The sequence below is a fragment of the Salvia miltiorrhiza genome, chromosome 7 (genome assembly GCF_028751815.1).
Source record: "Salvia miltiorrhiza cultivar Shanhuang (shh) chromosome 7, IMPLAD_Smil_shh, whole genome shotgun sequence".
In the NCBI taxonomy this organism is placed as follows: domain Eukaryota; kingdom Viridiplantae; phylum Streptophyta; class Magnoliopsida; order Lamiales; family Lamiaceae; genus Salvia; species Salvia miltiorrhiza.
The window spans coordinates 33,828,978-33,901,066 of NC_080393.1; the positions used below are offsets into that span (position 1 = coordinate 33,828,978).

General features: G+C 37.9%; 4 protein-coding genes and 1 long non-coding RNA gene across 5 annotated transcripts; 3 read left to right on the forward strand and 2 right to left on the reverse strand.

The window, feature by feature from the left end:
- The first annotated feature begins 13,876 nt into the window (after positions 1-13,876).
- On the forward strand, positions 13,877-15,656 carry LOC130996088 (sec14 cytosolic factor-like). Its single transcript, XM_057921615.1, has 6 exons — positions 13,877-14,155; positions 14,224-14,479; positions 14,699-14,735; positions 14,821-14,938; positions 15,100-15,210; positions 15,301-15,656. Exons 1-6 carry the CDS (start codon positions 14,084-14,086, stop codon positions 15,457-15,459), a joined length of 753 nt encoding a protein of 250 aa, XP_057777598.1. The 5' UTR covers positions 13,877-14,083; the 3' UTR covers positions 15,460-15,656.
- A 2,755-nt stretch (positions 15,657-18,411) lies between these two features.
- On the forward strand, positions 18,412-20,630 carry LOC130996079 (uncharacterized). The gene is made up of 2 exons (XM_057921595.1): positions 18,412-19,739; positions 19,812-20,630. Exons 1-2 carry the CDS (start codon positions 18,664-18,666, stop codon positions 20,149-20,151), a joined length of 1,416 nt encoding a protein of 471 aa, XP_057777578.1. The 5' UTR covers positions 18,412-18,663; the 3' UTR covers positions 20,152-20,630.
- Positions 20,631-20,984: 354 nt separating this feature from the next.
- On the reverse strand, positions 20,985-22,643 carry LOC130994126 (uncharacterized). Its single transcript, XM_057919162.1, has 2 exons — positions 22,185-22,643; positions 20,985-22,101 (listed from the first exon to the last, which is right to left on the reverse strand). Exons 1-2 carry the CDS (start codon positions 22,641-22,643, stop codon positions 21,829-21,831), a joined length of 732 nt encoding a protein of 243 aa, XP_057775145.1. The 3' UTR covers positions 20,985-21,828.
- Positions 22,644-43,467: 20,824 nt separating this feature from the next.
- On the forward strand, positions 43,468-47,175 carry LOC130996089 (SEC14 cytosolic factor-like). The gene is made up of 6 exons (XM_057921616.1): positions 43,468-43,778; positions 43,881-44,136; positions 45,346-45,382; positions 46,188-46,305; positions 46,511-46,621; positions 46,751-47,175. The coding sequence occupies exons 1-6, from the start codon at positions 43,707-43,709 to the stop codon at positions 46,883-46,885; spliced, it is 729 nt and encodes a 242-aa protein (XP_057777599.1). The 5' UTR covers positions 43,468-43,706; the 3' UTR covers positions 46,886-47,175.
- An 8,419-nt stretch (positions 47,176-55,594) lies between these two features.
- Positions 55,595-62,914, reverse strand: LOC130996101 (uncharacterized). The gene is made up of 5 exons (XR_009092381.1): positions 62,283-62,914; positions 60,677-60,755; positions 58,062-60,080; positions 56,456-56,534; positions 55,595-55,859 (listed from the first exon to the last, which is right to left on the reverse strand). It is a non-coding gene; the product is annotated as an uncharacterized LOC130996101 (long non-coding RNA).
- Positions 62,915-72,089: the final 9,175 nt, after the last annotated feature.

Consider the following 72,089-nt stretch of genomic DNA (forward strand, 5'->3'; position numbering starts at 1 on the left):
GTGGTGTGGTGTTGCACTGGAATTTTCGAAGAGGTAGTAATTACAGAGAATAATGGAGAAATGGCGGAGTGGTGAACTTCAAATTTGGGGAAAATTTGAGGGTTTCTATTCTTCTATTCAACCCGAAAATGATGTGTAATTTTATTTTTATTTTTTTAAAAATTTCGTGCCATAAAAGTCATATCACTGTTCTATTGACAGAAAATTTTTATGGGACAAAAATGATAAAATTTTCATACGTTGGGTACTTTTTTGCACTTATCCGAACGATGTGACATATTCGTTAAAACGCTAATACATTGGGATATAAAGTGATGTTTACCCTTTAATATTTCACTTAAATGTGAAAATAATGTGTAAATATAATAAATAAGGGTATAAAAAATAAAAATTGATTAATAAAGAAGATTAAATGTATTTTTTAATATGTGTGAAAAGTTAAAGGGGATAAATTGATGGGACGGAGGGAGTAACACGTTTCTACATAATTCTTAGAAAAGAGGGAATCCATCAGCACACATATGATGAAATTGTGCGCTAAATTAGAACAAATAATTAATTAAAAAAAAATCGATCATGTATGTGTGAATTTAAGACATCAACTTAAATTAAAAAAAAAATCAAAATTTTATGATCCATGCTAAAATTTAATTTTACGCCAAAATAAACTAGCCGACATGTAATTAAAGGCTTATTGCAATAAGCCTTTACTTACACTAACCGGCAATCGCTATTAACTAGCACTAGGCCGACTAGTAATGTTTTTTTTTTAGTTAAAGAATTATGGCTATTTTTTTGTAACACCCCGCCTATTTATATTAAGTTTAGAATTTATTTTAAGAGTAGATTAAATGATTTATGCCGGAAGATAAAATGAATTTATTTTAATTCCAACAAATATGATTTACAAAAGCACTTATAAATTTAGTTATTAAATTTATATGTATTGCATATTTATTTAATTTAGCATTCAAGCATTTTTCACGAGCTTTTAATTAGCACACCCTGAGGAATTATTACAGTTCCAATAATTCAGTTATGAGGGATTTTAATTATCAATCCTCATTCAACTCACTTACACTCATACCTTCCATCAGCCGCCCTACACCTATTCAAGCAGCCCAAAATTCAGGCTTTATGCCATGCTTGGCAGAGGCAATTAAATGCCCCATTTTCAGCCTCCAATCTCATCCCCAAGTCAAATATTGCAGGCAAATCTCCATCAAATCTCATCCCGTCAAATATTTCAGCCCAGCTGCCCTATTCACAACCCATGCTTTGCTACTGTATATGTACTTTAACCTATTCAATCTCACCCCTTCAAATACCTTTAACCTCCTCTCAAAATCATTCACCCAACACTACAACAAGCCCTCCTCGGTAATGTTTCCCCTTCAATTCATTCTCTTCTTTCACTTCTTCTCATCAGTAAGATATTTTGAGACTATCTCCTCTGTTTATTAATTCTTTGCAGAACTTGCAGCATCCCAGAAAATACCAAAAAGGTTTTACCTTTGAACTCTTTACTTCCATTTATTTCATTGCCACAACATAATTCACATCCACTCACTGCAAACTAACTAGCAAGTCATTCTTTCATTCAAACCAACACATCAATTTTTACAAAGGCTGTAAACGTATGAACTTTATGAAATGTGTATACAAGTTGGAATACAAGTAGTGGAATAATATTGAACAAGCATGTATAGAACTAGCCTTGTAAACTGTAATTTCAAACTTAAGTCTTGGTCTTGGCTGTTGAATGTTGAGTGAGAGATCTTTTGTTGAACTTGTGGTGTGTCTGTTGCTGGTCATGAGAGTCGAGAGTAGAGGGGAGGGCAGCGACGGCTTCTCGCTGTCGTTCACCGGAAGTCAGGGGAGAGAGGGAAGGCGGCGGTCAGCGGTGGCTCCGAGCTGCTGTCTGGCCGGAGCGCGTAGGGAGAGAGAGAATGAAGCCGAGGGTGCGTGTGTTCTGTTGGCTGGGTCGGAGCTCGGCGGCGGCGGCAGCGGCCTGGCAGCTGCTGTCTGTCGAAGCCAGTGAGGGAGAGGGAGAAGGAAAGAGAGATGGGGCGGAGGCGGCGTCGTGTGTGGCGTCGTCGCTGCCGGAAATTTAAGGTAGGGTCGATCTAGATTTTGGGGATCTAGGGCTCCAGTGGGATTTAGAGAGAGAGGAAGGTTAGGAGGGGAGTGAGGTGATTTAGGGCTTGGGTTTGGGCGAGCGGCGGCGGCGGTGGTTGCAATGCCGCTGCGGCCGCCGGATTTCAGAGGGAGTCGGCGGCCTAAGGTGGTGCGTCGTGTGTGTATTCCGTGGGAGAGAGACGAGAGAGAGAGGTCAGAGGGTGGCGTGGCGTTGACCGGGGTTCCCAGCGGTTGCTGCTACGCCGGAGGAGGGCCGGCGTTGGCCGGAGATGAGGGAGAAGAGAAGGGGAGCCGGTGGGGAGGGGGGGTGTGTCTGCGCTGGTGTGTGTGTGTCTGCGCTGGTGTGTGTGTGTGTGATGTGTGAGTAGTGTGTGATTGTGTGTGTGCGTGTGTTTTAAAGAAGAAGAAGAAAATAATTTGGGCCTATTTTATTTCTTCATGCTGGGCCGCTTTTAATTAAAATCTGGGCCAAAATTTTAGTTTAAATGTGGACTGTTATTTATTTTATTTGAGCTGCGAATTTTTCAAATAAAATATGGGCTTCCATTTAATTGTTGGACTTGTTTAATTGATTTATTAATTTGACTCTTTATTGTGTTTAATTAATTATTTTTGAAAAAAAATTGAATAATAGTTTTTCTTATTATGTGCATATGTTAAATATAATTATTTAATTATGTGAGTTAAAGCATGAATTAATTTTGCATCAAACATTTTACATAGAATCATTTATGATTAAATTAGTTTTATTAATTAAGAAAAATCGAGCAAGGATATTGTTGGTGTCCTTGACTTAAGAATTTAGTTTTCAAATATTTATTAAATTTTGAAAACCCGGCTAAGTGAATCATAGGATGATAAGCACTTCACTATGACTTAATATTAGATTCAGGAGACCTATTAAGATTATAGATTTCTTGTAGGCTTTGTGGATCGTGAGAAGTAGCACTGCTATACCGATTCAGAGTTAAGAATAAACGACAGGCATTGCCTAATCAGGTGGGCTTATTTTCCAAATGTATGGTTTAGCTATTGAGCTTAAATGTTTCAATGAAATGAAAACTGTTTATCCGATAAAATATTTTGTGCACTCTGCTCTGTTTAAGGCTCGCAACAATGAATCGATCGAGGTTCTCTCTTGACCTAACACGTTATTTGAGAATTGTGTACACCTATTAGCTGACCTGGTGGGTTGATCTCCATTCGGGCACTAATCATGTATGAGGCGTTATAAGGGTGCTCGACGGGATGTGTTCCGGAGCATTGGGTCCCAAATGGGAACTTGGCTGGGTTACGCCCTCAGTTCAAGTAAAGCAGGAGTAATGGATCCGTCGGTGGCTAAAAGGTCCGGGATCATAGCGAGTAACGGAAAGGGAGTGTGACAATTGCGCGCAATATAATAAAATGTTTTAACATGCTTAGAAGTTATTTCAATTTAAAACCTTCTAAGTCATGTCAAGTATAATTGGATAAACTGCTCTTATGATTATGAAATGTTTATAAAAATGCTAGCCCACTAAGTACATTAGTACTTAGCCCAAAATTACTTTCAAATGTTTTCAGGTTGATTGGTCGGTGTTGACGGGGCAGAGCTGAGGCTAGGGTTCAACTCCGTATTTCGTCTTCCGCTGTTGCACTAGCTCTCATTTGTCTTATGTTTCTCTAACTTCAGACCTTTATGTTAAATTCTGAATTATGTTTCTTATCGAGTGTAGACTCTCAACTTCTAGCTCTATGATATTTAACGTTGGTTATCAGAAGCATGAAACCAAACTTGTGATCCTGAAGTTTAGAATGTTGTTGATTGATTAGTATCACTTGATTTCTATCTTTCTTCATTCAAAGGGCGTTGCCCGACCTTTTTATTCTATTATCTGAATTTCACAAGGTTCTTCCCTTGTTTATTTCTATGATTTTAGTCGCACCTCGATTATAGTTTATTCCTTCAAGAATTGGGGTGTGACATTTTTTTCCGTTTATTTTTTTCTTTTTATTTTTATGAATACGATTAAAGATTTAATTCCCAATAAAAATATGCCAAAATCTTACTAGCTAGCCGACCTCGGTTGATAATTAAAGGCTAGTTAGTTGCACGACAGAGTTAATATTTTGGGCGATAAAACTAAATTTTAAAGCAGATTATAAAATTTTGATTTTTTTATTTAAATTAATATTTTAATTTCATATATACATGATCGATTTTGTTTTAAATAAATTAATTATGTGTTTCAATTTAACATTCAATTTAATCATATCATATGTGTATTTACGTGATTCCTTCTTATTCAGGAATTGTGTAAGAAATGTGTTATCATTATAATTGTTCTTACATAAGTATTTTTGCTTAAGAAAAGGTATAAGAACTTTCACAAAAATTTATGCAAAATAATAAACATCAAGAGTGTATTTGTCATATTTCCTGAAATATTTTTCATAAAAAGAGTTTATTAGTATATATTTCTAATTAATTGGTATATTTGGAATATGAGATAAAATATTTAGATATATGAAAGAACTTATCATGAGTCGCGTACGTTTCAAGAAAAGAAAACAATTTTTTTCATATGTAATAAAAATAAACTATTAGTCATAGACTAGCAGGCTGTTTGGCGGATAATTTAACGAACATTAAACGATTTAGTATAATTATTTATTCTAAGAAAGTTAGTAGTAAATTAATAGCTACTCTTAGCGAACATTCATAGGAAATGGGTACTAAATTTTAGGGGTGTGTTGTTGGTGGGACCCGGACCGACTCGGACCGATTCGCTGGGTTTGCTGAACCGAAAATTTTGGAAAAATGGACCGACTCGGACCGAAATTTTTGTGCGGGCCGACCCGGGACCGGACCGAACCCGAGCAACGGGGTCTGGTTCGGTCCGGGTCAGACCCGCTAATAACCTACTTTTTTTCCCCTGTTTTTGCACCTATTTTTCAGATCTAAAACATATCAAATACGATATCAAAACACATATCATAGTCTCAAATATTCGCAATCCACAATCACAAAAAACAAAACATAAATCACAATCAATCTATTATACATAATATGAATTAAATATTAAATATATAAATTAAATATTAAATTTATATGAGTACCGGGTCGGTTCCGGGTTCGGCGGGTTCGACCGGGTTTAGACCCGGACCGACCCGGATAAAATTCGGTCCTTAAAATTAGACCCAACCCGGACCGAACACCTATAATGGGCCGGTTCGGTCCGGACGGGTTCGGCAGGTCCGGGTTGGGTTTGCACACCCCTACTAAATTTATACTTTTTTTTAATGGAAAACTAGTACCACCATTCCGTGCGATGCACGGGAATAGTTATAATTATATAAAATAATAAAATTAATTTAAATTAAATTACATATATACATATATGATTAGTTAATCGTAAATAATTCGTTTTTAAGTCATAATCCACAAAACTTCAACAGTTAAACCATCCATTTATAATTAATCAAGGAAGACAACACGTTAATACATTGTAAGAAGTATACATTGCTTTCTATAACATTTGCTACAATTATTATTTTCAGATGCATGCATATGTTATAATTGTATTGTATATTATTTGATTCCTTAAAAGTTGACAAAAGAATGAGGTGAAAAAATGAATAATTGTGTTGTCTTTCTTTTGCTAAAAACAAAATAAAATAAATACAAAAATTAAAAATTTGGGCATGATTCATTACGTCTACATACTAAAGGATGTATAATAAAAAAATGCAGGCTTTCCCTTTAACCAGTAAGTCAGGGGAATGTGTGTGAATAGTAAGAAAAAAAATTAAAAAATTTACCGCCAGTTTAACATTTAATATTATTAGTGTAGTAATAATACACATTCATTTGGATATCAAATAAATGTTGAAAAATATTCTTTTGTCATGGATTAAAAAATCTTGTTGATTCATGTAACTAATTAAAGTTGCATACTATATGAAAAAAAAAGAAGCAAATAAGGGATAAAGAGAGAAAACAATTTTGTTTGAAACTTTGAACTCCCATCAGTTTATACATAAATTCACCTTTCACATCATATTAAAACTCAGGTAATGATATTTCGTTTAATATGTAATTGAATATTTACATTATTTGAATTACATTATTTTTTTTAAAAATGAAATAAACAGAAAAAATAAAATTGTATGATTGAGTGTGAATTGTGGAAGAAAAACATGATCATGGAATCTAAATACCAAAAAATGACATTTAAAAAAATAACGATAAAGCTGGGTTGTTAATGTTTATATTTTTATATTATATTATATTATATTATATTATATTATATTATATTATATTATATTTTTTATAATAAATAAAAGAAAATAAAATTGAGAAAACAAAAGAAATTAAAGCAAATTATAAAAGATAAAAGATAATAAAAAAAATATAGCAAATGAAATAAACCAAATAAAACCAAAAGATAAAAGATAATATATGAAAAATAATAGGAGAGAGAAAAAAAAATTGTTTGCGACTTTTATTTTTTATAATATTTTTATTTTAACTCTATTTCTTTACATGCATATTATAGAATATTTTATCATTTGTCAAACTATATAAACTTTAGAAAGAAAAGAAAAAGGAAAGGAAAAGAAAATAAAAGAAACGGTAAACATTGACAAAATAATTTTCTTTCAGTGGGCTAAAAAAATTTAATTGTATTTGATTTGAGTGTCCGAAAATGTAGGCATTATTGTAGTTCAAAAGAAGAAACCATTTTTTTAAAAATTTGGCGGTACAATGTAGCCGTTAAACTGATCTTTTATATATTACTAGTACACTCTCCCGTGCGATGCACGGGTTACGATTACACTAAAGCATCAATATAACTAAATTAATAGCCGTCATTTAATATAATAATTTTGGCTCGTAAAAGTCCAAATCGTATATTATTAAATTGTTATATAAATAAATAAATAATTTGTACACATAATTAAATTAATATATATAATATTTTAAATTCTAATTTTAAAATATATCACTAATATTTTATTTACAAATTCATATCAAAATTAATACAAATTTCCTCCTCCTTAATTGCATTAAAAATTATTGTAGTTTAAATAATTATATTTAAAAATCATGTAAACTTTTTTAAAAGGAAAAAAATGAAATATGCTTATGTTTGTCACCAATAAACAAAAATACAATGAAAATAGAGTACGATATTCAACATTATAGATAAATGAGAGCGAACAAAAATTAATTTTAATATTTTAATCAATCATAACTTAATAATCTCAATTTTATTTTTTATAATTTCTATATCAAATTAAAGATCTTTTTACAATCTTTAATTTAACATCCATTTGCATTATTTTTATAATAGAAATTAATGATTTTTTTAAAAGAATTAAAAAAGATATAAAATTTGAAGGGAAAGTTTATGAGGAGAGAGAAAAATTGGAGGTAAACAAACTCCTCTTTTATACTCCCTCCGTCCCAATGAAAGCGGTGCATATTCCTTTTTAAACCGTTCCAACGAAAGTGGTGCATTTTCTTTTTTGGTAATAATTTTACACTACAAACAATGTGGCACCACACACCTTTACACATTTTTACACTACAATCTTATTCTCCTTAAATTCCGTGGCGAAAAGAAGAGCACCGCTTTCGTTGGGACGGAGGGAGTATTATATATAGATTATTATTTCAATAATGGTGTCATTGATGAGTTGTAAGTTTATATGTGCCAAGTGATTTGAATAAATATGACAATATTTATCTTTATATGCATTTAAATTTTAATTTGTGTTGCTTTACAAACATTTTTTTTTTTTTTTATCAATCGATTAGTGGAAAAACAGGGGTTGAACATGATATAATTGTCATTCGTTTTTAAATAATATACATGATCTTTTTAAATTTAAATAGACGTGCTATTATAAAATTAAGCAGTTCAATTTATTTTTTTATTTTTAAATAGTATCAATACTGATTCTCCAATTAATAATTTTTCAATGAGCCATTTTGATGTTTAATATATAGTAAATGAAATCTAATATAATATTTAATTTAAAATAGTAGTAGTAGATATGTTAATACAAATAAATATAAAAAACAATAAAACATAATTAAAGATTTAATAAATTTAAACCATATCTGAAATATAATTTTTAAGATGATATAATTTATTATTCAGCTATAAATTTATATTAAATTAATTTAAATTCTACTCTAAAAACAATACTTTTAAATTGAAGAGCTTTGAAATGAGCTAATATGATTTAAAAAAAATACTAACGTGACTTCAATATTAAAAAAAAGAGTGGAGAGTGGAGAGAGGAAATAGGAGAGAGGAGAGAGGAATAAATTAATTTTATGATTTCAAACTATTATAACTTTTTTATGTCAATTTTTTTAAATATAATTTTTATATCAAATTAAAGATATTGTCACGATCTTTAATTTAACATTCATATTGAATATTTTTCACGAATCAAATTTGATGATTTCTAGAAAATAATCAAAAGAAAAAAGAGAAGTGAGATAAAATTTGGTAAAAATCATATAATAAAGATGGTGAGAGAAACGTGTGAGATGAGGGAGTTAGGAGAGAGAAAGTGTGATAAAATGAGTGATACCGTTAAAAACTGGTGTTTCATATATATATAGATATAGATAAGGAGTGAATTTTTTAAAATTTTACTTCCACTATCCCACTAATAAGGTCCCCAATTTTCTTTTTGAATTGTTTCATTTATAATGTCTCAACTCAAAAAAGAAATTAAATCAAGATCATTTCTTTAATTTGTGTATCCCATTTTCACTTTATCCTCATTTACTTTTCTATCATTCTTTCTTTTTCTCTCATCATTTACTTTTGTTAATTGTTTACTAAATTTTAATTAATTCAATTTTTCTAATAATTTATTCCACATGACAATTCGATAGATGCATAATCATGATTATATCACAATGTTTGCTCAAATATATATCTTTGTTTATTTTTGTTCCCGTTGGTGTTGTGAAGCCAGGATTTTCTAGGGGCGATGGTACGGCCGGAGCTTCTGAGATTCTCCCACTTCAGCTTCTAAACACTTTTTATTTTTTCTTTTTAGACGAGTACTCTTTTTCCTCTTCCTGAGGTTTTAACGAGGCTCGGCCCTTAGTCTGCTCTCTGTGCTTTCAAGGGTTTAGGTTTTTTCTCTTCTCTTTTTAATATAATCCTATTTAATAATATATATATATATATATATATATATATATATATATATATATATCAAAATGTCCTTTGAAAATACTTATAACTCATCATATATACTCATATTTTAAAGACTCATGCTCTTAACTAACACTTATAAAATATTTAAGAGATAAAAATTTCACTAATATAATGAATTATAGTGCTATGATTATGTTATACTCGCTCCGTTTCTCAAACATTTTTCTAAAAGAAGATGACATGAGTTTTAATAAAAGTTAATTGTGTATTTGATGAGTTAAATGAGTCCCGCAAAAAGTGAAGATTATAAGGATAATAATTAGTGGATTTGTTTCCAAAAATAGGTTAGAAATATGTTTTGAGAATGACCAAAATAAGAAGATAGGAAAATGTTTGAGTGATGGAGGGAATAATCAATTTGATGGGACTATAATTGATACATAATTATATATAGTGGTTTGATTAATCTTAAATGTTCAAAATTTCTCTTACACTTAATAAATATGTTAAAAGTCCATGTATAATAATAAATCTTATCAATATTAATATTGTAATAATTTATTTACGTTTATTGAATATTATTATATATACATTTACTGAACATTTGTGAACATTTTATATGTCGGTATAACTAACACCTATAATATATTTAAGAGATAACTTAATTAATACTTTAAATTGGACAATAGAAAAAATTATATTTCCGTTGCCCCAATAATAACGTCTCAAATTTTCTTTTTGAGCATCTCATTTATCATGTCCCAACCCAAACAATGAAATAATTTACTTTATTCATCTTCTCTACGTCTCTCCTCATTTACTTTATCTTTCTCTTACTTTTTCACTATTCACTATATCTCTCTCATCATTTACTTTATGTCTCTCTTACTTTATCTACATTTTCTTAATTTACGTATCCCATTTTTTAGGACATTATTATTAGGACGAAGAGTGTAGTAAAAATAATATACACATGATCTGGAGTGTATGAAATAAAAAATATATATATTAAAAAAAGTTATTTCCAAATATTGGATAGAAAACATAATTTACTATTTCTAAAAATGAATCTCTTTAGGGGCGGATTATAATAAAAACACATTTTATTGTATAAAATAAGAATCATTTTCAGCCCTTAGATCATCAAGATCTACGGTTGATTCATCACCTTGTTGGATGAATTCATGGTCCTGAGTTCGAATCTCATAAGTTGCAATTTTTTTTTTCGCAATTCATACCTTTATACAGTGAATTGATACGTGTTCTACATAAAATTCATACATTTTTGCTGGTTTATTGTTTTTATTTTAAGAATTGTTTTTACTCTAACCCTTCCCTCTCTTTATATATATATAGTACACACATTTTGTCCATGTGGCGCGGCAAGAACGTGACATATAGCAGGGAGTTTCCAAGGCTTTACAAGGAAAAATACACACAGGGGTAAAATCGAAATAATTTTTTTGAATATTTAAAATCAAATTGATTTTTTTTTAAACCTAATAGGTTTTTTATGCATAACTTTGCACACCAAAAATACATTACTTTGTTCACAAAAATGCATAATAGTATTTTACATAAAAATGCATTGCATTATGTGACCGATCAGGTACCTATCGCCGCTGACCTCTTCCCCCGAATTTATTTATTATTTATTTTTTAAAGATGACATGTTTTTGATGCATAATATTGCACACAAAAATGCATTGCATTATGGAACCGATCAGATACCTCTTGCCACGTTGATCCTTCCTTCAACCCCTGGTCTGAATCATGCATAAAATGCATGTAATGTTATGCATATTTATGCTAATACATATGCATTTTTTTGTATGTAAAGTTATACATGAAATACATGTCTGCTTTAGAAAATAAATAAATTAAAAAATTGATCCCCTCACCCGGTCTGAACCATCATAAAATACATGCATTTTTTTTTTTGTGTGCGATGATATATATTTTTGTGTTTATTCATAAGAATTTTTGTGTGCAAAATTATGCATGAAAAACATATAAGTTTTAAGAAATACACAAAATAAAAATTTTGAATATATATTCTTTATTTTAATATTCAAAATTTTTATTTTGATTTTACTCCTGCTTGCATTTTACATAGGAACCCTTCTTTCACGTCTCGCGTTCTTAGTGGGTCATATGTATAAAAAGTATGATCCAGATTTACTGCTACATACTATCTTAAGAAATGATATTACCGCAACCCATATATATACTATCATAATTTAGTAATATTTTGTGAAAATAAAATACCTTATGTTTATTCATTATCTTCTTTTTTTGCTCCCCACTTTTGCCTTAATATTTTATTCTTCCTTTTCCGTTCAACAAGAATTACCGCGTCAAAAATGGATTACAGTCAGGAAGTAGACTTACATATACGAGACAAAAAGAGTTGATATGAATAATGGATCCCGATCCTCAAGAATTGTTATATGTAAAAGATTTTAAAAAAATGTTTTTTCATAAGATATTTTAATTAGGGGTATTTACTTTTTATGATTAATCTTGAATCTTGATAAATAAAAATTGTAAGACTAATTCCTTATTTATTTAAATAGATTGAAATTTTGAAATATTTCAAAGCCTTTAATTATTCCTATCATTTAAACTAGTTCAGTTTTATTCATATCTCATTTAAAGAGTTGAATTGGAGAAATTCTACCCTTGAAGGTGCTTTTATTTTGATTGTAAAATTTTCATTGAAAAATAACGAATACGAAAAAATGAGAAAATATTCCATCATGCGCAGAGAAATTTTATTATTATAATAACCATATAAAAATAGTGAGAAAATAGTAAAAATATAGAAACAATATATTAGCATGGCCATTTTGAAGAAGGAAACACAATATTTGGCCACTAATTGAAAAAACACAAAATTTGACAATTTTTTACGTTTTAGGACTATTTTGCCCTTAATTATGGCGGACCAGATTCGGGTTGGATTCGAATTTGCACACAGGTTAGGCACACATGACACTATTAGTGCCATTAGTGTCATATACTCAATGCTGCACGAATGATACTTATTGTCATATTAGTGTCATTAGTGTCATACGAATGATATTTAGTGTCATATACTTGTGTGTTGATATTATTTAGATGTGTATAGTTATATGACCATTTTGAACACTTCCTCGTAGGGTTTATATTATCCATTTAGGGTTTAAATTCTACATGTAGTATACTGCACGAATGGTACTTATGGCCATATTAGTGTCATATACTCTCTTATGTAGTGTTGAACGAATGGTACTTATGGTCATATTAGTGTCATTAGTGTCATATACTTAGATTTTTTTTTTCTTTTCAGTTGGCACATATGGAACTAATAGTGCACATATATGGCCCTAATAATGCCATATGTGCCCAACCTGTGCGCAAACCTGAATTCGGTGCACCCTAATTTTAGGACGAAACAGTCTTTACAAGTAATAAATGATCAGATTTTGTGTTTTTCAAGTAGTGGCCAAATATTGTGTTTTCTTCTTCAAAATGGTTATTTCAAAAGCACTTTAAAAAATATATGTATTTGTTTATTTTTCATAAAAAAACAAAATTTAAGAATAAAAGTTATACTCCCTCCGTTCCACTATAAGTGGCTCAAAACTTTTCGGCATGAGAATTAAGAAGAATGTATAAATTAGTTAAAAGTGGTGGGACCTACACTTTTCAAGGGTTAACTTTTTCGATTTATAAAAATAGGTCACTTATAATGGAATGACCAAAATAAAATCAAGACTATTTTTAGTGGGACGGAGGGGTATATATTATTAATCATGTAAAGTAATAATTCTTTTTTTGAGACAGTAAAGTAAATGTTACTCCCTCCGTCCCCAAAATAAGTTCCTCTTTGGGGACGGCACGTGTTTTAAGGAAAAGTGGTAAAGTGTATTGATGGTGGAAAAAAATATGTTATAATTAGTATTGAGATTGGTGAAAAAGTGAAAAAGTGTTATAATTAGTATTGAGAGTGGTGAAAAAGTGAAAAGTAAGAATAAATAAAGTATTATTAGTGGTGGGTAGTTGTCCAAAAATGGAAAGAAAGAAAGATGAACTTATTTGAGGGACGTCCCAAAAAGAAAAAATAGGAACTTATTTCAGGGACGGAGGAAGTATTAAAAATCAATAGCCTTTCAAATAAAACGGTGAGGGATGCTTATTTAAAAAATATTTTAAATATAGACTACGTATAGTGAAAACTATTTTTTCGTAAAAGTCTATCTTACGGAATCGAAATTGACTCATTAATTTGTTTTATTTATTTTACACCTCACCACGGTGGCGAGCATTAAAAGAAAAAGAAAAGCTGCCGTTATTGACCCTAAAAACAGATTTTGTTGAAAAATATTTGAGGAGTTTTTATTGATTGATATACAAACCCGTCTTCGGGGACTCAAATTAAAAAAAAAAAAAAGTTTGACAATTCCTTTATTTAGTAGTCCATGACATGACTAACAAAATAGATCCAGTTTTTGTCAACCAGTCAGCACAAACAAAACATTAGGGTGTAGAAAAATGCCAAAACGCCGGTCACTTCTCGTCACCTACAAAGAAAATTGAACAACAATAAATATTGAACAAGATCTCCTAAGTAAAAAAGATATACATACTCGTATAATATTTTTTCATTTTTAAATACAAGAATTCATTTAATAAATTTTTAAAACAAATTCCTATATAAATATATATTGGAGTCAAAACTCATTTAACAGGTGAAGACTTACAACAGCTGCATTCTTCTCTCTCTAAAGATGAACCAGAATGAAGAACTGGCAGTAGCCCAGATGAGGAGAGCCGTTCACAAGCTGGGTTCTTCCACTGAGGTAACCAAAAATGATGAACAAATTAGTGATGATGTGCAACTCATTTAATTTGGATTGATTAATTGCAGGGATATGGAGACACAACTCTGAAAAGATTCTTGGTGGCGAGATCCTTCAACATAGATAAGGCAGCGAAGATGTTTGTGCAATGGCGGAATTGGAGGGCTTCGTTTGTGCCCCTCAATCACATTCCTGAATCCCAAATTGGTGATGAACTGCAGCAGAATAAAATATTCCTGCAGGGGCTTTCACCCGCAGGGAATCCTGTTGTCGCTGTCAAAGTCCACAGGCACGTGCCTGGCAAGGATCAGCTCCAATTCAAGAGTATGTCTCTGTTTCTCCATAGCTTTCTTCATTTGTTATCAAATTAATTGAGCTCACTTTCTCTAAATCATGTTGTTGTGAGTATCTATAATCATCTGCCTAAGAAAAATTCATGTTTATATTGCAAGATTTCTGCTAATTAGATCATATTGTGCAATACACAAAAGCATCAACAATACAAAATCATGGTTTCTGATGCATACTTTTGTGGTGGTGCAGAATTTGTGGTTCATCTGCTGGATAAGACTATTGCAAGGTATTGTGTATGTATATAGTTATTCTTGCCAATTCAATCCAAACATCTAAAATCTCTGATTCGGATTTGCATCTACTGATTGCAGTGGTTTTAGAGAGAAAGAAATAGGAAACGAAAAGTTGGTAGCCGTTCTTGATCTGCAAAAACTTGCATACAAAAACATTGACATTCGCGGAATGATCACTGGCTTTCAGTTCTTGCAAGTAAGTCGTTTGCAATTAATAGGACTCAACACCAAAACAACAACTCTACTGATTTTCTTTCACATATCTACTGCTAATAAAACTATGCTGCAGACATAATCTAGTGATATATTAATTTGCTGATTCTGATAAACTTAACTAGTCATGTCTCGTCTGCGTAGGATTATTACCCCGAGCGCTTATCAAAGTGTTTCCTGCTAAACATGCCTGGGTTTTTTGTGCGCGTGTGGAGACTGATTTCACGCTTTCTTGAGAAAGCTACTTTAGAGAAGGTAGAGAGCAAAAAATGGCCTCATTTTCACTGCTACATATATATGATTTTCACATGTTATACTAGAGTTAACGCGTATATATACCTGCAGATTGTGATCGTCTCCAATGAAGAAGAACGACGTGCACTGATAAGGGAAGTTGGTGCGGACGTCTTGCCAGAAGAGTATGGTGGCCAAGCCAAATTCATCCTTATTCAAGATTTTCAACTTAATAATAAGCCTTTGGAAGAAAAAACTTTGTTGACTTGATTTTCTACTCATTCCATCACCACTCTTAACACTACAACACCTACCCATTCATTCTACTGCAATCTATGTCAAACAAAATAAAAGGCAAATGATGATGAAGAAGACGATATATATATATGTATGTAATGGTCATGATATTTATGTTTAACTCTATATATGGAATCTGCTTACTAATGAAGTGAATAATTTTATTTATATGTACCCATATTACTGATATTTATAGTACTCTGCTTTTCATATGCATATGTATGTGCTTGTACCTTGTCCTTGATATATATCCAAACAAAATAATCAAATGCAAGTGTATTGTGATGTTAGAAAGAGAGATAATACAATTATTGTAGTGTTAATAGGGGAATCTACCCACTTCCATAATATGTCTATGAAAAATACCCACCCACTTGTAAAAAAACCGAAAAGTGTACTTGATGGTGATGGCTTGCTTGATTTTTTGTGTAAAAGTTGATGATGATGGAAATTGTGTAAGAGTTGTGTAAGATGGGTAGTTAAAATTGGTACAAAATGTGAGAAAGACACAATAAATGTCAACTCACGTCACTTTCATGCATTATAAGATTAAATAGATTTGAAAATTTTGAATAAATTAGGGGACGTTTGTGTGTTACAAACATTAATACGAAGGCCAAAAAATTCACGATTATGTCAATTCTTAAGCAATTTTTTTTTGAAACGAATGAATCACGTACCCGCCAGTAATTCGTATCCGGCAGCAGTAGCCGCTCACTTTTGTGACCGGCGGCTACTATTTGCCGGCTACGAATTACTGGCGGGTACTTGAGTTATTCGCTTCAAAAAAAAAATTTTGTTCATAATTAACATGATTGTGAATTTTTATCCTTCGTGAATTTTTATTGTTACATATGTACCGTTATTTTTAGATTTTTATTTAATTTTATAAGGGGAAATATGAGAGATAGTGAAATATTTACAGTACAAGAAGTACACATGGATGGGAAATATGAGAGATAGTGAATCTGCCAAAATTTGGATTATAGTGGGGGGTAATAAAACTCACTTTATGCATGATTTGATTGCACATAAAATAATAGACTTGCACATAAAATAATAAGAAATTATATACCAATTATCTGGAAATTCATATATTCGGAAATGAAATAATATTCTATAGCCAAAAAGTAAAGTACCCGCAATAAAATTGTTTTTCGGCATCAGTAGCCGCGTAAAAAAAAAAGAGGGCGGCTACTGGCTCCGTTGAACGCTTTTCTGGCGGGTATTGGGTCTGTTAGGCAGAAAATATTATTTTGTGTCAAAATATGTATAATGTTTTAATTTTTCGGCTTGTTATGAATGTTTCAATATAACATACGCATTCCTCTTTTGTATTTGTTGTTTTTTTTTGTTACTATTTTTTTAGTAAAAAATTAAAAGTACATACTGAGAAGGTGACTCTGCAAAAATTTTGGTTGTAGTGGGGCATTAATGCTCATTTTATGCATGCGTGAGGTGACATGCAATAATAGATTGAATTGTACTGAATGAACACTACACTTCATGTGAACTTGTACTAAGGAATTAAGTTTAGTCCTTATAAGGCTGCATTTGTGAATGAGCAAAACACAAATTGAAATACTCACCCTGAATTTCGGAAAAGAAATTTAAGAATATATACCCTAAAGATTTGAGTGGTTTTGTGCGAGAGCATGCAATTTGTGTTGAATTTCAGCCTGAAAAGGCGATTCTCCTGTATTGTTTGTATAAATTATAGTTTGCATGTTTAATCGTATGTTGTTTTTAACGTTGAGAGCATGTTTTACGTTATTTTAATGAATTTATTTATTATCTGAAATTTACAAGCATTTTAGGGAAATATTAAACTTGTTTCTAATATAATTGTATGTTTTGAACACGAAAAATGAAGTAGCCGCCAGAATCTCATTATCCGACGACAATAGCCGCCGACCCCACAAGGTCAGCGGCTACTGGCGACGGCTAACAAGATTCTGGCGGCACTTCATTTTTTGTGCTTATTGTGATGTTTTTAACTTTTTAAGCGTATTTTAATACTATATTTTATGTGGTTTTATAGATGGAATTCATGAGATACATATATGTGAGATACAACGGAGTCGTCGATGGTATATACTATGTTGGCGGGGCTACGGAGGTCCTTCCCCTCTTAAATAAAACTGTTGCGAGCCTGATATACAGCATCAACAATATAATGACAACGCATTCGTTGAGCCAGAACTATCAATTGTATTATTTGGCGACCAATCGATTTGGAAGGGAGACGAAATGTGGCTTGACTGACGACGATGATGTGCAAGGCTTGTTGGCAACTGCCGAATATCCCATGGTGTACGTTGAGCACAACAACGACCCGATCGAAGAAGCGTACATCCCTACTTTTGATTTTGCCAGGCTTCGGGATACGGAGATGATGAAGCACAATCTAGTCAGTATGAGACGTCGTATCATGGTCGCGAGAGCGCGCCTCCAACATAATACTTTTCATGGGATGGGCAACCGTTGGACGAATCCGCATGGAATCTGAATGAAATATGCGGGAGATTCAACCAGGTGCGGACGGATGAAGCCGTACAACCTGAAAACGAAGTCGAAGAACCTGATGACGATTTTGATGAAGAAGACGAAGAATATGATCCAACGAACGAGTCGGGCACAGATTCTGCCGCCTCTGAGGATTTATTAGACGATGATCTGATAGAGTTCTCGGCGACCAAACGAGCAGGTTGGATCCGACAAAGTAGAACCCATCACGAAAATCCGATGAACTCGACCGGTGATCTATCTAATTAGATAGTTCCGTTGATTCCAGTGGAGGCCACGACTTCGCTCGTTGCTCACGAGAGTGACCTGTCCAGAGTTGCTGATTTGGGGAAGAACTCTTTTTACAACAGTAAAGAAGAATTGGTCCTTGTTGTTGGCTTCTGGAATATGAAGCAAGGGGCTGAGGCAAAAGTTGGACGCTCAGATCAGGGACGCCTCTATTACAAGTGCAAGCACTCTGATAAGTGCAAGTTTGATGTGCGTGCATCTTGTCACGGTGGAGGGATGTGAGGAGTGCATAAGTTTAAAGAGCACTCTTGCCAAGGGGAATTGGGCATTTTGAAACGAATAAAGGTACACTCGAATGTGGTTGCAGCTTATGTGGAAAAAAGAATACGCGATGATGGAGAGGTCATTAAGCCGAAATCTATTATGGCGGAGTTGTTACGTGAATTTGGAGTCAGAATCAAATATGATGTCGCGCTGCGTGCAAGAAATCTCAGCTTATTAGAGAAGATATACGGTCGAATTGATGATTCGTTCCTTCTTCTGCCAAAATATTTGTATGCCCTAAGGCAAGCGAATCCAGGCACCTTGACGGGTTTGGAAGTAGACGAAAACAACCGGTTCAAACATCTGTTTGTTGCTCTTGCGGCTTCCACCTCACCTTTCTTCTTTTCTCTTCGACCAGTGATTGTGCTCGACGGTACACACTTGAAGGGGAAGAACAATGGTATTTTGTTCATCGCCGTGACAAAAGATGGAAATGAGCAAGTTTTTTCGTTGGCATTCGGTGTCGGGCCGATCGAGAATGATGAGTCATGGAAGTGGTTCCTGTCACATGTGAGACAAACTTTCGGGCAGCCCGACAACTTACTAGTTGTCTCTGATGCGCATGTCTCCATTGCAAATGCTGTGAAGAGCGAGTTACCAAATGCTACTCATGGTCTTTGCTACTACCACTTGCAGAACAAAATTAAGGGCTACGGGCAAGCTGTTGTTGAGCTTTTCCGCCAGGCTGCATACACCTACGAGGACTCCGAATTTTCACGTGCAATGTCGGCTATGGCTCAATTGAAGCCGGCGGCGTACGGGAAGTTGATGCGCGTAGGCCCTGAAAAGTGGGCACGATCACAATGTCCGGTGACCCGTTATAGTTTTCTTACATCTAATGCTGCCGAGGCTTTGAATGCCCGTTTGTTGTGGGCCAGACGCTTGCCTATATGCTCCATGCTGGAGGCAATCAGGATGGTTCTGGAGCAGTGGTTCAATGACAGACTTGCGTCTGCGGAAGAAAGCGAGGATCTTCTTACTCTAGAGGCAACACAAGAGATAAGTGCGGAGATTTCAAAGAGTCGTCGTTACACTGCGAAGAGGACCTCCGAGAGAAAATACAGGGTTCGTGCTGGTGATCGTCGCTTCATGGTTGACCTTCAAACGCGAAGCTGTGAATGCAATGAATTCAACCTGGACGGCATGCCGTGTTCTCATGCGATCGCAGCCATTACGTATGCTAAATTTATTTTATTATAAAATTACAGTTATTAGATGCCAGCTAAATATAATCATTCTTTTCGCAGTGAGGCGAACGAGCCAGTGGAAGATTACGTCAAAGATTACTACAAGCGGAGTTCACTGGTTCAAACATACTCCGGTTCAGTAAATCACTTGCCTCCCTTAGAGCATTGGGAAATTCCGTTTGAAATTGCAACTGATATTGTTTTGCCAAATCTTTCTCGGCGACAAGCTGGTCGACCAAGAGAATCTAGAATTCCTTCAGCTGGTGAGAGGCCGACGCAGAGGACTACTACAGCGGATGCATCAAGTAGTCGAAAAAAACGAGCACCCAAAAGTCGTGGTCTATGTGGCTCGCCTGGCCACACACGTAGAGCATGCAAGGGTACGGAATGGGAGCAGTAGTTTAATTTCGATGGGTACTGATGTTTTTTCATTCCAGTAATTGATGTGCTGAAGTTGGCAGCATTGGATTCAATATTTTTCGATGCGATATCACTTGCATAATATCTATGAACTACCAAAAACAACAAAATTTTTAGTAACCGCCATAAATTCATTTTTTAGCATCAGTAGCCGCCCAGAAAAAAATTCCGCGGCTACTGGGCGCGGGTAATCATTTTATGGCGGCTACTGCAAATTTTAGCATTCTTTTGATGTTTTAGAAGCTGTTAGGCTGTTTGATTTGAAATATTTGAAGCAGAAAACACACGCATTTAGTAATGACCAACATGAACATGTCTTAACAATTATGAGTTGAAATTATGAATGAGACTTTGGAGAAGTGAACAATGTTTTATATAAAAGTTAAGTAAATAACATAACATAACCTGAGATAGTTTGGTTATGCATTAAACTATAAAATAAGATGAAATATCCAAGTACCCGCCAGAAATTCATTACCCGCTGTCAGTAGCCGCTGACATTTTTGCAAGAGGCTACTGATAGCGGCTACGTATTTACTGGCGGGTACTTGTATATTTTATCTTATTTCATAATTTTATGTAGGATGCAATTGGAAACTAATAGAAACATACTAAAAAAGATACTCCAACATCTAATCAAAACGTCAATGTGCATAATTATCACTGAAAAGTAGAAATACATAATCTATTGATCCGGGGGGATGCAAAACTCGTAGATGCTACTGCCTATCTTGCGCCTATAGTCGGCGGCGTGACCATTGCCCCACACAAGGCTCGGCGAGCCTGATATCATACGCTCTACATACATGCACGCATAAACACCGGAGCTGCATTGATTTGGCTGCTGAAACTGCTCATTCTTCCTCGGCATAGCGGATTGTCAACTTTCACCATGAGAGGTTTTCCAACGGGTTTTGGACAATCTGTGTCCTTTCGAACCACTTGGCCACGTCAAGCAGCCTACCCAAAAGGCACTGCAGCGGATATAGAGTGGCGATCACATCGAAGCGCTTCTGTGCCAGGGTCTTGAACAACTGTGAATCGAAGATGTCGCAATAACCCCTCAGCAAATCCACTCGGCATGTAATGTAACGTCCTAGCACAAATATAGGCAAAATGAGCTGCACACGCAAATACAATTGGTGAAGAGAAAATAAAAAATGAACTACTCCAACATATTTATAATGTAGATATATATGTGTACCGTTGTGGCATGCATCCAATCGTTATGAGTCGAAGAGATTCCATGCCCATACACCAGATACATCTTCTTGGGATGCGGTACCCACACAGAATAAGTAGCGTCGGACCTCACAAGTCCGTCCTTCTGCCTTCGAGGGAAACATAGTGCGCGCAGCTGCCAGCAAGTCCTTGAATTCATCATCCAAATATTTCTGTAGCAAATAAACATTATATTAAAAGCATATTTGATTATAACAGCATAATATTTAATTAAATGCTTACGAAGAATTCTGTATCCAATATGATAGTGGTCATCTGATCAACACCGTCTATCAAGTCAGCACGCGCGATCAACCTCGATCTCATCGTCAACATGTACATATCAACAGCATGCACGTACTTAAATGTTAGTAATAAGTAAACAGACTTACATGATAACAACTGCTTCAGAAATTAACCAACATTGGTCGTGAGGTCAAGTCCTCGTGTTTTGCATCCCGGTCCAAAAGTTATATGGGAGAGGGTGCCCGCTCTCTGCCACTAACACCGTCTGGTAGTGTCCACGACGGCCAGCTTCCATCATACGCTCAAACCCGTCAACATACTGTTGCTCGATGGGTTTCGGCACGGCGCTGTGCACGTATGGTGATCGAAGTGCAGCCGACGGATTCCGTTGTCGGTGGCTTCTACGTGGAACCTCTGGTGCACAAATACTTAGGGGAACAGCAGCTACTGCCTCAGAAACTCCCTATAATTCACTTAAAACAGCACAAGTTAAACAATGTTGACATAATTTAAATGACTTGTCAATTTAATGCAACGACAACATACCCCACTATACTGCTTCCAATACTCGTGCATCTCTGCCTGAGAATATCCGGCATCTCTAAGGATCGGCATCGAAGAACGAGGCGGCTCAAGCGGGTATGCTGAACTAGTGCCCTGCTCAGCCCACGAGTAGCGTGGCCCACCATAAGAACTCGACTCACCGAATGGGGGCAAGTGGTGGACACCCATGTGCGGAGTCTGCACATCCCCAAAAGTAGTCGAGCCACCAAACGGATCATGCTGCCACTGCGGGGTGTGCATGCCATCACCAGTAGTATGTCCCGCCTCTCGTGCAGGAGACTCGTGTGCAGGGGATCGGTGATGCGATGGGGCCTCTGCGGATGTACGCTGCGCCGGATCGGACTCGGGCTCGGGCTCGAGCTCGCGTCTCCTCTCAGAGTGAGATCGTGTTGCAGGTCTGGGCACATGAACATCAGTGCTATGCGAGCATCGGCAACGCATAACATCCAACTTCTCCTCGAACCAATTCTTAATCCTCGTGAATAGGCTCTCCTCCACATTCCTCGCTTATCCGTCCCTCACTCTCGCGCATCATGTGCTGCATGCGCTGCCAATCCTGCTCGCTCCACTGTGATGGTGCAGGAGCTCTACTCTCATCCTCGTGCCTAGGCCTCGGGGCTCTGTGACTGTGAGACCTTCGACCAGAATCTACGGGGTGATCTCCCCCGCTCTGATCGTGATGGCTGCTGCTCGATGAGGTGTCCACTACTTGTCCTCTCGGGCGCTTGCCAGTATCCTGTCTCGCACTGCGACGCCGTGGTTGATGCTCAATAGTAGGCTCGTTGCGGTCCCCACCACTGTAGCGCGCCCGAGCCTGCCTATGACCGAAAACTCCCGGCTTTGGTACTCGAACCCCTAAATCAGCATTGACGCCTGCCACCGATAGCCAGTAATGCGTCGTGGCCTCATACTCATCGGGTCTCATCTCCCATATCCCGTTCTCCTAGAAACAAAAAATATGTAGTTAAACATTAATATTCATAAAATAAAATAATATTAACAAATAAACAACTAAATTATTACCGCTGTCTCAAATAAACTCTGTAACCCATCGGCCTTGCTCTTCACGAACGTCCACCTCTTGAATCTAGGGTAAAATCCCGCATTGCATATGGCTATGGTTTTGGCCAAGCCGGGAATAACCTCAAGACCCCAAACGAATAGGGCCCAAGAAGGACCGTAGAAGTGGTACTTGACTTTTTTAATATTAATTGTGGTGTTCTTCAACCTGTAGTTCAAGCACCTATACGCGCACGATCCCCAAGGAAATCTGGAAAAGGCTGTCAAATCATCCACCAAAGCCCAAGTCCAGGACTGCACGGGTCGTCGCACGTCCACTCCTAATACAAATGCGTGTAGCACCAACAAGTGGGCCACACGGAGGTATAACCAGCCGTCGAGGTCCACCACTCGACCCGCCGTGTCGAAATATATATCGCTCAACGCCTGCACTGTCACATGCTGCCCGTAGCAAAATCGTGTAAATGTTTCAGCCTTGCTCAGATCGTGCTCAGCCAAAGTATCAAAAGGATCATCCCCAAAGGCCAATCCTGTCACAAGAGCGAAATCTCTCGGAGTAAAGTCAACCTTCCTCCCGTTGATGTAGAAGCAGATTTCATCATCCTCATCGTCTCTCGTCATCTTAAGATGACGAGAGACAATATGGTGCAATGCAGTGTTGCACTTGTGGCCCGGCTGCCAATCCAACATCATACCAAAGCACCCATGCCTGAACGTATTCTCCAGTGCAAAACTGCCAATTTCTTGTAGTCTCCCCGCTACTGTCGACATGTACTTAAAATTGTAGTACGTACTGATCTCAACTGTTGGACGATTGATCGTATCGGGCCTCGAATAAGGGACCTATTCAATACAAAAAATAACTCAATTTACAAAACATAATGAATTAACAAACATCAACTAATAATAATGCATAATTAACTATTAAATTACTAGAAACATAATTAAAAAAATATAGAACCAAAATTAACCAATAACCGCCAGTAATTAATTTTTTTAAGAAGTAGCTGCCGGGTTTGAATTAATTACTGGCGAGTATGTTGTTAATTATGATTTAAATTTTTTTATTAATATTTTATAAATTTTTAAATTCTGAATAACCTAAAAAACGTTATTATTTTATGCGTAATACAGTAAAATTAACCTAACGATCTAAATAGACGATTAAATATATCTAAATATGCTTCAACTAAATAAAAATTCTAACAACACTCAAACTATACTCAACTTCTAACAACACTCAACTACACTATATCTTACATATACGAAACATATAAATAAATCTAACATATACGAAATAAAAATCAAATACTATATATCTAAATCAAAATTCAATACTATACAAAACATATAAAAATTCGAAACATATAATTTCTAACATATACGAAATAAAAAATAAATACTATATATCTAAATCAAAATTCAATAAATTCAATACTTTTTCGACAAATACAAAAAATGTATCTAACATATACAAAACATATACTCCCTCCGTCCCTAAAATAACTTCCTCTTTTTCCATTTTGGGACGTCCCCCAAATAACTTCCCCTTTCTTTATTTCCATTTTTGGACACCTACCCCACCACTAATAATACTTTATTTATTCTTACTTTTCACTTTTCACAACTCTCAATACTAATTATAACACTTTTCACAACTTCCAATAATAATTATATCATTTTTTCTCCACTATCAATACACTTTACAATTTTTCATTAAAACCCGTGCCGTCCCCAAAGAGGAAGCCATTTCAGGGACGAAGGGAGTATAACTAACATATATATCTAACATTTTCTTACAAATACAAAACAAAATTCAATACTATATATCTAACATATATAGATTCCCAACATATAAATATATCTAACATATACAAAACAAATAACAAATAAACTCATCTAACATAAACACGATGTATTCACCAAACATATACCAAATAATACTTAAAAATGTAGTATACTTACTTGGTTTGAAGAAGAAGCCATGGCGTGAATGGATTTGAAGAAGACCGAATGAAGTATATGCCTTCCTCTCTCAATTGCCGTCTTTTCCTTCCACTCTCACACGAAAAATGAAGTAGCTGTTTCCTTTGATGATAGTGCGGCTGCTTCTCTACCCCAACACCCTAATTTAACATAAAATATGGTGTTAATGGGCCCTACCCAATTTTTCGACCATATCAAATCTTCAATGTGGTCAAAGAAATCCCACAAAAGCCGTGCCCGCTCTATTCCAATACCCGTGAATTAAATTTTCTGCAAAGCCTATAGATTCCCATCCTAGAGTTGCCGGTTGAATTGTCCAATCACAATTGAATTAGACTTAGGTCTTCAAATTTGAAAAAAATACAACAACCATTAATATGAAGGATAATAAATATAATTTATGTATATTGTGATATAAAAACCAATTATGAATGAAATGGTATAAAAACCCGCCAGTAAAACGTAGCCGCTGGATGTAGCCGCTCCGGGTTTCTTACACGCGGCTACATCTTTCGGATACTCAATACCTAATGTTTTATTGTTTCATAATATATGATTTTATATTTTTTTTTATCCAACATTTTCTATTATTTTATGTGTTACGCTATATTAATTCATGTTAAATAAAATAAAATAAAAAATTTAAGACTTATTACCCCACTATAATCCAAATTTGTCAAAATACAAGCCTATTATGTATTTCTACTTCATAAAATATATTTTAAAAAAAGAAATACAAAATGAGGATAAGTTTGTGTATAATAAAACAGTAATACGAGGACGTAAAAAATTGTAATTTAAGTATATTTGGAATCACAAAACAATTATGAACCTAATGCATACAGTACCCGCCAGTAAATCATAGCCACTCTCAATAGCCGCCGGGATAAAACAATGGCGGCTATTGCGAGCGGCTATGGTTTACTGGCGGGTATTGTATGAATTTGGTTCAGAATTTTTTTTTGTTTCCAAATATACTTAAATTACAATTTTTTACGTCCTCGTATTACTGTTTTATTATACACAAACTTATCTTCATTATTTTCAAACTTAGGGCATTTTAGGTCACGTGGCTTTACAATAATTGCACATTTATCTGGTTTTGTGCATTTTTAACTACCTATCTTACACATTTTCTTACACAATTGTACTTGTATAAGAAAAGTGTAAGAACTTTTACAAAAAACCAAGCAAGCCATCACCATCAAGTACACTCTTCGGTACTTTTACAAGGGGGTGTGTATTTTTCATAGACATATTATGCATGTGGGTACTTTTAATTCCACCCCCATTATTGTAGCTATACATTGTTATATATGTGATGTATATTATACTGTATACACATACTAGTGTGTAGTCCCGGGAAAATCACTACACGTTGTTTATATGTATGAACTTGAAAAAGGATCGCATCCGTTTAGAATTTATATACATATATCATATCAAACTTAATTTAATGTGATTTTACTCTATATTGGTTCTCATCTCAAATCCGTTTAAAATAATAAATATAGTTGTTACATATTATTCGTCTAAAAAAAATTCTGAACATTACAGGGTAAATATTAATAATAAATAATAGGGGTGGTCTTGGTACACTCGGGTGTATCGTACACCTGGGTTGACCCGTACTCAGATCATGACCTGCATTCTGATCTAAACTCGCATCTTGATTCAAATCGTGTAAATAACACTATTCGTTATACAAATGACAATGCGTTTAAATGACACTGTATTTAATTGACACTATTCAAATATATAAATGACACTTCCTGTAATTGACACTATAAGATTGTAAATGACACTATAATATTTTAAATAACATTATAAAATTCAAAATGACACTATAACATTTTATAATGTTACAGTATCATTTATATAATTGAATAGTATTAATTATAAGCAGTGTCATTTACACGATTTGAGTCAGAATGTGAGTTTGGATTAACATGCAGGTTAGGATCTGGATACATGTTAACCCAGGTGTACGGTACACCTGGATATACAGGAGATTTTGTGTAAATAATAAATAATAAACAATTGAGAAATTAATGTTACACATAAGCATGTTGATTAATGTTCAAATTTATTTATAATATATTTACGAGTATGCGTTTCAATATGATTAACATATGACTTTACTACTTGTTTAGAACTAAAATTTATTTCTTGTACTTGTCTCAAATCCAATTTAAATGATTATATTATTTGTGTCTGTCTTAAATTTATAAATACAAGTTTTTAAATTTATAAATACAAGTTTTTATAATTATTGCCGGTCCAAATCCATTTCAATAAATACTCGAACATTACACAATAAACATTGATAATAAATTATATAAATAAAAAATATTAAAAATAGATAAAAAAAATATATTAAATACTCGTGTACTCCACCGTGTACTCCATCGAGTAGTGACCAGATTATGTTTTTATGTTTATTCTTCTTCATTTTTAATTTATTGATGCTAAATCTTTGTATTTTGATATTGCAGGCATCTTATAGGTAGAAGAGACCGTCTTTGATTTATGAAACTCATGCTATTAATCTCTATGTACGGACTTCAATATTTAAAGAGATACGAACCGCATTGAAGGATGTTGGTGGCAAATCTGCTATACAAACATTCAAAGGTGGAACAATTGGGTGTCTTAGTGATCACGAGATATACGCTAGCGCCAACAATGCTCTACATCACTTATTATCTCGACAGATTGAGGGAGGGGATATATCTCCTCACCAAGCATGGTTTGTTGTCGATAGTCGTATCATCCGTTTTACAGCAACAAATTACACACTAATTACTGGACTTCACTTTAGGTTTTGTGAGTTCGATCCCGCCGTTGAGCACCAGATTCCGGCCACTAGTATCTTCTACAGATACCCACAAAAGTTAGAACTCTTAAGGAGAAATTTAAAGCAAAACAACTTGGAAAGGATCCAGAAGATTATATTAAAGCGGCGAACTTGTTGATGTATTACTTATTTCTCCTTTGTCGAGACGATGTGTTTATTGTGACATGGGCATGGACTTTGGTGGAGGACTTGGACGAGTGGAATTGGTTTCCATGGGGGTCTTATACCTACCAGGTGTTACTCCATTATTTGAACTTGGCCGGAACCTGGGGTAACGTGTTCGAGAAACCGGCGTACCACTTCTTCGGCCCAGTTTGGGCCTTGCAGATCTGGTCATACGAGACTATTCCCTTATTGGGTTCTACTTGTGGCACATGAGACCCACACCCTAAACTTCATCGTGCTTTGATGTGGACAACCAGAAAAGCTCCTGGCGATTTCACATATTTTTTCGACAAAGATGTATATGTCATTTTGATTTATTTTTCCATAAATATGTTTTATATTTTTCTCTTTATTGTGTAGCTTATTGTGTACGAGTTGCTTTAGCCATCCCCTGAAGAGCTAGAGGAGGTGTACTACGTGAGCCTAGAAAATGGAGCTATGCTCCATATTAGATTCGCGCATCTTCTACGTCTTGCATCGAAGAAGAGGACAGCTCATGTCCCAAAGCGGCGTAGAAAGAGATCACCAACAATTGAGATGGATAGTAGCCAGGATAGCCAGGACTCGCCGGCTTTTGAGAGAGGAGGACCCTGTAGTTCTCCACCACCTTCGAGTGAGGAACGTCATAGTTCTCCTGTAGTTGAGATGAGGGAACACCATAGTTCTCCGAGAGTTGGGATGAGGGACTCGCCGGTTATTGATAGTACACTTACTTGTTATTATCATGGAGTTCCGTGCCGAGACTCGGGCAAGGACTGCCATGACTACATCGACCAGAGATTGGCAAAGATGTTGCACGATGAGTCCGATGATGGCCTTATTGCTCGAGCAGCTCATAGAGTACTCAGTGGACTGAAAGAGATGCTCGATTGTACCGGTGATAGATCTGTTCGTCTCAGTCCTAGGAGATCAGTGGGCACGTATCTCCTATTCATCATCCTATTCGTTCCAGTTCTCGTGTACAACATCCACATCACTCCATTTCTCGTGTAGAGCAGCCACTGCCACATCGATCCACTTATCCTGTAGTAGAGCAGCCACATCGCTCCATTTCTCCTGTAGATCACCCACATCGCTCCACTTCTCCGGTAGAGCATCAACATGGCTCTCCATCTCCAAAACACCTAAGGGATTGACTCGCAATCGTACGAGGTCGTCCTAGTGTAATAAGCTAACCCAAGTCGTCTCTCAAGGAAGGCTAAACAGGGCTCTGATCATGCTACGCACAGAAAACAGGAAATAAACCTAAACACTCTAATCAGAAGGTTGGGTCTGACACTCTCTCTCTGATTAACTAATGCGTAATTAAAATAAAGCATATAAATCTATCTAGGCGAAAGATAGGAAGCAGGCAAAGGAAGCAATAAGACAACGTAAAGAACTAGGGTTCTAATCTAACAATCTAGAAAGCAATAATTAAATCCAAAATCATAAAGCAATAATTATCTAGGCAAGGGAAATAAACAAGCATGAAAATCTATGGCAAACACTAATCATGATTTATCGTAAGGAACATGTAAATGAAAAGCAACATAATTTCAACGGAGTATTACTCTAACAAATCAACCAACAATCTAACTATACTAACTAGGCAATAAGATTAACAAAGCATAAATCGATGCTAAATATCATTATCAAAATGTATTCAATTATCTAGGAAAAGAGAAACCAAGAAATCTTCTAAAATTCGATAAATCAATAGATAGAACTTACAATTGATTAAAGGAAACAACGATCTAGCGTAATTCGAGAGTTTCTAATGTGTTTCTCCCTATCAAAACTCTAAGAAAATACAGTAAAAATGGAGTTGGAGGCTGGATTGGTCGAGAGTGGGCTCCAAAAACCTAAAATATGGGTTTTAAACCCTAAAAAATGTAACTGCAGACCGCCCAAGGATGGAGGCCGCCGTGGGACGGCGGCCGCCGTGATACGGCGCCTCCGTGTATGCCTTTCGCAGACTGCAATACGCAGCGTTTTTGTTTTGGTCCGTTCTACCTCGTTTCAAGTCGGATTTTAGATCCGTTTTCGCCTACGAACTCGTATCGAGACGAACTTTGATTCTTCGTCAGACCATTCAACTAAATTCTGACTTTAATTTTGTCCACATATCAATCAATGTGAGCACAAAATCCTGAGACAACAAAATTAGCACAAAAGCTCAAATCATTCAACTCTTAAGTGAAAGAGACCAAAATAAAAGTCAATATAACACGTAAACACCCAGAGATTCATCACAAAATAGGCCTAAACAACCCCCCCCCCCACACTTGATCCTTTGCTTGTCCTCAAGTAAAGTCACAACACCAAATGATAGTTCGCAAGAAAACCTTCCTCACCATTCACATCTCCAACCAATCAAAGTCTCTTAGCCATTACATTCCTCACGAGATGTTCATTGTTAAGATTTTAAGAAGCTACAACCACATGATACAATTCAATCCGATCAGACCCGATTCTCTGCTAGAGGTGAATTTCCTAATGTGATTACCTTTATAATCAAATCCCATTTTCCTTGAAGATGATAAACAATCAAACCAAATATAATTTTATACATATTTCTTTTCAAGGTGATGTTATTCCATTCTCAATAGATGGGCCAACTTTCGTGAGATCAACACTTTTGGAGGTAATCCAAAATGTTCTCACGTGGTTTTCCATGCTCATAACACTACAGTCAGAGGAGCAGAGACCCAAAGCTATAGAAAACTTCACAACAAACCAACATTCAAACTCAAGGGATAAGATCGTAGGCTATCACAATGAAAACACTCCCTCTAGCATCTACCGGACAAATCACGTCAAGAATAGCTCATAAGGGTGTTGCATCCAAAACATTAAACAACTTACATCAAGTGAGGAATATGCATAGCCTGAGAGACAAACATAGCAACCAAGCCAACACAATTCATGAAATTTACTTGTGAACAAATCATCAAAGTGTGCATTATTACTTGAAGCCAAACAAAAATCAAGATAAATGAGACCATTTGCCCCACTTAAGAAAGCCCAAAAACACAACAAAAAGGCACCCATAGGATCAACAAACACCCCCCCACACTTAAAATCTAGCACTGTCCTCAGTGCTCGCAAAAAGAGGGGTGAAATAGAAAAACTTCCCTGAATATCGATCCAAGTGACGAGCCATAGTATCCCACGATGTTTGTCAATCTTCATCTATAAACCAAACAGTCCCCAACGCACCCACCTGCACCAAACAACAGAAACACAAACCCAAACAAAACGAAAGAAAAAATGAAAACAAGGGAAAGCAAGAAAAACATGGGTTACCTCCCATGCAGCGCTAGTTTTTAAGTCGCCAGCCCGACTAAGAGGAACCCTTAACCAAAATCCGATTGAAGCGTCAGCTGCTTAAGTGCCTGTGTAAACACGTCTTCGTGAATTGCAGCTGCGGGTCCTCCAAATGAGCGCTCCATGTTCATATCATGAGATGGTCTTCTATCCACAGATCCAAGGAGATCGAGTGACACAACCTCATCAAGCTTCTCTTCCAGTAGCAAGGCACACAGAAAGCCTTGCTCTATATCATCTTCCTCTTGCAGTTTTTCCAGAAATTCCTGCTCAATGTCAGCCTCATCCTGCAAGTTAGCAAGGAATTCTTCCACAATCTCGTCCTCCTCCTGTAACTTATAAAGAAAGTCCTGCACAATACAGTCCTCATCCAAAACATCAAAAGTCTCAACATAAGAACAATTTTGCAATAAGGGGTACGAGTAGGAGATTTCTTATCAAAAATAGAGAAAGTTACAGACCTCCCCGCCATACTCAAATTTCCAGTACTCACGTCAATACGAGTATGGGTGGTGGCCATAAAAGGTCGGCCAAGTAAAACAAGATGCCCATTCTCTCCTTTAATCCCTTTTCCCACATCAAGGACAACAAAATCAGCCAAAACTCTAATCCCCCTCACAACAACCTCAACATCCTCAACAAGGCCTCGTGGGCTGCTAATAGAGCCGTCAGCTAGCTCTATCTTCATATTCGTGCATTTCAGCTCTTTATTACCCAATTTCTCAAAAATATCAAGCGGCATCAAATTGAATGCCGCGCCCAAATCAAGCATTCCAAAAATCTTTTCGACCCCACCTAAGCTAATATAAAAAATAAAGCTACCTGGATCTCCTTGCTTGGGTGGTGGTTGGTCTGGTGCAACAGTGACAGGTGGCAGTGGTTCACTGGGGCATTGGGTAGCCTTGATTGCTTCCACGATTTTGCTTATCCATTTCCCCATGGTTATTGGGGCATTTTTCTTGATTACCGCCACTGCATGAGCTTGATGCGGCTGTTTGTCCTGGTCTGGGAACTTCCCAGTTGGTTGTTGTTGCTGCAGCTGATTCAAGGCTCCTGTTAGTTGCCCAACTGTAGCCTCGAGGCGCTTGATGGTAGCACTCTGAGCCTCCATCGCCTGTTTGCTAGCTTGCATGAAAGCTTGCATCTGATCTTCAAATAAGGGGCCTGGAGGTTGGTGCTGCTGAGGTGGGTAGAACTGCTGCTGGTTCTGATAACCCATAGGCTGCTGGAATTGACAGCATTTAGATCTCTGCCCGTGTCCTTGCATGTGACCCTGGAGTTGCCTACCCGAATACCCTTGTGTAGCAAAGACTTCTACTCCTCTTTCATAAGTACGCTCGCCCATCCTATGGCACTCGTTGGCTCCATGGCCATATTCACCACATATGCCACAACCTTCTGCTGGTGGCGCGTGAGCGGGTGGAGCCTCCATCTGGTTCATCCTGAGGTGTTGTACTTGCCTCATCAAGTCCGCTACTTGCTTCTGAAGCTCATTGTTTGGAGCTACTGCAATAGCTTCAACCCTCATTCCTCTTACCGACTTTTGTTGGGAACTCGCGGCAAGTATGTTGAAGATCTCCTTGAGTTCATCAGCTGTCTTCCGGGCAATGTTGCCTCCTGCCGTGCTATCCAGCATAAATTGAGAAGTCTGCAGCAACCCGTCATAAAAGAGTTGCATCAACATCACTGGGGTTAACTGATGTTGCGGGCACTGGCGGATGAGCTCCTAGAATCTCTCCCAAGCCTCATGAAGTGGCTCGTCGGCTCCTTGAACAAAGTTCATGATTTGAGTTCTAATCTCTTGTGTCTTGTGATTTGGGTAGAACTTCAACATAAACTTCTCACAGGCCTCTCCCCAAGTAGTGATAGAACTAGGCGGTAAGGAGAGAAGCCAAGTCCTTGCCCGATCCTTAAGTGCATACTGGAAACATTTAAGCTTCAGCTGATCTTCTGTGATCTCCAACAGTGGAAAAGTTTGCACTTGGGTGTAGAAGTCCCGGATAAATTGCAGGGCATCTTCATTCGGCAGCCCATAGAAGAGGGGGAGCAGACTTGAATCATTGGGCTTCAGGTTGTAATTTCTGACTGCAGTGGGGAGCACAATAGCTGAGTTCTTGGCCTCTATGAAAGGCCGGGTAAAATCCCCCATGTACTGCAAATTTCTTCCTGCCATCTTCTCAACTCCAACGCTAGACAAAAGAGACTCAGTACCCTCTCCTAGGCTTCAAGCACCTCGCGTGCACGGTGAGTGTTGTTAAATAGAATGCCAAATTCCTGTTAAGACTTTAACTTCCTAGCAACACAACACTCAACAAAACAGATCAAACGCACCGGTGGGAGAAAGAAAATAACCGAGCAAAAATAAAAATAAAATAAACACGGAAAATAAAGTAGCACAACCAAACGCCTAAAGCCTTCCCCGGCAACGGCGCCAAAATTTGACTCAACCCAAAATACCTAAGGAATTGACTCGCAATCGTACGAGGTCGTCCTAGTGTAATAAGCTAACCCAAGTCGTCTCTCAAGGAAGGCTAAACAGGGCTCTGATCATGCTACGCACAGAAAACAGGAAATAAACCTAAACACTCTAATCAGAAGGTTGGGTCTGACACTCTCTCTCCGATTAACTAATGCGTAATTAAAATAAAGCATATAAATCTATCTAGGCGAAAGATAGGAAGCAGGCAAATGAAGCAATAAGACAACGTAAAGAACTAGGGTTCTAATCTAACAATCTAGAAAGCAATAATTAAATCCAAAATCATAAAGCAATAATTATCTAGGCAAGGGAAATAAACAAGCATGGAAATCTATGGCAAACACTAATCATGATTTATCGTAAGGAACATGTAAATGAAAAGCAACATTATTTCAACGGAGTATTACTCTAACAAATCAACCAACAATCTAACTATACTAACTAGGCAATAAGATTAACAAAGCATAAATCGATGCTAAATATCATTATCAAAATGTATTCAATTATCTAGGAAAAGAGCAACCAAGAAATCTTGTAAAATTCGATAAATCAATAGATAGAACTTACAATTGATTAAAGGAAACAACGATCTAGCGTAATCCGAGAGTTTCTAATGTGTTTCTCCCTATCAAAACTCTAAGAAAATACAATAAAAATGGAGTTGGAGGCTGGATTGGTCGAGAGTGGGCTCCAAAAACCTAAAAAATGGGTTTTAAACACTCAAAAACGTAACTGCAGACCGCCCAGGGACGGAGGCCGCCGTGGGACGGCGGCCGCCGTGATATGGCGCCGCCGTGTATGCCTTTCGCAGACTGCAATACGCAGCGTTTTTGTTTTGGTCCGTTCTCCCTCGTTTCAAGTCGGATTTTAGATCCGTTTTCGCCTACGAACTCGTATCGAGACGAACATCGATTCTTCTTCAGACCATTCAACTAAATTCTGACTTTACTTTTGTCCACATATCAATCAATGTGAGCACAAAATCCTGAGACAACAAAATTAGCACAAAAGCTCAAATCATTCAACTCTTAAGTGAAAGAGACCAAAATAAAAGTCAATATAACACGTAAACACCCAGAGATTCATCACAAAATAGGGCTAAACACCATCTTCTGTAGAGCAGCCTCGTCAGTTCCCGTCTCATGTACAATTGATTACTCCAGTGCAACCAGTGCTTGAGCATCTATTTCAGGGTGATGAGCATGTTGACGACTATGAGGAGAAAGTTGGAGAAACTTCAGATGAGCATGTAGATGATGTTGGTTTAGGTCAACGAGTGAGTAGACCCTCTGCTACGTTGAGGAGCCCTTTCGCCCCCATTACTCCAAAGAATGTGAAGAGAATCAAAGATGCCTATGGAAAATTCAGAGCTTCGGGTCCTGATTCTTCTGTGACAATCAAAGACCTTGGTCGCATCCTTCCACAGGCATTTTTCGACAATATAGAGTCCTTCAGTATGGAGTTTGATTCTGAGGTAATATTTAAATTTTTCATAATCGTATAGTAAATTATTGGTCTTTAAGCTTATATTATAATTTCGTTTCTCAGGCGATTGATCTCTACGTATTATTTATGAGATATAAGATCCAATCTCGTAGAGGTTTGCAAAGTGATGTGAGTTCAACTACGACGATCTTTTTTTACTACTGATTTCTTTGTAAGTTTGTGATATATACACAAATATTACTAATTTTATTTGTTAATTATTTTAATTTTAATTTGCTATCAATTTTTTGTCTTTTAGCAATCTTTAGAGGTTGAGGTTGAGAAATTCAAGACCGATAATTATCTTAATTGGGAAGTACCGGATAGCCTGAAAGATGTTGTAGTTGGCACGAATCCCAAATCATCGACTCCGTGGATGAATGCCACTCATATAAGTCTAATTTTGTGTGTTTATGTTAGAGTTGATTAAGTTTACTCTATGGTGTCATTACTAAAAAATAAAAGCTGACCACTACTCGATGGAGTACTCGATCAATCGTGATCGAGTACTCCATTGAGTACTCGCCAAAAATTATTCTCTTCTCTTTTTGTCTTCACTAAATATGTGTTTTGTAATGTGTAGGTCATTACAATTTGCAATGTTGGATTTCATTAGGTAACTATACACATTGACTTGAGTGCATGGAAGGTTGAGTTATATGACTCATTAATGGATAAGTATCGAAAGGGTTTAGTGCAGAACACACAACTGAAGTGTGTCACTCATCTCATTCATTTCCTCGTCTATTGGATGCTGCAGGCTATTGGATACAAAGGCCAAATTTGATGAAGAGAAGCGATCCATATTGACACTGGAGAAAGTGGAAAGTGGGCACTAGTTCAAGCAAGTGGACGGGACTAGCTGTGGTCCATGCTCCTGCATGTATGTCGATCGTCTCGTTTGTAGCCTCATGGAGCATAAGGGATAACCAATAGATGCACTGATGCAGCCTGTATTCTTGGGTACAGGTGGTTTGTAGGATGCAGAATATTTCATTTGACATGTGATTAGACTACTCTTTTAGAAGTTTTGTTTAAAAACTAAACTATTTTGATTTTATTTTAAATTGATGTGTGGTTGGCTATAATATTTGATGATTGGATGATAATTTAGTTTATTATTATATTTGATGGTTCGATTATAATTCGCACAAGTGTATAATTCATTAATAATTAGATGTAACATAATTTTGATTACAAATATCAAGAAAATAAGTAAAATTTAAAATTGTGCAAAATGTATACCGAGTACTCGATCGTGTACAATGAAGAATAATAATGTTTTTTGAATTTAGCATAAGCACGTTACTTAGGATAGACGGAACGCTTCATATCATTAAAAATAACGAGAGAAATAGCAAACACACGAATACACTGACCTAGGGCAACGAACATGTGGAAGAACACATCTTCATGAGTAGTTTGATAGTCATATATAGTCTCAGGGTTACGCTCCCTCAAAAAGTACAGATATGACGGGATCCTCTGATATGACTTTTCGAAGTCTCCATATGTCATGTCTATAGCTAAGTTCTGCGTTCACAAAACAAGGCTATACAACATTTTAATCCAATGTAATAGAAACATCTCATCGATCATCTCCTTCGGCCTCAAAACACACCTCTCGTCAACCAATCTACGAGCAAAATAACTAGCTGCAACCTTTGCAGTCACCAGTCTTGCAACCCTTCGATCCAAGTCCGTATAGCAACTATGATCCAACGTCAGATTTGTAATCATCCACATTGATTCACCCCTCATGGCACGCATCTTAAACGAACAATCTTCGCTATGTTTGCAAACGAATACCAAACGTGTCTTGCTAGAACGTTGGGTCGCATATTCCACTCGATTTTCCATGTGATAGATTTCCACTACAACAATCAACTCATTCTTGGTCCGAAATAAGGCACCCTTTACAAGGCTTCCGATGTCTGGTATAAGAACTTCTTCCCATCCTAGTGTTGGCACACTATCAAATTCTGGAATCGGAATAATCCAATTGTGCTGTATACGCTCTACACTGTCGGGATCCTCTCGATTAACCTGATTGTCAGACGAGAAGTTTTCTATGGTGGCTGACGCATCTAAGCGCTATTTTCAGTTTGCAGACTCTGAAGCAAATCAACACGACAATTAGCTTCCTCATCATATGGCTCTTCGTCTGAAACATTTGTCTTACCTTCAGGTGAATGTGGCATTGTGTCATGTAGGGGTGCCGAGCTGCTGCCTGCTACGTTCACATTTACATTGGGTAAAGAAAATTCCTCTCTAACGTTGACGTAAACCACTGAACTTGCCCCTGTATATGCCTTAGTACACATATAATGTGATGAAGATAGAATCGTATAATATATTATATCTTTAATTATTGATTTGTCTTGTTGGTTAAGTTATTTTGTTTCCTTTTAAATATTTAGGGTTTTATTATAAATAGGAGTTTTATTTATGTTTTATGGGAGTCGAATTGAGAGTTAAAATGTAGAGGGTGGGATTGTTCCCGTCTCGCGGTTTTCTTTCGGTATTCATAAGTGAATCAACGATTAAGCGTTATAGTACGTATTCCGGTATACAATGATTATCAACGGAGTTCATATATTTATCAATATCAAATATATTTCATGTTTCTACCTGCATCAGTTGGTATCCAGAGCCTTGCTACGCTCCTACGCGATGTCTCCCCGTCAATCAACCGTTCAGAATGTTCAAGATTATCTCAATCGTGACGACGACCTTCTGTCTCAACAATTCAAGGAATTATGAGTATAGAATCGAGAGATCTTTGACTTCCTACACGGTCAATATGATCGACCCTATGCAGAACATCATCAAGAACGTTTTCGATTCGAGGACAAATCGTTTCAAGGATGGAGAGAATGATGAAGATAGAATCATATAATATTATATATTTAATGATTGATTTGACTTGCTTGTCAAGCTATTTTGTTTCCTTTAAGATGTTTAGGGTTTTATTATAAATAGAAGTTTTATTTATGTTTTATGGGAGTCGAATTGAGAGTTAAAATGTAGAGAGTGAGATTGTTCCCTTTTCGCGGTGTTCTTCCTGTATTCATGAGTGAATCAACAGATTAGCCTTATTGTACGCTATAAACATAAATTTTAAATGTATTCAATTTAATGAAATATAAAAATGTGTACAAATCCAAAATATATATGGATTGAGATCAATTTGTTGCGGGTTGTGAATCTCTACTTGATCATCTAATTATCCTCTTCAAGTGTTACTTGAAATCTTTGGAGGGAAGTACGCCTTCTTGATCTCCTTGGATTTGTATTCGATTTGATGATTTGAATTGGGCTTTGATGACATCGATCCAGAAGGCTTCCACCTTATTTTTGAATCAAACGTTGACTTGATGAATTTGATGAAGAACTCGTTGACTTCTTTGTAGAACGCCTTGATTGTTGGAGATGACTTCGTTATAGTGAATTACCCCTTCAATGCTTGAGCTCTCAAATGATTTGTGTGTGTCCTTATGAGCTTCCTACTTCTCATATTTATAGTTGTAGGAAAAATTAATTAGGGAAGCTTAGGGTTGAGCTTCAAAGCTTGAGCTCGTAAATCTTGGGCCTAGGTGGCATGATCTTATTGGATCCTTTTGATTTATTTTCTTTTATGCAGATTTTGACACATGGCAGCTTCTGATTAGTCAATAAATCCACATAATTAAATATCAATTATATATCTATTTAATCTTGAAATTATATTTAATTTAATTCCAAAATATAAAATAAAATATACTCCCTCCGTCCGCCAAAAGTGGACCACTTTGGCTGGGCACGATATTTAATAAAATTGGTGATAATTTTGATGTAGTGGAGAAAGGGTCCCACCACTTTATGAGATGTGTGGTTGAGATTGAATTTAAGGTGGTTTTTTTGTAAATAAAGAGTGTTTGTAAGGATAAAAGATTAAAGTGGATGGTGGGACCATTTCCATAAAAGGAAAGTGGTATACTCTTTGCGGACGCCCGATTTAGTAAAAATGGTCCACTTTTGGCGGACGGAGGGAGTATAATTTATAAGAGTAAAATTTTGAAGTAGCCCAAATGGAACGTAAAACTCAATTTCTAGCCAGATTTTGAAAAAACTTAAATTTTGGCCATATTTTACGATTTCAGACGAAATTACCCTTAATGAGGCGGACCGGGTAGGATCAGACACGCGAGTCGCGTGCCGGATCGGGTTAAGCACTTATGGCACTATTAGTGTCATAAGTGCCAAGATTTTACTTTATTTTATTTTGAATTTTCGTTGGCACTTTTGGCACTATTAGTGCCATAAGTGCCAACGGAAATTCAAAATAAAACTAAGTAAAATGATCTTGTTGGCCCTTATGACACTATTAGTGATATAAGTACCAAGGGAAATAAAAAAAATTAACCAAGTAAGTGATCCTTCTGGCACTTATGGCACTAATAGTGCCATAAGTGCTCATACGAGCAATACAAATACAAAAACAACAACATCATCTAAAGGCTAAATGGATAATCTAAATCCTAAATAGAACATCTAAACCCTAAATGGATAATCTAAACCCTAAATTGAATAATCTAAACCCTAAATGGAATATCTAAACCCTATGGGGAAGTGTTTAAAATAGTCCTTTTGGCACTTATGGAACTATTAGTGCCATAAGTGCCATACATGCAGCACATACAAAAACAACAGCAACAACAATCATCACTGACACACCAAAAATTAGAAAAAACCAGAAACTCGAAATTCCCCCGATCGAATCGATGTCATCGAACAACGACAGCCCGTCGTCGCCCACGACGGCAGCCGCCGTCAACACTATGCCTTTGCTTGGAGACCAGAGCCCCAGCAATCGCTCCCGTTTCCTCGGCCTCCGCGGCACCACTCGCTTTCTCCGCCGCGCCAGCAGCCGTGGCCGCTCGATGCGAGAGCCATTCGTCCACATCCGTGAAGCTGCAATGGAGCAAATCGAGGAGCGCCAGAGCAATTGGGCCAAATCGAGGAGCTGCAATGCGATGAGAAATGTGCAAATTAGGTATACCGTCTAATTAATGGCTAAATTTTGATGTTTTAAGATTTGAGACTAAATTTTGATTTTGTATGCTCAATAGGGCCATTCGGCCCTATTGTTTCTAATTTATAATTTGCACATGGCGCGATTTAATTGGCCATAAATTTTAATTGTCTATATACGTATTTCAATATACAGTGATTATCAATAAAATTTGTATATTTATCAGTATCAAATATATTTCACGCTTCTACCTGCAGTATAATGTCCATAAATAAGTCAATGGAAGAGCATAAGATACCAGAAATATGCCAAATGCTAGATAAATTAAAAAATAAAATAAAATTGTAGAATGAGTTGAAGTTCAAACATTAAGAAAACGTAGAGCATCATCTAAGTGAACGAGGCGAGAAATCTACATGATTTTTTTATTGTCAAAAACTAATTAGTAATGCATTCAATGATAATTTAATGAGAGTGGATTTTTAAAATGGCCACTTTGAAATAGTAAACTTAAAAATTGTCCACTAAAATAAAAACATAAAAAAATGGCCACTGTTACCAAAATACCCTTCCACATTAAAAATTAAAAAAATGGCCACTTTACATCACCCCTTTAAAAAATCCCGCAATTCACAACCAGTGTGAATTCACAACCAAAAATTTTTGGTTGTGAATTCACACTGGTTGTGAATTGAGAATTCACAACCAGTCGAATTGTCAATCAGAATTTTTTGTTTGTGAATTCACAACTAGTCGAATTCACAGCCAAAATTTAATTCACAACCAAAAATTAATTCACAACTAGAATTTTTTGGTTGTGAATTCACAACAAACGAATTCACAACCAAAATTTAATTCACAACCAGAATTTATTTTGGTTGTGAATTCAAGTAGTTGTGAATTTTGGGTTTTTAAAGTTTGAATTCACAATTAAAATTAGAATTTATTTTGGTTGTAAATTCAAAAATATTAAGTTGTGAATTTGGAGTTTTTAAAGTTTGAATTCACAATAAAACTAAAATTTATTTTGATTGTGAATTCGAGTTTTAGTTGTGAATTCATAGTTGTGGTTGTGAATTCAAGAATATTCAGTTGTGAATTCATAGATGTGGTTGTGAATTCAAAAACATTAAGTTGTGAATTCATAGACGTGATCGTGAATTCAAGAAAATTAAGTTGTGAATTTATAAATTCTGTTGTGAATTCAAGAACAATAAAAAAAATACAAGAAATTTAGTATGTTTCTCATAAAAAATTCAACCAATGAGCATAAGAGAGAGAGATCTAAGCTACATAAATTCTACATATCTCTAAACGACATTCCCCAAAATTGGCAGAAAATGACAACAGCAGCTCCACGATTGTGAAATGCACACCTCCCCCATAAACTCATTATTGCAGCAAGGAATCAAGGAAAAAGGCATCAAGGAAAAGTTACACAAGGAAAAAGGCACCAGTGAATTGCGCCTCTTCTCTCTTCCCATAACCGCTTCCCAAGCACTCCAATCCCTAAATTTATCCCCAAATTCCTTCTTTCTCTGCAACTTCGCATCTACTTCGACGATTTCATCCCATCCCTCCCCCATGACGACCTACTCAACGCCGCTCAGATTTATTTCGTCCTCCCTACCGCCAAGCTTTAGTATCGCCTCGCCGCATTCGACATGGCGGCGTTGGCCATCGAGGCCATCCTGGCGCTCGACCAAATCGGCCGCCCAAAAAGAAAGCTCAGATCTACCCTACTTGGACGGCGATGGAGGATCCGCAGTCGAATCACACTGTTAATCACGGCTGAGCTCGAACGCGGCCACTGTGAAGTAGGGAACGAACTTCGCCTGATGAGGAGGTTTTGACGGAGAAGGTGAAATTGTTGGCAGAGAGAAAGAGAGGAGATTTCAGGCTGCGGCGGCAACTTCGCCGGAGAAGCTGCCTCGCCAGGAATTTCAGGCGGCGGCGGCAGAGGCGACGACGACGGAGGCGGAGGCGGTGACCGGCGACTGTCGAGAGAGAGAAGAAATGCAACTGTGGATTGGGAGATGAAAGGAGAGAGAGAGCGAGCGAGAGAAGTGAGGGAGTATTTTTGACTGGCCATTTTTTTAAATTTTAAAGTGAAGGGTAATTTTGTACTTTTACACAAAAACTGGCCAATTTTTTATGTTATTATTTCATAGGCTAAAATTTAATTTTACTATATGAAAGTGGCTATATTTATATATTAACACATTTAATGATGTCAATATTTTCATGTTTTTGGTTCTTGTTTTTAAGTATAACATAAAGACATCTTTTTTTGTAAAACATACAGAAATATCTTAATAGTGTTAATATTGTAAATATATACTGCATGACTTTTGACTAATGACTTTAGAGAGTGATTCCAATAATTGAGTTGTATTTGACTTTTCTATTAAAAAATGCAGAATTCAGTGATCATTGTTTACTTTTGTCAATAATATTGAACAAAACAATCACACCGGCATTATTTAAATAAACCAATTAAATTAAACACGTAGTAATTAAATTTACATTAAAGAATATCATAAGATATTATTAAACCGAATAAACAATGCCAAATCACACCATTTTGGCTTATAACTGAAAAGTAGTTTACACTTTTAAGTTAAGTCATTTGCTGTCAGTTACCTTGGTCAAACATAACAACAATAGGACTATAAAATTGCTACAATACTCCTCTATTAATTAATTTATTATGAATAATTACATTGGAATAGAGTTTTATTTAAACCACAACTCACATGTAAAATGACATAATTGCTTTCTTATAAGAAAAAAAAATTAGTATTTACAGTTATTCCAGCATCATAGCTAAATTATATTCTTATGTGATCAACCCAAATTCCCAATTCCCCCCTCTCACAATTAAAAAAGAAAAATAAAATATTATGATTTATTTTGAATAAGACTATTCAGTGGTAGATGTCGATGGCACTCCTCACTTTATTCTAACCCCACAAAAAACACAAGAGGAAAGAAAAATAAAAAGAAATTTGAATATTTTGCAGGGACATTAATAACTTAACGTCTAAACTGGCATCTGTGTTGACATATTAAAACTCTGAGAATTTATCATTTTCCAACCATATTTAGTTTCTCTCTCTCTCCCTCTCCACACATCGGGTGCTAGACTACAGCATTTTTGCAGCGTGCACTCAAGTGTAAGATCAAGAAATGGACCAAAATCAAGAACTCGCAGTAGCCCAGCTGAGGAGAGCAGTTCACAATCTTGGTTCTTCTACTGAGGTACTCTCTTTCATCTTTCACATTTTCACAAAGTCAAAATCATAATAGGGAGAGAAATGGGGTAGTTTTTTTTTTGATAAAAAAAGTGACAATTTTGTGCAGAGATATGGGGATATAACTCTGACGAGATTCTTGATTGCAAGATCATTCGACATAGACAAGGCTGCAAAGATGTTTGTGCAGTGGAAGAATTGGAGGGCTTCGTTTGTGCCCTTAAATTCCATCCCTGATTCCGAAATTCCTGATGAATTGAACGCAGAAAAGATATTTTTGCAGGGCCTATCCAAAAAAGGCCATCCATTGGTGATTTGCAAAGCTAACAAGCACTTTCCTGCCAAGGATGCACTTCAATTTAAAAGTTAGTATTTCTTTTGTTTAGGTTTTTAAATTTGATTTCTTAGTCAATATGATTTGTGTTTTAGTTGTATAGATTCGATCATGGAGTTTGGGATGATGCCTTTTCCTAGCCTTTTGTCTTGTAATCTGACCTAATGCACATTAGATTAATGATTTGTGGAGAAGTCTGTAGATTATTCACCTAATGATTTTGTTAACATGGGACCATTGATGATAAGTATTAATATAATGGTCCTCTCCTCCATAATTAGGTAATTTTCTACCACCTACTATTAGTATCTTAACGAGCTTTCGTGCTTGTTTTGTTAATAGATGGTTTGCTATAATAAGGCTATTTATCGATTAGTCGGTATTGTGTGTATGAATAAGTGGTGCTTGTGCCTGTGTTGGATTAGCTTTGTAGCTAATGAACATGTGCTGAACTATGGAAAACTATAATCCTGATCATTGGTTGAGAGTTATAAGGGAGAGTAGTTGTGGAATGGATGTCGACTATTGCTGGGCCGTCTGTGGGCCTAACTGCGTGTTTTCTACAAGATGAGATTTGGCTAGACATTAGCACATGCTATGAGACATATCATGTTCCATATTTGGACTCGGCCGCATCCTCTTGTAATTGTATACGTATCTGATGTTTCTACACGAATATATGTAAGTTTAGGAGATGTCTTTTAGAGTCGGTAATAAGACTAAGATCTTCTGTCAATTGGACTAAATTTTGTTAATAGAAAGATCAACGCCAATAGCTGTGTTGAATATGTGTTTCAGAGAATATACTTAGCCCACGTTTGGTTGAGTGTTTTTAGAGGTTGGAAAGGGATTCAATTAATTGAATCCATTACTTGTTGTTTGATTTGTATAATGAGTTAACTATTACCCTTACTTGAGGGTAACACAATCACCCAATTTGTTACCCTTCAACATAGAGGGGAAACAAAAGAAAGGGAATCCTTTACTAATGACTCATTTCTATTATTAAACCAAACACTCAATAAAAGTAATGGTTATTGTTACCATTCCACTCCTTTATTTGATTCCATTCCCTTTCCATTTCTCTACTTGAACCAAACGAGGACTTAAATGAAATAATGGATAAAGCAGGAGATGACCAATACATTCTGAACCCCCACCCTTTTATGAAGGTGCTGCTTTGAGAGAATTGTGGGGACTAAAAACTTCGTTTCTGATGCAAACCTTTCTCCATGTGCAGAATTCGTGGTTCATCTGCTCGACAAAACCATAGCAAGGTAAAGTTTCTATTTTGTAATTCTCTTCAAGTCATTCCAGATGCTGGCCTAGAACGTTTTTTGTAACTATTGGCCTTATGGCATTAGAGCATCCGCATCGCTCTACACGATGCGGCCTACTCGAGTAGAGGCGGCATTGTGTAGGGCGATGCAGCCCCTTCCTACTCGAGGGATGCACGATAGAACGGGTAGGGGGAATTGCGGCTTTATGCGGGCGTGTGCATAGCACGCCGAATAAAAAAAATAATAATAAAATAAATTTCAAATTTAAAAATTCTGACCGTTTTTGGCATTTTCCAAAATAATTATGCTTTTAAGTTTTTTTTTAATGTAATTTTTAGGATTTTTATTTTAATGGAAATTAAATTATTAGTAAAATGTTTTATTTAAATTTGAGCAGTTAAAATTAAATGAAAAGCATAAAAATCAAAACTAAAAAAATCAAGTAGGCTATCATGTAATCCCAATGCGGCCTCCTTACTCAATGTGGTCCCCTCCTATCAAGTAGGCTATCATGTAATCCCAATGCGGATGCTCTTAGGTTGTTTGCAGTTATAAAAAAAAAATTCAATGTTTCGTGATCTACATTCATTTAGGTTCATTTTATGTTTTGAAAGTTAAACCATTGCCTTTTATTTCCATACTCATATAAGACAGCATTTTATGGATGATGCAACTTAATGTATCCTCAGTGATCAAATTCTGTGCTTCTCAAATAATCTGAGAATTGGGAGTTACTGTATGATTTCTTATTTTGTTTAAAGAAAATAACATTTATGGTGTGGAGTTGTTTGGATGATTTCAGTGGCTTTAGAGGCAAAGAAATAGGAAATGAAAAGTTGATTGCCATTCTTGATCTACAACAAATTGGCTACAAGAACGTTGATGCTCGTGGTTTAATCACTGGTTTTCAGTTCTTGCAAGTAAGTGCTCCCACTTCTGTTTTCCGGAATGAATTTTTCTAATGTCAAAAACCATAGGTTGAGGCTGGATGATACTTGATCATGCTGATTGCATTTCAGTTGCATTTTAGAAAGACCGATATTTGCACAATGCAAATGTATTTTCTGGTGTGATCACTACTATATATATGTATACTGATTTTCACATTATGATTCGTGTGCATAGGCATATTATCCTGAGCGCTTAGCCAAGTGTTACCTGCTACACATGCCTGGATTTTTCGTGCGCGTTTGGAGACTGGTTTCACGCTTCCTTGAGAAAGCAACTTTGGAAAAGGTATAGAATGGCATAATGAGGAATCCTAATACAAACACTATAATTTTTTTAGTGAGAGAAGGTCAGCTAAAAACAAGAAGTGTCTATGTTTGAAGACCTCAATACACATCTGATCTCATATACTTTCAGATCGTGATCGTGACAAACGAGGAGGAGCGGGAGGAATTCGTTAGGGAAGTAGGTGAAGAGGCGTTGCCGGAGGAGTATGGTGGGAAAGCGAAGTTCACCCTTCTTCAAGATGTGGAGCTTCAGCCATTGGAATGACTGACTAACTTATTTGAGTTGATCCTAACCAGATGCTGATTTAAGTAACCTTCCAACTATGGATTTATGAAGAAGAAGAAGAATAAGAGAGGAATGCATGCAAGGATCAAGATAATGGTTTAATTTAGTAGTCACACTTTATATTTCTATATATGTTGTCAAAGTCATCTTAGTATGCAGCTTTGTTTATGTAAAAAACGAGGCCCTCTATCCTATATTGCAAACGAGGAACAGATCAACAAAGCTATTATTAATCGGAAAACATAACAAGTTATATTGTAGTTGCAAAATGGCTTAACTTAAAATCCTCTAGTTTGCATATATATTGAATTGGTGTAACGACCGATTCTTAATCTTAAAAGCCAATTCGAATTTCGATTGGCCACTCATCCTATGATGGATATTTTTCCCAACAATTAGGTGCCTTATTTTCATTAAAGAGGAAATAAAGTGTGCCTTGCTTGACTGCTATATGTTGCGTGCACAGACTGGAATTTTGGACGCTACTTATCTTACAATTCTATAATGCACAATCACCAAAAATGTGGAATGTATGATCATTCAAATTTGGGAATGTGGCAAGGAGCATACACTCGAAGTAATCAAGGTGAGCCAACGATCATCCTCGAAGTCGTTGCATCCCAAGATCTGTGGATCTTGCATGCGTTTTTTGGGGTACCTAGCTCAAACAACGGCATCAACGTGCTCAACGCATCGTCGTTGTTTAATGAAGTTCTTGAAGTAAGGGCTCCACCCGTCACATTCCAACAGTGGCTGATCCAGAATTTTTAAATTGGGGGTGCAAAAAATAATTTCATAAACATAAAAGTAAAAATTATTTTATGTTAAAAACAGTACATCCCAAAATATTATTATAATAGTAACATTTTGTAAAACAATTAGCACTTAACCCACCCAAATCCATAACATTTGCTTTCAACCGGCTTGGTATTGGCAACTCCACTTGGAGAGCAAGAAGGCAAGGCAAAGGAACCCCTACCGAGGATTACCTCCAAGAATTCCAACGATGGCCGTTGAGGCCGGAGCTGGTCCATTGATCACGGCGCAGGCAGAGAGGAGAGAGGCGCACAGTGGTTACCGAGATGATCCGCAAAATCTGACTCAATGGAATCGTCACATAGATGAGATTTTCCACCAAATTAAGGGAGAGAATTATTTCAGAGCCCCAAAGGATTACTAGCCAGGAGCGCCAATCCCAGGCAGGAATAATCTATTATGTGAATATCACAACCGTTATGGCCATCTCACCCGCGAGTGCGGACACTTGAAACATCAGCTAGAAATCTTAGCAAGGAAAGGATTCCTGGACCAATACATAGAAAGGCCACGGGGCTCATACAGAAAACGTCGCTATGATAAACATAGGCGAGACAGAGACGATGAACGGCGCAGACGTGACGACGACCGCCGCGGTCACGATGACAGGGATAGGAGGGATAGACATGAGGAGAGAAGGGAAAGAAGAGTGTAGGCAATTAAATTTATAGCCTATTAAATTCCGCCATGTGGAAATTATAGATTAAATATGAAATTATATATTTTATTTTATATTTTGGAATTAAATTAAATATTATTCCAAGATTAAATAAATATATAATTAATATTTGATTATGTGGATTTATTGACCAATCAGAAATTGACACGTGGAAAATCTACATAAAATATTAAATATTTTATGTAGATAAATACAAATATTGAGGAGCCAATCAAATCGCGCCACCTCAGCCCTAAAAGCCCAATATGACAGGTCAAAGCCCACAGCCCACTCCATTCTCCACCTATAAATATGGGTCATTTGTGGAGTCAAAGAAGAACATAAATCATTTGAGAGCTCAAGCATTGAAGGAGTCAAAGAAGGAGTCATCTCCAACAATCAAGGCGTTCTGCAAAGAAGGTCAAAGAGTTCTTCATCAAATTCATCCAAGCCAACGTTTGATTCAGAAATAAGGTGGAAGCCCTCTGGATTGACGTTATCAAATCAAATTCAAGTCAACGTTCAAATCAAGGGAGATCAAGAAGGTCTACTTCCCTCCAAAGATTTGAAGAAATTCGAAGAGGATATAATCAGAAGATCAAATAGAGAATCGCAACCCGCAACAAATTCATCTCAATCCATATATTTTGGATTTGTACACATTTTTGTATTTCATTTATTGAATACAATAAAATTTGTGTTTATAAGTTTTATTGGTGTTATCACTCGAGGCAAAGCTAGGCTATTGGAGGAAATTTCCAAGTCTGCTTCAGCAAGGGAGGAGTATTCAATCGCAAGCTACTCTCTTGAAGCTCCCGTCATGGTGACAAACGCTTCTACTATGGAGGAACAAATTGCTGATAAACACTCATTTTGCATTGTTTTTAGGAGTGTTTAAGAGTTCAAAGTGCTAGAATTATGCTTGGTTGTGATATCATTTGGTTTAAGTTTCATATTCTTTTGTGATATTACTTTTGGTATGGTTTTGGTTATTTTGCTTTAGGTTTGAGTGTTTTGAAAGCTACATATGGATGTTGAAGATCCAAATATCAAGTTACTAGTGTTTCGGATGCAAAAATCGACGAAACGAGCTTGAAGAGCTCGAGAAAAAGGAAGAAACGGAGTTGCCGGCGATCAACCGGCGACCCAGCCTGCGACCGCCGGATTGTGAAGGAAAATTGCGCAGCAGCCGGCGACCTAGCCGGCGCCCGCCGCTCAGCCCGCCGAGAAATCGGCGTGGCTGGCGATCGAGCGGCGCCCGCCGGGCGTCCGCCGCGTAAAGAAGGAAAATAGTGAAGAAACTGGCGACCGCCGGATGCCCGCCGTGAGACCGCCGTCTGTCCGCCTTTTTACGTTTTTATTCGTTTTTAAAGTCCTTTTCGAGCTCAAACTATGTAGTTTTACCCTGACACTATATATAGGTCTTCGTTGCACCTATTCAGGGTTCCCAGACTTTATTTTTCAGTTTTCTAGCTTTCAGAATTTTATTGCTTTCTAGTTTTAAAGGCTTGGATCAAGACTGAAGATTCAAGCCGCTACAATCGTTTTCATTCGGTTTTTATACAATTTAGTTTTTATAATTGCATTCTTCTTAATTATGTTTATGTTTTATTTCAGCATGTCTGACTAGTTCTCTTTAGCTGATTCTAGGGTTTGTAAATAGTTGATTGAATTTATGTGATTTATTTGTTAATACCTTTGAGCCTTCTAGTTTATGATTCATAATTCCTGGTGCTTAATTTCTTGTGAATTATCTGATCAATAGTTTGCATGTTTAGCTATTCGGTTTGAGACCTGGCGAAGATAACTGTTTAGCGGATTCAGGAATGTATGATATGATTTTAACCTTGAGACCTAGCGGAGATAGGTGGATCATAGGGAGCTATTCTTATGAGCTATTGGGAGTTAGTAGATTTTCTTGAGACCTAACGGAGATAGATAATTTACTAATCTACGATCGTTGCTGCTCTAGCGAGAGTGATTGATTAATTAAGTGATCTCTCATCATAACTGGATTAAACTGGTACATAGGATTAATAGATTTATTATGTGGATTTAGTTAATGAATTTACTACCCTAGGATCAGTTGTCTTTTAATATTCGAATTTTCCTACGTGTTTTTAATTATTGTTATTTGCGTTTTAGTTTAAGTTAATTAAACCTTCCTGCTTTCGTTTACCTGCATACTGTGAGAGTCTGTTTAGGAAATAGCTAAAGTAGTTTCGTTGTGTCAGTCCCTGTGGATACGATACTTGGTTACCAATTTGTACTACAATTGCACCGTGTTAGTTGCGGTAATTTGTTGCTAATAAAATAGTGATCAACTTTTTGGCGCCGTTGCCGGGGACTGTTAAGAATTTGCTTTAATATTTTCGATAGGACTTTATAGTACTGTAGGTTTTAGTTGATTTTATTTTTCTTTTCTGACTTTTAAAAGTTGTGTTTCTGTAGGTTGCATATGAACACACGATCTCACGGAAATCCTCTCTTTGAGTTTGACCCTGAAATCAACAAGACCTTGCGCAATCTAAAGAAGCAAAACAATCAAGCTGAGCAGGATACGATGGCCACTCCTGAACAAATACAAATTCAAATGCGAGCTCTGCAAGAGCAAGTGAAGAAGTTACTTGATGAAAAGGCGGCTACAGAGGCTCAGAAGCCTCCAATTAATGAGGCATTCATTCCGCAATATATTTACCAGGAGCCTCCACGAGTGAATGTTAACAACTTTGAGCTGAAAACGGGTTTGATCACGATGGTCCAACAGAGCCAATATGGTGGACAAGCGATTGAAGACCCTAATGCGCATCTGGCGCATTTCCTGGAGCTGTGTAGCACGGTAAAGATGAATGGTGTCCCTGATGACATTATCCGTCTTCGTCTTTTTCCTTTCTCACTGCGGGATAAGGCGAAGTCGTGGTATCATACGCTACAGCTGGGAGATAATATTGTGTGGGAAGATTTAGCTCATGCGTTCCTACGCAAGTTTCATCCGCCTGGCCTTACGCTGAAATTGAAGATGGACATCGTGCAGTTTCAACAGTATGATGGAGAAAAGCTAGCGGAAACCTGGGAGCGATATCAGGAGAAGCTCAGAAAGTGCCCAGGCCATGGATTCGATGAGGGCACGCTTGTGATAATGTTCTACAATGCCTGTGGGGAGCGTACAAGGATGCACATGGATACAGCTGCAGGTGGCTCTCTACTCCAGAAAAGTAGTTCTGACGCATGGAACATTATTGACAGTATGGCTTCTACGAGTTACCAATGGCCATCTGAGCGAGTACAATTGAAGAAGGTAGCAGCTGCGTCAATGTCTGATCCTATGGCAACAATGGTTACTCAACAGGCAGCGATAGCTACACAGCTGGCAGAGCTGACTACAAAAATTGGTGAGTTGAATGTTGGACGTCATGAGCAAGCTGTGATAGACCCGTCAGGCATGGAAGATGTCAATTATGTGAATGGCAGAAATTATGGGAATTTCCAGCGAGGACAGCCAGGAATGTATGGCAGAAGTCAACAATTTCAGCAGGGACAGCCGCAGTTCCAACCAGGAGCACGCCCGCATCCTAACCTTTCTTACGGCAATCCGAACAATGCTTTGCAGCCTCCACCTGGATTTTCTGTGTCTAGCGGAGGAGTTATAAATGAGCCGAAGAAGGTATCATTAGAGGATATGATGCAGCAAGTTTTAACAGAGGTGTCTAGCATGAAGACAACTGTTAGTTCAAGGATGACTAATTTGGAGTCTCAAGTGGGAAATATTGGGAATAATTTTTCATCACTGTCCAAGCAAGTGCAGATTTTGGAGACTCAAGTTGGTCAGATTGCCAACCAAGCAGCTGCGCAACACACACCAGGAAAGTTTCCCAGCAACACTGAAATTAATCCCAAAAATCAGTGTAATGCGATCCATCTTCGAAGCGGGACTGAGTACCAGAATTTTCCAGAGCTGCAGAATGACAAGGGAAAGAGCAAAGTAGTGGAGGACGATGATGATGACTTGGAGGAGCTTGCAGCAAAACAGCCGCCTCCCCCTAAGAAGGATTCGAGCTCTTCTGCTGTGAAGGAGCCCAATCCTACTCCTACGTTTCCCAGGCCAGAGTACAAGCCTGTAGCGCCTTTTCCGAATAGCCTGGCAAAGCCGAAGATGGATAAGAAGTTAGCCAAGTTCATGGAGATGTTTTCAAAGCCTCACATCAACATTCCTTTACTTGATGCTTTGAGAGATATGCCAGGCTATGCCAAGTTTCTCAAGGACGCAGTCTCCAACAAGAAGAAGTTGAGAAAATATGAGACGATAAATCTTTCTGAGGAATGCAGTGTTGTGCTACAAAGAAAGCTACCTTTGAAGCAAAAAGATCCTGACAGCTTTACTATAGCTTGTGTGATTGGAGGGCAGAATTTCTCCCGCGTTCTTTGTGATTTAGGGGCAAGCATCAATTTGATGCCTCTCTCTATTTTCAACCGGTTGGAGATTGGAGATATCAAGCCTACCTCTATTGCATTGCAGATGGCAGATCGTTCCATCACATATCCCAATGGAATTGTGGAGGATGTCCTAGTGCAGGTGGAGCGATTTATTTTTCCTGCAGATTTCGTAGTGTTGGACATGCCGGAGGATAAAAATACTCCATTGATCTTGGGGCGTCCGTTTCTAGCTACGGGCCGTGCATTGATAGACGTGCAAGAGGGAGATCTTACTTTCCGTGTCAATGATGAGAAGATGACGTTGTCTATCTATGATGCGATGAAGAAGCCAGCTGAGCCACAAGTTGAGGATTGCAATTTAATTGATACTGTGGTGGATTTTCCTGCAGCTGTAGAGGATCCTTTGGAGGAGTGCATCACACAGTCATTATATCCTTATTCCGATCTTGATGAGGCGTGTGATGAGATTTTGGAGTACATTGCTGAGCTGGAGGCTGTAGAGAGTCATCCTATTGAGCCTATTCCGTTCCTGGATATTAACAAACCTGTTGATGGAGGAAACACGGCGGTGGAAAAAGAAAAAGAATTTCCTGCGCCAGCTGCAGCTGCACCTAAACTTGAGCTGAAACCGCTTCCTGAGCACTTGAGGTACCAATTTTTGGGTGAGAATGAAACGTTTCCTGTTATTGTGTCTGCTTATTTATCTCCGTTGGAGTTGGAGAAGTTGATGCGAGTTTTGAGAAAATACAAGTCTGCTATAGGATGGTCTGTTTCTGACATCAAAGGAATTAGTCCTTCTATTTGCATGCATCGTATTTTATTGGAGCAAGAATACAAACCTAAGGTGCAGCCGCAGCGACGTTTGAATCCAGCCATGCAAGAAGTTGTGAGAAAGGAGGTGCTTAAGTGGTTGGATGCAGGAATCATATATGCCATCTCTGATAGTGAGTGGGTGAGTCCGACTCAAGTAGTCTCCAAGAAAGGAGGCATGATTGTGGTTAAGGATGAGAGAGATGAGCTTATAGCTACGAGGCTGGTCACAGGATGGCGCATGTGCATTAATTATCGAGCTTTGAATGCAGCCACACGTAAAGATCACTTTCCTTTGCCATTCATTGATCAGATGCTTGACCGTTTGGCAGGATATGAGTACTACTGTTTCTTGGATGGGTACTCGGGCTACAATCAAATTATGATAGCCCTGGAGGATCAGCATAAGACCGCGTTTACTTGTCCCTATGGCGTTTTTGCTTTTAGGAGGATATCTTTTGGTCTCTGCAATGCTCCTGCCACTTTTCAACGCTGCATGATGGCGATTTTCCATGGGTTGATTGAAAATATCATGGAGGTATTTATGGACGATTTTTCTGTCTTTGGATCTTCTTTTGATAATTGCTTGGAAAATTTGTCTCAAGTATTGCAGCGTTGTGAGGAGACATCTCTAGTGCTTAATTGAGAGAAGTGCCACTTTATGGTTCGTGAGGGCATAGTGTTGGGGCATAAAGTTTCTGCCCAAGGTTTGGAAGTAAATCGAGCCAAGATCGTAGCCATTGAGAAGTTGCCTCTTCCTACATCTGTGAAGTCTGTGCGGAGTTTTCTTGGTCATGCAGGATTTTATAGGCGCTTCATCAAAGATTTCTCCAAGCTGTCCAAGCCACTTTGTGCTTTGCTAGAGAAGGATGTGAAGTTTGTCTTCACTGATGAGTGCCTCGTCTCCTTTGAGAAGTTGAAAGCTGCACTGACTTCTACGCCAGTTTTGATCACGCCGGATTGGAGTGCTCCGTTTGAGTTGATGTGCGATGCTAGCGATTGGGCCGTGGGACCTGTGTTGGGGCAAAAGAGAGATAAGTTGTTCAAGGTAATTTACTACACTAGTAAAACCTTGGATTCCGCGCAGATGAACTACACTACCACGGAGAAGGAGCTGCTAGCTGTGGTGTATGCTTTTGATAAGTTCCGTTCTTATTTGATTGGAACTCATTCAATTGTCTACACTGATCATGCCGCCATCCGCTACTTGTTTACGAAGAAGGACTCCAAGCCCCGATTGATTCGTTGGATCTTATTGCTGCAAGAGTTTGATATGGAGATCCGAGATCGAAAGGGATGTGAGAACGTGGTAGCCGATCACTTGTCTCGTCTGGAGAATCCAATCGAGGGGGATGATCCGAAGATGGCCATCAATGAGTCTTTTCCCGATGAGCAGATTTGGGCGATGCTATTTAAGGATCCTTGGTATGCCGTTTATAGCAACTACTTGGTTATTGGAGCTCTTCCCGAGGGATTGTCGCACTATCAAAAGAAAAAGTTCCTCCATGATGTCAAGTTCTATTATTGGGAGGACCCTTACCTATACCGGAGGTGCGCCGATGGCTTTATTCGGCGATGTGTTAGAGAGCATGAATGGCCGAAGATCATTGAGGAGTGCCATAGCTCACCTAGTGGAGGTCACTTTGCTGCCAACCGCACTGCCATGAAGGTAAATCATAGTGGATTCTATTGGCCTTCAATTTTTGCAGATTGCCATGCTTTTGTGAAGTCGTGTGATCGTTGTCAACGCATGGGCAATATCACCAAGAAGGATGAGATGCCGCAGAATATCATTGTTGAGGTGGAGCTGTTTGATGTTTGGGGGATTGACTTCATGGGTCCTTTCCCTGCGTCTTGTGGTTTTTCCTATATTTTGCTTGTTGTGGAATATGTTTCTAGATGGGTGGAGGCGATTCCTGTCACACCCCAATTCTTGAATGAATAAATATAATCGAGGTGCAACTAATTCATAGAAATAAACAAGGAACAACCTTGTAAAAACCCGAAATAGGATAGAAAGTCGGGCTATGCCCCTTTGGATCACAAGTTTTGTTTCATGTTTCTGACAACCAACATTCATTAGCATAAAAGTAGAATTTCAAATTTAAGCTCGACATGAAGTCATCTTAAGTTGAGAAAACAAAAGATGTATAAGAGTAATTGCTACAGCGGAAGTCTAACATATGAATTTTAACTCTAGCCTCAGCTCCGTCCCGTCAGCACCAGCCAGCCAACCTGAAAACATTTGAAAGTATTTTTGGGCTAAGTACTAATGTACTTAGTGGGCATGCATTTTCATAAACATTTCATATTTTCGTAAGAGCAGTTTATCCAATTATACTTGACATGACTTAGAAGGTTTTAAAATGAAATAACTTCTAAGCATGTTAAAACATTTTTCATTTGTGCGCACATGTCACACTCCCTTTCTGTTACTCGCTGTGATCCCGGACCTTTTAGCCACCGACGGATCCATATCTCCCGCTTTACTTGAACTGAGGGCGTAACCCAGTCAAGTTCCCATTTGGGACCCAATGCTCCGGAACACATCCCGTCGAGCACCCTTATAACGCCTCATACATGATTAGTGCCCGAATGGAGATCAACCCACCGAGTCAGCTAATAGGTGTACACAATTCTCAAATAACGTGTTAGGTCATAAGAGAACCTCGATCGATTAACTTATGCGAGCCTTAAACAGAGCAGAGTGCACATAAACATTTTATTGGATAAACAGTTTTCATTACATTAAATAAACAATTTGCATTTCATTGAAACATTTAGAGCTTAATAACTCAATCATACTTTGTACATTTGGAAAGTAAGCCCACCTGGATAGGCAAAGCCTGAAGATCATACACATAAAAACCTGTCTTGGGAAAGCAGCGCTAATCCCCCTGGTCACAAAGCCTACAAGAAATTCTATTCTTAATAGGTCTCGTGAAGCTAACTTAATATCTTAGGGAAAATACTTAACATTCTAAAATTCGTCACGCCGGGTTTCAAAATTTAATGAATAAATAATTGAAAACTAAATTCTTGAGTTAAGGACACCAACAATATCCTTACTCGATTTTTCTTAAATAATTGGATTTATAAATAAACCAATTAAATCATGATGCAAATGCATAGCTCATTTCATACTTTAATAATGTAATAAGTAATTATTTGAAAATATGCACTTCATGATGCTAATTATAATGCAAATCATCTTTAAAATAATTTAATCAAACTAATTATTAGTCTAATTAAATAAAATAGGGCAGCCATTTAAATAGATGAAATAGAGCCCATGCTTAAATAAATAATAGCCCATACCAATTAAAAGATGAGGCCCAACTCAATAAAATAGAAATAGCCCAGACTGAATAAAATAAATCGGGCCAAGCTAAATAAAATTAAAAATCGGCCCAACAACTTAAGCCCATTCACTCTTTCCTTCTCCATTTTCGGCCCAATAGCCAAAACCCAACAATCCAGGCCCAAAACCCCAAACCCTATTACCTTTCTCTTCCCTCTCTTAATCACACGCACACACACATTCAGAACACACACAAAACAAACACACGCACACAGCACACAGCACACAGCAGCTGCGCTGCAAGGCACCCCTCCCTTCGCCCTCTTTTCTCCTCCGGCGGTAGGCGTCGCCGGCCACCCCTCTCCCGACTCCCTCGACTTTATTTCACTCAAGGTTGCCCCCCCACACACAAACCAACACACGCCGCCCCTCTCCCGACGCCCCTCCTCTTCTCCCTCTCTCTCGGACTTCACGACCGCGTGCCACCATCCCCTGCGACGAGCGCCGCTCTGTCATCCTCACCATCACCCTCGACCTCTCCATTCTCCTTCCTTCCGGCGACTGCAGCAGCAAAAGCCGCCGCCGACCGGTGACTCCGAATCCCATCTCTCTCTCTCCTGGGTCTGATCGGCAGCAGCTGAGCCGCCGCCGACGCTCCTCCCTCTCCTCGGCTCAACCTTGGCCGATGGTACCGCCATCGCCGCCCTCAAATTCCCAGCGAGTAGCAGCCACCAAACTGCCACCACCGCCGCCGTCGTCCTCCGCTCAGCCCTCCACCCAGACCAGCTCCGACCAGCCCACCTCCTTCTCTCCAACCGTGGCCGAGCAGCAGCGGCACAGCCGCCGTGCCCTGCCTCCCTCGACCTCTCGACTCACACACAACAAGTACACCCCCAATAATCAACATTCAACAATCCAAGCTCAAGTTCGAAATTTTCATGCTTTCTTAATATACAATAACTTGTATTTTCATTTGTATACACAACTTAAAAAGTTCGTATTTTTACAATCTTTACAAAAAAAATGATGTGATGAATTTACTGGTGCTTTAATGAATGTGTGTATATTCGTTTGTGAATTTATCCTGCTGTGATGTTGAATATAAAGAAACAAGTAAAGGAGGTGAAAGGTAAAACCTTGAGGAATTGAATTTTGGGAGTTCTTCTGCCAAATTGTTGTTGCAGGAAAGGGTTGCAAAAGTTAGAAGATTATCTTCATGAAAACAAGACCGAAAGAAATAAAAATAAAACTGAGAACGGCATACACTGATCGAAGTGGAGGTATTAACGTGTAGAAGTGTGATTGTTTTTTTAAAAAGGTGGGAGTAGTGGGGTGGGTGTAGTGGGAGGGAGTAGTGGGTGTTAACGTTGGTGGTGGGAGTAGTGGATTGGTGAGTAGTGTAGCACCATTGATGAGTAGTGGATTGAGGATGAGATATGGAAGGATTTTATTGTCTGCATAATGGTATGTATGCTTAAAAAAAATAATCATGATATAGGGTGGCTATTAAGAACATAGATAATATATCGGGACTGTAATAAATATTTCAGGGTTTGCTAAATAAATATTTCATGAAAAATACTTGAATGCTAAATTAAATAAATATGCAATGCATATAAATTTAATAACTAAATTTACAAATGTTTTTTTTTTTGTAAATCATTTTTGTTGGAATTAAAAATAAATTCATTTTCTTTATATCCGGTGTGAATCATCCTGACTTCTAAGTTCAAAATTACTCTAAATTTAGCTAGGAAAAAGCGGGGTGTTACATCCCTCCCTCCTTATAAAAATTTCGTCCTCGAAATTGCATATCTTGGTAATCTAGTTTGGGATACTAGACTTCACTATCAGTGCGGCTACATAGCTTGATTGTTATCGCATCTTTCTAATTGTGAGAACACCATGTCTATAGTCTCGAGAACTGTTGACAAACGAACTCATTCTAATCTTACTATGCTTATCGTGATCAAAGAAGATCTTATTGGGACAACTATATAGTACGAGTTTATACATTGGAATGACTAAATTGACAATCACCAAGATCATAGTCATGTGGGCTGGCCAGACCCAGCACAACGAATCACTCAGTCAAATGGGAGCTTCGCCCCCAATCATGTCAACTTCTTATCTCTTATAAAGCTCTAAGTCAACTTCTAACTTAAAGCACTTACTTCTAAGTACTTCAATCATAAATCTTTGGTATCATATAAGTCCATTCTATGTCGTTCTAGCGGTGCTATCACGACTAGCATTCGTAAGGCATTATTAGGTGGTTCTCAAACGGTTTGTAAAAGAACTCGTCATTCTAATCATATAGGCAGTGAACCTAAAATGATAACATAAAACTTTCACATTCATTCATACATACATACATACATACATTCATACATACATACATACATACATTCTCTTTCTTTGTAACTTTGAGCAATATGGACATTAAATGTCCCTTTCATGAAAACTTTTGCTTATGTCGGAAAGATTCAAGGAATCTAACTCGACCATACATACATTGATTCGTTAAGGGCTCGGGTAGTCCCAAACACGACATTGAGCTTAGTTATATGAGTCAGAGACCCAAAATAACAACATGAAGGATAATTTGCATTCACATAACATCATAAACATAAGGCGCACATTTTCTTGAAAATTTTCATAGCTTTGAATATACATCTATATTTTTGAAACTATTATCGTACCTTAGTTGTGGCAGTGTGACGGCGAGCTGAGGGCTACTGACATTCTTAGAAGTCTAGAGATACTATTCTAGACTCGACATCAAAAACTTATGGTTATCAGAGACATGAAAGAAAACTCATGCTCTGATACCATTCTGTCACACCCCAATTCTTGAATGAATAAATATAATCGAGGTGCAACTAATTCATAGAAATAAACAAGGAACAACCTTGTAAAAACCCGAAATAGGATAGAAAGTCGGGCTATGCCCCTTTGGATCACAAGTTTTGTTTCATGTTTCTGACAACCAACATTCATTAGCATAAAAGTAGAATTTCAAATTTAAGCTCGACATGAAGTCATCTTAAGTTGAGAAAACAAAAGATGTATAAGAGTAATTGCTACAGCGGAAGTCTAACATATGAATTTTAACTCTAGCCTCAGCTCCGTCCCGTCAGCACCAGCCAGCCAACCTGAAAACATTTGAAAGTATTTTTGGGCTAAGTACTAATGTACTTAGTGGGCATGCATTTTCATAAACATTTCATATTTTCGTAAGAGCAGTTTATCCAATTATACTTGACATGACTTAGAAGGTTTTAAAATGAAATAACTTCTAAGCATGTTAAAACATTTTTCATTTGTGCGCACATGTCACACTCCCTTTCTGTTACTCGCTGTGATCCCGGACCTTTTAGCCACCGACGGATCCATATCTCCCGCTTTACTTGAACTGAGGGCGTAACCCAGTCAAGTTCCCATTTGGGACCCAATGCTCCGGAACACATCCCGTCGAGCACCCTTATAACGCCTCATACATGATTAGTGCCCGAATGGAGATCAACCCACCGAGTCAGCTAATAGGTGTACACAATTCTCAAATAACGTGTTAGGTCATAAGAGAACCTCGATCGATTAACTTATGCGAGCCTTAAACAGAGCAGAGTGCACATAAACATTTTATTGGATAAACAGTTTTCATTACATTAAATAAACAATTTGCATTTCATTGAAACATTTAGAGCTTAATAACTCAATCATACTTTGTACATTTGGAAAGTAAGCCCACCTGGATAGGCAAAGCCTGAAGATCATACACATAAAAACCTGTCTTGGGAAAGCAGCGCTAATCCCCCTGGTCACAAAGCCTACAAGAAATTCTATTCTTAATAGGTCTCGTGAAGCTAACTTAATATCTTAGGGAAAATACTTAACATTCTAAAATTCGTCACGCCGGGTTTCAAAATTTAATGAATAAATAATTGAAAACTAAATTCTTGAGTTAAGGACACCAACAATATCCTTACTCGATTTTTCTTAAATAATTGGATTTATAAATAAACCAATTAAATCATGATGCAAATGCATAGCTCATTTCATACTTTAATAATGTAATAAGTAATTATTTGAAAATATGCACTTCATGATGCTAATTATAATGCAAATCATCTTTAAAATAATTTAATCAAACTAATTATTAGTCTAATTAAATAAAATAGGGCAGCCATTTAAATAGATGAAATAGAGCCCATGCTTAAATAAATAATAGCCCATACCAATTAAAAGATGAGGCCCAACTCAATAAAATAGAAATAGCCCAGACTGAATAAAATAAATCGGGCCAAGCTAAATAAAATTAAAAATCGGCCCAACAACTTAAGCCCATTCACTCTTTCCTTCTCCATTTTCGGCCCAATAGCCAAAACCCAACAATCCAGGCCCAAAACCCCAAACCCTATTACCTTTCTCTTCCCTCTCTTAATCACACGCACACACACATTCAGAACACACACAAAACAAACACACGCACACAGCACACAGCACACAGCAGCTGCGCTGCAAGGCACCCCTCCCTTCGCCCTCTTTTCTCCTCCGGCGGTAGGCGTCGCCGGCCACCCCTCTCCCGACTCCCTCGACTTTATTTCACTCAAGGTTGCCCCCCCACACACAAACCAACACACGCCGCCCCTCTCCCGACGCCCCTCCTCTTCTCCCTCTCTCTCGGACTTCACGACCGCGTGCCACCATCCCCTGCGACGAGCGCCGCTCTGTCATCCTCACCATCACCCTCGACCTCTCCATTCTCCTTCCTTCCGGCGACTGCAGCAGCAAAAGCCGCCGCCGACCGGTGACTCCGAATCCCATCTCTCTCTCTCCTGGGTCTGATCGGCAGCAGCTGAGCCGCCGCCGACGCTCCTCCCTCTCCTCGGCTCAACCTTGGCCGATGGTACCGCCATCGCCGCCCTCAAATTCCCAGCGAGTAGCAGCCACCAAACTGCCACCACCGCCGCCGTCGTCCTCCGCTCAGCCCTCCACCCAGACCAGCTCCGACCAGCCCACCTCCTTCTCTCCAACCGTGGCCGAGCAGCAGCGGCACAGCCGCCGTGCCCTGCCTCCCTCGACCTCTCGACTCACACACAACAAGTACACCCCCAATAATCAACATTCAACAATCCAAGCTCAAGTTCGAAATTTTCATGCTTTCTTAATATACAATAACTTGTATTTTCATTTGTATACACAACTTAAAAAGTTCGTATTTTTACAATCTTTACAAAAAAAATGATGTGATGAATTTACTGGTGCTTTAATGAATGTGTGTATATTCGTTTGTGAATTTATCCTGCTGTGATGTTGAATATAAAGAAACAAGTAAAGGAGGTGAAAGGTAAAACCTTGAGGAATTGAATTTTGGGAGTTCTTCTGCCAAATTGTTGTTGCAGGAAAGGGTTGCAAAAGTTAGAAGATTATCTTCATGAAAACAAGACCGAAAGAAATAAAAATAAAACTGAGAACGGCATACACTGATCGAAGTGGAGGTATTAACGTGTAGAAGTGTGATTGTTTTTTTAAAAAGGTGGGAGTAGTGGGGTGGGTGTAGTGGGAGGGAGTAGTGGGTGTTAACGTTGGTGGTGGGAGTAGTGGATTGGTGAGTAGTGTAGCACCATTGATGAGTAGTGGATTGAGGATGAGATATGGAAGGATTTTATTGTCTGCATAATGGTATGTATGCTTAAAAAAAATAATCATGATATAGGGTGGCTATTAAGAACATAGATAATATATCGGGACTGTAATAAATATTTCAGGGTTTGCTAAATAAATATTTCATGAAAAATACTTGAATGCTAAATTAAATAAATATGCAATGCATATAAATTTAATAACTAAATTTACAAATGTTTTTTTTTTTTGTAAATCATTTTTGTTGGAATTAAAAATAAATTCATTTTCTTTATATCCGGTGTGAATCATCCTGACTTCTAAGTTCAAAATTACTCTAAATTTAGCTAGGAAAAAGCGGGGTGTTACAATTCCCACTGCCACCAACGATTCCAAAGTAGTCATTAAATTCTTGCAAAAGAATATTTTGACTCGGTTCGGAGCACCGAGAGCGTTGCTTAGTGATAGGGGGTCGCACTTCAACAATAAATTGCTAGCAAGCGTTTTGGCAAAGTATGGAGTAAAGCACAAGGTGACAACTCCATATCATCCTCAAGCTAATGGGCAGGCGGAATTGGCTAATCGAGAGATCAAGCAAATTTTGGAGAAAAGTGTGGCCAACAAGAAGGATTGGGCGAAGCACCTAGATGATGCTCTTTGGGCGTATCGCACTGCCTACAAAACTCCGATTGGCATGTCTCCCTATCAACTTGTCTTTGGCAAGTCATGTCATTTACCTGTTGAGATTGAGCACAAGGCATATTGGGCGACAAGGAGAATCAATTTGGAGTTTAATGAGGCTGGTCATACAAGACGTGATTTGTTGACGGAGTTAGATGAATGGAGGAATGAGGCTTATGAGAGTTCCCGCATCTACAAAGAGAGAGCCAAGAAATTCCATGATTTGAACATTCGCACCAAGGAAATCAAGCCAGGAGATGAGGTACTTTTATACAATTCTAAATTACGTTTGTTTCCTGGTAAGCTGCAATCAAGATGGACAGGGCCATATGTGGTGCATAAGAGCAATTGGAATGGGACGTATGAGTTGTTCGCTGCTGATGGCAATACTTTCACTGTCAATGGTCATCGTCTCAAACCGTACTTCAAGTCGAACGTGGATCGTGGTCTTGAAGTTGTCGAATTCAATGACCCATGAGTTTGAGGTACCGTCAAGCTATAGACGTTAATTTTAGCACTTTTTGGGAGGTAACCCAATTTTTATTGCTTTCTTTTAGCTTGTTTTTCTTTAGTTTAATAGCATTTTTTTTCGTTTTTCCTAGTAGTTTTTTTTTTATATATATAATTTTCATTTTTCTGTTCTTTAATTTAAAAAAAAAAAATCGATCGACCGGCGACCGCCGGGCTACCGCCGGGTGCAGGCCAAAGTTTACACAGGAGCCGGCGACCGCCGCCCGACCGTCGCCGGGTCGCCGCACGGTCGCCGTGCGTGCGGCAGGTAGGTTTTAAAGGTGTTTTTTCTCCCTTTTTCTCATTCTTTCACATCTCTAACTTTCCCACTTTCAAAACCCACGAAAATTTACACTTTTTCTTCATCAAATTACTCCCAACTCACTTCAAATTCACCAAATTCCTTCCACACATCTCATACCCACTTCATAATCTTCCATTCCATCCGAATACTTTGAGTGTTCTTCCACTTAATCACCAACATTTAAGTTTGGGGGTTTTTGTGTTGGGTTTGCAAGTCTTCACTTATTTTTGCTAAAGATTCAAGGTAACTCACTTCTATCCTTTGCTTTTCTTGTTATTCTTGCTAGTTTCACTAAGATTTTTGCTATTGTTCTAGCTTAGCTTGGTAATTTAGCTTGATTTTATGATATTGGAGTAGTTAGTGTAGTGCTTTATTTTTGTGAAGTTTAGTTGTGGATTGAAGCATGCTAGTCACTAGTGTTTACTTGTTCATCTTACTTATGTTTTTTATTAATGCTAGCATGTTACTTTGTTGGAGAGTTTAGCTTGAACTTGTGTTGGAAAGTAGGCTTTGCTCATGATATGTTTTGCTTTGCTTATTCATATGAGTAGAGTTAGCTTGGAATGGTGAGATTTAAGGATTGAGTTGTGAAGTAGGGGGATGGTTTTTCATGGAATTAGGAGCTTCATTGCTTTATCTTTGTTGGTTTGTTGGTTATAGATGGTGCTATGGAATTGATTGAAAAGTTTTTGTAGGCACAATGGCACCAAATAAGAGAAAAGGGAGCGCTGGAGCCTCGGGGTCGAGAAACGCTCCATTGTCACCCGATCAGCCCGAGTATCACGACGTGGTACTCATGTCGGATCTTGATCGACCAAAGTTTTCGGCATTGTGGCATCGAAAGATAGAGCCCACACGATATGCCGACCCGGCTGTGCTCCAAGAGATGGGGATTTATGGAGATGTCCAGCAGTTGTTCGCCAACATTGGGTGGAACCGTATTCTTGAAGGAGGATGGCCCACGATAGAGAGAGTTGTGCTCGAGATGATGAGCACGTTTGATGAGAGAGTGATGTCGGCGACGTATCCCGACTCGATGGCCTTCCAGCTCAACAACAATTGGGAGCATGATGTGGACATGGGCACCATTAACAGCATCTTTAAGTGCCCTACTGATTGTGCTTTCACACATCTTGCCGGATTTCGACCGAAGGAGCTGTGGCGGGATTTGGTGCAACCCGAAGGTGGTGTATACGCGTCGGGCAATTCCAAGGCAGCTAGCATCAGAAACCCGATCTTTAGGGCAGTTCAGTGCATCATCGCCCATACTGTTCTCGATCGTAAGGAGAACAGTAATGTTAGCCAATTGGACCTTTACATTATCTATGCTATGCTTACTAGAACCCACATCAGCCTCGCTGACATTTTGGTGCAGCAATTTTACAGAGTCGCCAAGGCCCCCAAGGGCATTATTACGATTGGAGGGATGCTCACTCCCATTGCTTTACACTTCTGTCGCGAGGTGAGGGATTGGCAGGTTATGAGGGGTGAAACTTTATTACATGTTCGCCGGATGTTTGATATGCGAGTGATTTCCCGAGTTCATCCGCCCTTCATGTTTATTCAGAGGGATGGGGATCACTTTCCCCTGCCCAACATTGCGCTCACTACGGTCAATGGTCGCTATGACATGATCAACTGGAAGTTGGACACTCCTGCTCATCGCGCACTGGCAGGCCCAGGAAGAGGCGGCCACGGGATGCAGGCGCAACCAGAGATTGAGGTAGATGAGGAGGAACAAGCGGTGTCTCCTCCCCATGCACATCAGGACGCTGCTGCCGGCGCAGGAGGTTACTATGATATGACAGCTTTGACCGAGAGGATGGGTAGTTTGGATGCCCAGTTTATCGTCGTTCGTGGCGACATGATGGCTGTGAGAATGGCGCAGCAAGAGGCCGACCGACGCCAGGCGGAGTTTGAGGCTTATGCACGTGAGCAATTTGGGCGCCAGCAGCAGTTTGAGGAGTATCAGCGAGCTGAGATAGAGCGTCAGATGGCTATGCATGAGGAGCTTTTACGCGAGTACCGGCGGTTTCGTGATCCACCGGCCTCCTGATTGCGTTTCTGTGAGTATGCATCACATAACCTTTATCTATTTTTCCCTCCAAATTTATTTTCGAGCTTTTGCTCCTTAATAAGTTTGGGGGAGGGGGATGGAGATTGGTTATGTTTTGCATTATTTTTCATGCTTTTTCTTGCTTTTATTCGCTTGTCTTGGTCTGTTTTGCTTGTGTTTGTTCTGTTTTCGTAGCATGTTGGAGTCTGGTGTGTTCTTTACTTGCTTGTTTTATTATGTTTTAGTTGGTTGGTGCTTTGCTGCAATGCTTTTAAGTTGGTTATTACTCCATTAGATTTTTGGTGAGGGGCTTATGATGATTTCTTTGATAAAATTTTGTAGAATTCAATCTTCTTTGACAAGTTGAGCATAATTTGAACTAATTTGCATAATTTAGGGTGATTTTAACCTTGATTTTGGGACGTTGAATAAACCTGTGAGGATTTGAGCTATAACTGTTTATCATGCACAGTTTATTCTTTGTTGTGAGTTTTGTCATTGCATGTGGTGATCTTCTAGAACTTGCCATGGTTTCTGTGTTGAGGTTGCTGTTGTGCCCAGGACTAGGAGATGATTTTAGGCCATCTTTTGTTAGCCACATTATTCTCCCAAACACTGTCCTTAATGAAAAATTTATCCTTTGTTATCCATTTTGAGCCTATTTAGCTTTTATTCTTTAGCTGGATGATAGGGGGTGATGTAGTATAGGGGAATCTATGTGTGGTGAAGTTCATAATGGGTTGTGAAAAAGAAGAGATGATTTTGTGTTACTATTTACTCTTATGAGCTCTAGAAAGTTGTGAAAAAAAAAAGAAAAAGAAAAAAAAAAGAGTGAAGTCGAGTGTTTATTGAGAAATTTGTTTGAAAGTCGACTTTGTTTGTTAGAAAGAAGTTGAGAGCATAAAAGAGTGTTTAGTTCTGCATAGTGATGATTAAATCCCTCGAGTTGTGTTGATTATGGTGATATAGTTGGGTGGAAGATGGAATTTATTCCATGCTTGATTGTGAAGCTATAAGGTTGGTGTTCTTGATCTATTTGAGTCACTTAGCCTATATTTCCCTACCTTAACCAATGTCCCTACATTATAACCCAAAAATAAAGACCTATTTGATCTTAGTCTTGGCACACTTTTAGCGATGGAGATTGTAGACGATTGGCAAGCCTATGGTAAGTGATCTGCATTGCATTGAATTCGATGAGAGTATACACGTCCCATTATATACATTGAGAGTTGAGTGATACACATACATAGTGAGATTCAATTGTTTGAAATTCAAGGTTGATTTTGCTTTAAGTTGTGTTAATTGGTGAACTTTGTGTTTACTTGTTGGAGATTTGAGAATTCTAACTTTCTACGTTTTTCTGAGGCCTCTGTGATCCAAATTTCTGCCCATTCGTGTTTATTGAGTTTATTCTTTCCATTATTCGAGGACGAACAATGATGTAAGTTTGGGGGAGTTGATAAACACTCATTTTGCATTGTTTTTAGGAGTGTTTAAGAGTTCAAAGTGCTAGAATTATGCTTGGTTGTGATATCATTTGGTTTAAGTTTCATATTCTTTTGTGATATTACTTTTGGGTATGGTTTTGGTTATTTTGCTTTAGGTTTGAGTGTTTTGAAAGCTACATATGGATGTTGAAGATCCAAATATCAAGTTACTAGTGTTTCGGATGCAAAAATCGACAAAACGAGCTTGAAGAGCTCGAGAAAAAGGAAGAAACGGAGCTGCCGACGATCAGCCGGCGATCGCCGGATTGTGAAGGAAAATTGCGCAGCAGCCGGCGACCTAGCCGGCGCCCGCCACTCAGCCCGCCGAGAAATCGGCGTGGCTGGCGATCGAGCGGCGCCCGCCGGGCGTCCGCCGCGTAAAGAAGGAAAATAGTGAAGAAACCGGCGACCGCCGGATGCCCGCCGTGAGACCGCCGTCTGTCCGCCTTTTTACGTTTTTAAAGTCCTTTTCGAGCTCAAACTCTGTAGTTTTACCCTGACACTATATATAGGTCTTCGTTGCACCTATTCAGGGTTCCCAGACTTTATTTTTCAGTTTTCTAGCTTTCAGAATTTTATTGCTTTCTAGTTTTAAAGGCTTGGATCAGGACTGAAGATTCAAGCCGCTACAATCGTTTTCATTCGGTTTTTATACAATTTAGTTTTTATAATTGCATTCTTCTTAATTATGTTTATGTTTTATTTCAGCATGTCTGGCTAGTTCTCTTTAGCTGATTCTAGGGTTTGTAAATAGTTGATTGAATTTATGTGATTTATTTGTTAATACCTTTGAGCCTTCCAGTTTATGATTCATAATTCCTGGTGCTTAATTTCTTGTGAATTATCTGATCAATAGTTTGCATGTTTAGCTATTCGGTTTGAGACCTAGCGGAGATAACTGTTTAGCGGATTCAGGAATGTATGATATGATTTTAACCTTGAGACCTAGCGGAGATAGGTGGATCATAGGGATCTATTTTTATGAGCTATTGGGAGTTAGTAGATTTTCTTGAGACCTAACGGAGATAGATAATTTACTAATCTACGATCGTTGCTGCTCTAGCGAGAGTGATTGATTAATTAAGTGATCTCTCATCATAACTGGATTAAACTGGTACATAGGATTAATAGATTTATTATGTGGATTTAGTTAATGAATTTACTACCCTAGGATCAGTTGTCTTTTAATATTCGAATTTTCCTACGTGTTTTTAATTATTGTTATTTGCGTTTTAGTTTAAGTTAATTAAACCTTCCTGCTTTCGTTTACCTGCATACTGTGAGAGTCTGTTTAGGAAATAGCCAAAGTAGTTTCGTTGTGTCAGTCCCTGTGGATACGATACTTGGTTACCAATTTGTGCTACAATTGCACCGTGTTAGTTGCGGTAATTTGTTGCTAATAAAATAGTGATCAATTGCTGGCCTAGCTAAGCTTGTTGAAAACATGAACAAACATATATTGGAGCAAGACGCTAAGATCTCAAAGCTCATCTTAGAGAAAGGAGAAGGAAGTCGAGTGAATGATGAGAAAGATGAAGAAAGCGATGATTCAGAGTCGTCCGAGAAACACCATGAAGAAAAGACGTCTTCAAAGAACATCCAAGTCTCTTCTGATGGTTTCATTCAAATCGACCAACTCAAAGAATTCATCGAAGGAACTATGAAGGCTAGTGGTAGCTCCAAGTCATCCATGATCTACTCCAAACCTTATACTAAAAGGATTGATCAATTAAAGATGCCTATTGGTTATCAACCTCCCAAATTCCAACAATTCGATGGAAAAGACAATCCTAGACAACATGTGGCTCATTTTGTTGAGACGTGCAATAATGCTGGCACCTACGGAGATCATTTGGTCAAGCAATTTGTTTGCTCACTCAAGGAAAACGCTTTTGACTGGTATACAGATTTGGAGTCGAACGCGATCGATAGTTGGGAATAGTTGGAGCACGAGTTCCTTAACCGCTTTTACAGCACCAGAAGAACTGTCAGCATGGTGGAACTCACAAGTTCTCGTCAATATCAAGGAAGAGCCAGTTATCGACTACATCAATAGGTGGAGAAACCTTTGCCTCAACTGCAAGGATCAATTGTCTGAATCGTCTGCCATCGAAATATGTATTCAAGGGATGCATTGGGGCTTACAATACATCTTGCGAGGAATTCAACCTAGAACATTCGAAGAACTAGCCACTAGAGCTCATGACATGGAATTGAGTATGGCGGTAAGTGGAATCGAAGGGCCACCAATCCAAGAGCCTCGTAAATTCAAGCAAGAATTCAAAGCCAAAGAACCAATAAAAGAATCTATGGCAGTGAAGGCAATGTCTGTGAAATTTCCGAAGAAAAAAGCTAGTCAGGAAGGCAATCAAAACACTCCCCGGGATAACCAAAATTCTTCCCGAGATATGGGGCAAAGAAAGCTTACTTTGAAGGAAATGCAACAAAAACAATACCCATTCTTAGACTCTGATGTTTCAGGAATTTTTGATGACTTGCTCAAAGAAGGACTTATCGATTTGCCAGAAATGAAGCGACCTAATGAAGCAGGACGAACGGATGACCCAAAATATTGCAAATACCATCGGTTGGTTGGACATCCCATACATGATTGCTTCATCTTCAAAGATAAAGTCATGCGATTGGCTCGAGAAGAAAAGATATCCCTTGAAGAAGATTGTGCTGCTGCAAATGTTGCCACCAGTGACTTGAGTGACATAATAGAAGGTGTTGGAGATCTGTATGATACATCCAATCAAGTAGATGAAAAATTCAAACTAAATACGAATGAAGATGATGATGTCTTGGCAATCACATTCTTCGATGAAGATTTGCAGCTTGGATCTGAACCTCATAACAGACCATTGTTCGTGAGTTGCTACACCCAGGAGCAGAAGGTCAATCGAATTCTCATCGATGGAGGATCGGCGGTCAACATTTTGCCACTAAAGACTTTGAAGCAATTGGGGATTCAAGTGGACGAACTATCAAGTAGCCGATTAATGATTCAAGGTTTCAACCATGAAGGACAGAGAGCTCTTGGCACTATAAGGCTGCGATTGCTAATGCAGGATATGGATTCGACGACGCTGCTTCACGTGATTGACGCTAAGACCTCCTACAACATGCTTCTCGGTCGACCATGGCTTCATGAGAATGGTGTTATTCCTTCAACATTGCATCAATGCTTCAAGTATCATCAAAATGGTGTTGTAAGAAAAGTGGTTGGTGATCAAAGGCCGTTTACGGAAGCAGAGTCACACTTTGCTAATGCAAAATTTTATTTGGAGAGAACCAAAGTCACAACACCGCATGATGAGTCGAGATCTTGCCAGGAGAAGAAGAAGGCAGAATCATTTTTGGAGATGGAAGGATTTACAATGCCTTTAACGAAGATTGATGCCAAGAAGCCAATTCTCCAACCGCTTGAAGAGTTTGTCCGACCAAAGAAAACTGGCACCACAGAGCACGTGGATCTCTCAGACAAATAACTGTCAAAGCACTTTGGTCCGAAGGCGTATACACTTCTTGTGAATGCTGGATACAATCCTCAAGAAAGCTCTATGTCAAAGTCAAAGACCAGTAACACGAGCCAAAACCCCAAAGCAGGCTTGGGGTATGCAGTGCAGAGTCCCATTCGTATTGCCATTAAAAGAGCTACTAGTAACTATGCCAGCACCCAACAAATCCAGAAATATTCAAGCATTCAAAGAGTTTCTGCTTTCAAAAAGATAGGTACAAGAGAAGTTCAACGAGCATCTGTCTTTAAAAGACTTGGCAAAGGCGAATCATGGAAAAGAGGCAAGACAAAAGGGAGTTATGGACTGCACATGACAAAGAAACTAAGGAGCTCGATCCCTTCTCGTATGAAAAGATGTACCACTTTACTTGTTACATGTGGGAGAGAATTGAAAGCCAGAATGAAGACTGTTATCCTTACAAAGACGGTCGAAGATGTAGAAGATAGAGAAAGTATAGCTTCTTTCGATTCAAAGATGCTCGAAGATGAAGAAGATAGAGAAAGCGTGGCTTCATCTTACTACACTACTAATAGTGCTAGTAATCCAGTTCCTCATATTGCTCAAAGTCAAGTGCGTCGAGAAATTGCAAGTCTCATTAGAAGTGGGGTTATCACAACAAGCGTTGCAGAAAATATGGTCTTCATACACCAGAGAAATGGAAGAATAAGGATGTGTGTTGATTTCAGGGGTCCTCGCCAGCAAGATGAAGATGTTGCCACATCAAACCATATCACCTCTTGCAAAGAAATAGTAGTTGAAAAGGAGAATGCACGCTTGCACCTCAAAGAATTGGAAGCTTGGGATGAGAAGAGATTGGAAGCTCAACAAAGATTGGAGTGCTATCAAGCTCGATTGTCAAAGGCTTTCAACAAGAAGGTACGACCGTGCTCTTTTCAAGTTGGAGATTTGGTGCTTGCAGTGAAAAGGTCGATTATCACCACTCATCGTGTTGGAAACAAGTTTGTATCAAGATGGGA

What these genes read in the sequence shown, in the direction of transcription:
- LOC130994126 (XM_057919162.1), bottom strand. Translation starts at nt 22,643, where the DNA reads ATGCGTTGCCGATGCTCGCATAGCACTGATGTTCATGTGCCCAGACCT. An exon ending in ATTGGAAGCAGTATAGTGGG is followed by an intron (nt 22,102 to 22,184) that starts GTATGTTGTCGT and finishes AGTGAATTATAG; the next exon opens with GGAGTTTCTGAGGCAGTAGC.
- LOC130996088 (XM_057921615.1), top strand. Translation starts at nt 14,084, where the DNA reads ATGAACCAGAATGAAGAACTGGCAGTAGCCCAGATGAGGAGAGCCGTT. An exon ending in GGATCAGCTCCAATTCAAGA is followed by an intron (nt 14,480 to 14,698) that starts GTATGTCTCTGT and finishes GTGGTGGTGCAG; the next exon opens with AATTTGTGGTTCATCTGCTG. An exon ending in CTGGCTTTCAGTTCTTGCAA is followed by an intron (nt 14,939 to 15,099) that starts GTAAGTCGTTTG and finishes TCGTCTGCGTAG; the next exon opens with GATTATTACCCCGAGCGCTT.
- LOC130996089 (XM_057921616.1), top strand. Translation starts at nt 43,707, where the DNA reads ATGGACCAAAATCAAGAACTCGCAGTAGCCCAGCTGAGGAGAGCAGTT. An exon ending in GGATGCACTTCAATTTAAAA is followed by an intron (nt 44,137 to 45,345) that starts GTTAGTATTTCT and finishes CTCCATGTGCAG; the next exon opens with AATTCGTGGTTCATCTGCTC. An exon ending in CTCGACAAAACCATAGCAAG is followed by an intron (nt 45,383 to 46,187) that starts GTAAAGTTTCTA and finishes GGATGATTTCAG; the next exon opens with TGGCTTTAGAGGCAAAGAAA.
- LOC130996079 (XM_057921595.1), top strand. Translation starts at nt 18,664, where the DNA reads ATGGCGGAGTTGTTACGTGAATTTGGAGTCAGAATCAAATATGATGTC. An exon ending in CATGCGATCGCAGCCATTAC is followed by an intron (nt 19,740 to 19,811) that starts GTATGCTAAATT and finishes TTCTTTTCGCAG; the next exon opens with TGAGGCGAACGAGCCAGTGG.